This window comes from Crinia signifera, chromosome 2 (genome assembly GCF_055691185.1).
Source record: "Crinia signifera chromosome 2, ASM5569118v1, whole genome shotgun sequence".
Taxonomy (NCBI): domain Eukaryota; kingdom Metazoa; phylum Chordata; class Amphibia; order Anura; family Myobatrachidae; genus Crinia; species Crinia signifera.
This window is the reverse complement of record NC_139218.1, coordinates 65,287,010-65,359,098: the sequence shown is the minus strand read 5'-3', so window position 1 is coordinate 65,359,098 and position 72,089 is coordinate 65,287,010. Positions and strand designations below refer to the sequence as shown.

Below are 72,089 nucleotides of genomic sequence, written 5' to 3'. Positions count from 1 at the left end.
TATGAGTATTGGGGATTTGGGAACAGATGGCTGCCAGAAGTTATACTGTGCTGTGGTGGAATGGATGAGTATAGGGGATGATGGCTGCAGGTAGTTACACTGCAGTGGTGGAATGTTATGAGTATTTGGGATTTGGGAACAAATGCCTGCAGGAAGTTATACTGTGTGGTGTTGGAATGTTATGAGTATTGGAATATTGGAAAAGATAGCTGCCAGACATTATACTGTGCGGGGGTGAATGGTAGGAGTATTGGGGATTTTGGAACAGATGGTTGCAGGAAGTTATAATGTACTGGTAGAAAGGTATGATTATTGGGGATTTGGGAACAGATGACTCCAGGAAGCTATACTGTGTGGTGGTGGTGGAATGTTATGAGTATTACAAATTTGGGAACAGATAATGCAGGAAGTTATACTGTGCGGTGGTGGCATATTGTGCGTATTGGGGATTTGGGAACAAATGGCTGAAGGAATTTATACTGTGCGGTGGCGGAAGGATATGATTATTGGGGATTTGGGAACAGATGGCTGCAGGAAGTTACACTGTGCAGTGATGGAATGGTGTGAGTTTTGGGGATTTGGGGAACCTATGGCTGCAGGAAATTACACTGTGTGATGGTGTAATGGTACGAGTATTGGTGATTTGGGAACAGATGGTTGCAGGAAGTTATACTGTGTGGTGGTGGATTGTTATGAGCATTGGTGATATGGGAACAGATGGCTCCATGAAGTTATAATGTGCGGTGGAGGAATGGTATGAGTATTGGGAACTTGGGAACAGATGGCTGCAGGAAGTTATACAGTACTGTGCGGTGGGTGAATGGTATGAGTATTGGGGATTTGGGAACAGATTACTGCAGGAAACTACACGGTGTGATGGTGTTATGGTATGAGTATTGGGGATTTGGGGAACCTATGGCTGCAGGAAATTACACTGTGCAATGTTACGAGTATTAATGATTTGGGAACAGATGGCTGCAGGAAGTTATACTGTATGGTGGGTGAATGGTATGCGTATTGGGGATTTGGGAACAGATGGCTGCCAGAAGTTATACTCTGCGGTGGTTGAATGGTATGAGTATTGGGGATTTGGGAACAGATGACTGAAGGAAGTTGTTCTGTGCGGTGGTGCAATGGTCTGAGTATTGGGGATTTGGGAACATATTACTGCAGGAAGTTATACTGTGCAGTGGTGGAATAGTATGAGTATTGGGGATTTGGGAACAGATGACTGCAGGATGTTGTACTGTGCGGTGGTAGAATGGTATTAGTATTGGGGATTTTCGAACAGATGGCTGCCAGAAGTTATACTGTGCTGTGGTGGAATGGTATGAGTATTGGGGATTTGGGAGCAGATGACTGCAGGAAGTTATACTGTGCGGTGGTGGAATGGATGAGTATAGGGGATGATGGCTGCAGGTAGTTACACTGCAGTGGTGGAATGTTATGAGTATTTGGGATTTGGGAACAGATGACTGCAGGAAGTTATACTGTGCGGTGGTGGAATGGATGAGTATAGGGGATGATGGGTGCAGGTAGTTACACTGCAGTGGTGGAATGTTATGAGTATTTGGGATTTGGGAACAAATGCCTGCAGGAAGTTATACTGTGTGGTGTTGGAATGTTATGAGTATTGGAATATTGGAACAGATAGCTGCCAGACATTATACTGTGCGGGGGTGAATGGTAGGAGTATTGGGGATTTTGGAACAGATGGTTGCAGGAAGTTATAATGTGCGGCGGTAGAAAGGTATGAGTATTTGGGATTTGGGAACAGATGACTCCAGGAAATTATACTGTATGGTGTGGTGGAATGTTATGAGTATTACGGATTTGGGAACAAATAATGCAGAAAGTTGTACTGTGCGGTGGTGGTATATTGTGCGTATTGGGGATTTGGGAACAAATGGCTGAAGGAATTTATACTGTGCGGTGGCGGAATGATATGATTATTGGGGATTTGGGAACAGATGGTTGCAGGAAGTTACACTGTGCAGTGGTTAAATGGTGTGAGTTTTGGGGATTTGGGGAACCTATGACTGCAGGAAATTACACTGTGTGATGGTGTAATGGTACGAGTATTGGTGATTTGGGAACAGATGGTTGCACAAAGCAGGGCCGTTTCTACAGGCGGACAAGCCGTGCAGCCGCCCGGGGCACCGTGCTTGCCACCACGTGACTGCACGGCTTGTCCGCCACTGCTAGCTGCCGGGCGCCGCACCAGCTCCCCCCATGACCCGCCGTATCACTTTGCTGGAGAGCCGGGTCAGCACGGGGGGAGCGCTGCGCTACTGAAGGGACACCTGACAGCCGGAAGGATCTCACCCTGCCTTCCGGCTGTCAGTATGAGCAGGGGCGGAGCCACGGGTAGATGGGGGCGGAGCTTGGCACTAGCGTGGCGTGCATCGTAAGCGCTGCCGCAGCGCCCAGCAGACAGAGGGAGCCTCCAGGGAGACTTTACAGCAGCAGCTGCGGAGTCTTCACCTCACCCCCACATTGTGGAAGCTGCAGAAAACTAAAAGGAAAGAAGACAGTGACAGCTCCATGCTGGCTGGTACTGTGTGTGTGCAAGCAGCTCTGTGATGTAGGGTGTGTGTTTATGTACTGTAGCTTGCCACTGACACCAATATGTGTGTAGGTGACCCCCTGGGTGTATCAATAAGAGCTGGCAGTGACCCCTGTGTGTGTGTGTGTGTGTGTGTGTGTGTGTGTGTGTGTGTGTGGGGGGGGGGGGGGGGGGCTGGCAGTGACCCCTGTGTGTGTGCTGGTAGTGACCCCTGTGTGTGTGTGTGTGTGTGTGTGTGTGTAGGCTGGCAGTGACCCCTGTGTGTGCTGGTAGTGACCCCTGTGTGTGTGTGTGTGTGTGTGTGTGTGTGTGTGTGTGTGTGTGTGTGTGTGTGTGTGTGTGTGTGTGTAGGCTGGTAGTGGCCAGTGTAGATCTCCCTGAAACCAGTTTCCGAAAGTAGGCAAGTATGCCTTAGAAGACAGACGGTGGGCGTGGCCTCAGCATCCATGCGCTGCACTAGTCCACCACCGCTGAGATGGAAGACCCCAGATGCTGTGTCCCTATGGTGAAGACCCGACAGGCTGGCTGCTGCTATAGGGAAACTGCTGCCGCTGTGCCTCTGAGATGGAAGACCCAGCCGCCGCTGACATGCTGTGTGCAGGTAGTGGGGGTCACTGTGTCACTGTGTATAAAAGCAGTGGGGGGGGGGCTGTGTAAGAGGGGAAGGGTGGGGGTTAAGCTTAATGTAATACTGCTTTCACATCGTAAAATGAAGGTTCACACCGGGATTTTGAAACTGGACAGTCCCAGCGGGAACCTGCATTTTGGGATGTTCTTGTGCAGCCTGTGCCAGGCCTGCGCAGGCATCAGGAAGAACAGCAGCTAACCTCATCCCACCTGACCAGGAAAGATAAAGGAGGTGATGTGGGATATGTCAGGGAGGTGTGTGGTGGCCTCCTTCATCCCTCCTCATCCGGCGGCCCGGCCCCAGAGACACACTGGGGCCCACACAGCATCCTAGGAGCCCCAGCAGTGCCTCGGGGGCCCCGCATTGTAACCGGGTCCGCGGGTAGTGATGCCCTCCCACCATCACTAGGACCGTCTAATTGTCTTGGGACATGATGCCTGTCGTGTGGCCGAACCTCCTGAACTTCAGCCGGGATGCGTGTAAGGATCCTTTGGAAACTGGGTAATTACCAGCTCTTTAACCCCCGTTATTCTGGTGCGGCTGCACTGCGCATGCGTGAGGGGTGCTTTTGTGCCTAGCCGGTGCTACTATGCATGTGCAACAAGCAGGAAATCCCCCATGGCAACTAGCATGTAATCACCCCATGGCAACTAGCAGGAAATCCCCTGTGGCAATGAAGATGTAATCACTCCATGGCAACAAGCAGGAAATAACCAGTGGCAACGAGCATGTAACTCCTGGCAACTATCATGTATAATGGCCATTATGATGTGGAGCATATTGTGTAATGGGCATTATGCTGTGGGGCATAATGTGTAATGGGCATCACGGTGTGTGGTGTAATGGGCATCATGGTGTGGGGCTTAAGGGGCATTATGGTGTGGCGTGTAATGGGCATTATGGAGTGTGGCATAATGTATAATGGGCATCACAGTGTGGGACATAATGGGCATCATAGTGTGGGGTGTATTGTGTTAAGGGGTGTAATTTGTAATTTGCATCACGGTGTGCGGCATAATGTGTAATTGGAATTACAGTGTATAATGATTTATGTAGCCTGTCATTGTTTGGGCTTGATCTCTGAGGCGTACTAGGTCACTGTGTGGGCATTTAGGTTTTTATGTCACTGTGTGGCCTTCAGCCCGCCAACTTGAGTGTGGAGGACAATGACCATTCCTGCGGTAACCAATGTTTGGTCATGCAGGTTGCAAGAGTGAGGTGTAAGGTAATTGTTCTCCTGCTAGACCACGCCCTTATATTAAGCCACACCCCTTTAATTAAGCCACACCCCTTTTTCGGAGTGCGCGCCTTCGGCGCGCACAATATAGTCTCTTTCACATTATGAATGGAGGGGGGGGGGGGCGCATTTTCATTTCTTTGCCCTGGGAGCTAAATTCTCTAGAAACGGCCCTGGCACAAAGTTATACTGTGCGGTGGTGGATTGTTATGAGCATTGGTGATATGGGAACAGATGGCTCCATGAAGTTATAATGTGCGGTGGTGGATTGTTATGAGCATTGGTGATATGGGAACAGATGGCTGCAGGAAGTTATACTGTGCGGTGGAGGAATGGTAGGAGTATTGGGAACTTGGGAACAGATGGCTGCAGGAAGTTAAACTGTGCGGTGGGTGAATGGTATGAGTATTGTGGATTTGGGAACAGATTACTGCAGGAAGTTATACTGTGCGGTGGAGAAATGGTATGAGTATTGGGGATTTGGGAATAGATGACTGCAGGAAACTACACTGTGTGATGGTGTTATGTTACGAGTATTGGTGATTTGGGAATAGATGGCTGCAGGAAGTTATACTGTATGGTGGGTGAATGGTATGCTTATTGGGGATTTGGGAACAGATGGCTGCCAGAAGTTATACTGTGCGGTGGTTGAATGGTATGAGTATTAGGGGATTTGGGAACAGATGACTGCAGGAAGTTGTTCTGTGCGGTGGTGCAATGGTCCGAGTATTGGGGATTTGGGAACATATAACTGCAGGAAGTTATACTGTGCAGTGGTGGAATAGTATGAGTATTGGGGATTTGGGAACAGATGACTGCAGGATGTTGTACTGTGCAGTGCTAGAATGGTATTAGTATTGGGGATTTGGGAACAGATGACTGCAGAAGTTATACTGCGTGGTGGTTGAATGGTATGAGTCAGTGGTTCCCAAACTGTGTGCCTAGGCACCCTGGGGTGCCTCAGGACACTTGCAGGGGTGCCTTGGGTTGATGGACCAAGATCAATTCATATTATTTATGGTCAATGTACCAGGCAAAACCAGTGCTTGTGGCTGCCAATCATAATATATGTGGACAAGCAGAAGCAAATCCTGTCCCTCACCAGATAACTGTGACATATAAACACAATGCACTTAATTTAATATTTTTTTTCTGAATTTCTCGATAAGAGGCACTTGACCTTGGGGTGCCTTGAATATATTTTGATGCTCTAGGGCGCCGTGATTCAAAAAAGTTTGGGAACCACTGGTATGAGTACTGGGGATTTGGGAACAGATGGCTGAAGGAAGTTACAATGTGCGGTGCGGTGGTGGAATGGTATGAGTATAGGGGTTGATGGTGGTAGGTAGTTACACTGTGGAGGTGGAATGGTATGAGTATTGGGGATTTGGTAACAGATGGTTGTAGGAAGTTATACTGTGCGGTGGTAGAATGGTATGAGTATTGGGGATTTGAGAACAGATGGCTGCAGGAAGTTACACTGTGCAGTGGTGGAATGGTGTGAGTATTGGGGATTTGGGGAACCCATGGCTGCAGGAAATTACACTGTGTGATGGTGTAATGGTACGAGGATTGGTCATTTGGGAACAGATGGCTGCAGGAAGTTATACTGTGTGGTGGTGGATTGTTATGAGCATTGGTGATATGGGAACAGATGGATGCAGGAAGTTATACTGTGCAGTGGTGGAATAGTATGAGTATTTGGGATTTTGGAACAAATGCCTGCAGGAAATTATACTGTGCAATGGTGGAATGTTTTGAGTATTGGGATATTGCAACAGATGGCTGCCGGAAGTTATACTGTGCATTGGGTGAATGGTAGGAGTATTGGGGATTTGGGAACAGATGGTTGCAGGAAGTTATAATGTGCAGTGGTAGAAAGTTATAAGTATTGGGGATTTGGGAACAGATGACTGCAGGAAGTTATACTGTGCGGTGGTGGAATGTTATGAGTATTACGGATTTGGGACCAGATTACTGCAGGAAGTTATACTGTGTGATGGTTGATCTTTATGAGCATTGGGGATATGGGAACAGATGGCTGCATGAAGTTATACTGTGCAGTAGTGGAATGGTATGAGTATTGGGGATTTGGGAACAGATGACTGCAGGAAGTTATACTGTGCGGTGGTGGAATGTTATGAGTATTACGGATTTGGGACCAGATTACTGCAGGAAGTTATACTGTGTGATGGTGGATCTTTATGAGTATTGGGGATTTGGGAACAGATGGCTGCAGGAAGTTATACTGGGCGGTGGTAGAATGTTATGTGTATTGGGGATTTGGGAACAGATGACTTCAGGGAGTTGTTCTGTGCGGTGGTGCAATAGTCCAAGTATTGGGGATTTGGGAACAGATGGCTGCATGAAGTTATACTGTGCGGTAGTGGAATGGTATGAGTATTGGGGATTTGGGAACATATTACTATAGGAAGTTATACTGTGCAGTAATGGAATGGTGTGAGTATTGGGGATTTGGGAACAGATGACTTCAGAAAGTTGTTCTGTGCGGTGGTGGTATATTATGAGTATTGAGGAGTTTATTTATTTATTAATTATTAACAGTTTAACGCATACATATTCCGCAGTGCTTTACAGAGAATATTTGAGCATTCACATCAGTCCCTGCCCTAGTGGAGCTTATTATCTATATTCCCTACCACATGTACACCCACACACAGACATTCTAGGGTTAATTTGTTCGGAGCCAATTAGCATACCAGTATATTTTTGGGTTGTGGGAGGAAACCGGAGTACATGGAGGAGAATATACAAACTCTGCACAGTTAGAGCCATGGTGGGAATTCCCACCTGATCCCTGTGTGTCACCCCCCTACAGTCCCCTGCACCCTGAGTGTCACCTCCCTACAGTAGCAACACCCCCTACAGACCCTGAGTGTTACCACCTATACAATTGCCTGCACCCTGTGTGTCACCACCTATGCAACCCCCTGCACCCTGTTACAAAAAGTAGGCAGGTATGCTTAACCCTGTGTGTCACCCCCTACAGTCTCCTACATCATGTGTCACACCCACTACAGTCTACTGCACTGTGTGTAGCCCCCTGCATGAGACTGCTTCCCACTCTCTCCTCATGCCCAACTGCCGTTGCAAAACAAGTTGAAATGCCTATCTTTATAATGGGGCATGTTTCATTAAATAAATAAAAAACTGTAAGTATCTGGAAAACCTTAACCCTAAAAGGCACTACACTGGGACAAGCTATGTCTAATAAAACAAACCCCAAGTCTTAATTCTTCCTCTACCCTGAGTTATGCCTTCCCAAATATCCCCTCATAGACTTCCATTATAAACGGTGTCAAAAAGCCACTTCTGAAGTGGCAGAAAAAAACTGACAGTTGGAAGTTTAGATTGCTCCCAATTGCTCATTTTTTTATATTTTGCCCTATTTGGCTGGCAGCACCGGTTGACGATTCTACGCGTCCATGCTAAATTTCAGCTCAGTACGTCCAGTCACTTTTGCGGTGTAGCACCTCAAACATCATGCCCCCATCTGAAAAGTTCCCTATGGAAAATATATATATATATATATATATATATATATATATATATATATATATATATATATACACATACAGTGGGAATCAGGCGGCACTCCTGGGTTTGTGAATAAAGAAAAAACGGTACTCTTTACCTAGAAGGGCGCCCACGATTTTGATCATGGGCATCGCAGGTAAAAAAATCACGTCGGTCGCATCGCATGCGACCAAAAAATCGCATGCGATGCGATCGACGCGATTACCGCGATTTTACATAGGGAACAATGTTAAATGGGTCAATTGACCCGATTTAACATTGAGAACAATGTTAAATGACCCACAGACCCCAAATAGCCACCCTGGGCCCCCCAATTGTTAACGTCACCCCACGATCAACGTGAACCCGAAGCGTGGCTAGCGCCAGTGGCGGATCCAGGATAAAATGACAGGGGGGGCACCATGATAAATGAGGGTTTAGGTGGGGGAGGGGCGGTGTTAGTGGTGCCAGTGTACATGCTAAGAGAGCAGCAGAGAGAGGGTGGGAATGGGATTAGAAATAGGCCCTGGCATTTAAAGTACGCAGGCCCACCATGGCAACAAAAGTGAAGGATGTAGTTGTGCGCCCCATTATACTTGCCCCTTACACATGATGCCAAATGGAATGAGCCAAAATTCACATAATGCCACATGGATTGTGTCAAAAATCACATCAAGCCACACGGATTGAGCCAAAATTCACATAATGCTACACGGATTGTGACAAAATTCACATAATGCCACACGGATTGAGCCAAAATTCACATAATGCCACACTGATTAAGCCAAAATTCACAATACGTTTCATAAACAGGAACATTGTCCACCAAAGGCGCGCATTAAACATTTACACTCATTGTCCATTACACGTTAAGTTACACGCCATTATGTCCATTATGTATTATGTCAAACACCATAATGCCTATTAAAAATTATGCTACATAAGTGCTGGTTATCTACATGCTCATTGCCAAGGGTTCCATGCTCAGTGCCAGAGGTTCCATGCTCATTGCCATGTGGGATTACATGCTCATTGCCAAGAGGAATACATGCTCGCGGTAAATGGGGGACAGCCACCAGGCAGAAGTGATAGCCACTGACAGTGGCAGAGCCTGGCTGTATTCAGAGCACTGCAGGTCCCGGCTTTTTGAAATAATACCCCTTTCACACCATAAAATGCATTCCCAGGTTGGCCCCTTTTACACCAGCCTAGTCCCTGCATTTTCTGGTGTGAGGGGGAGAGAAAACCACCCCTCCCCCTCTTTAACCAGTTATCTTATTTAACCGGCTATATCTTCGGAACCAACTGATCCATATACATGAGACAAGTATCATATTGAAGAACTTTTGAGTGGGCTTTGAATGATTTTGGTCCAGTGAAACTGGAACGTTTGGTTCCAGAGTAATCTGCCCTCAAAGAACATGAACAGCCATGAAATTACATTTCAAAAATAAAAAAATTAGTTTACACGTAATATCTCTGGAACCGATTCACCGATATGGACTAGCCTGGTATCATATTGAAGGCCCAGCGATTTGTAATTGAATGAGATCAACCACAAGCTTCTGTGATGCCAGGGAGGGAACTGGCAGCCGTCGGAACCGGGTGGGGGTCGGAATTGACGGGTCCCATATTATCCTATGGGAAAAAAACGTTACAGCTTTGCCAGGCGATATCTCTGGTTCCCGGGGGGCTAGAGACACAGGGCTGGGCTCATTGGAAAGCCCTGGTCCTCAGCTACAAAAGGCAATGACAGGGGGGGGGCACGTGCCCGGGTGCCCCCCCCTGAATCCGCCACTGGCTAGCGCAGCGAGCCCACGAGGGGCGGCGGTACGCGTCCTCCGACCTTTTCATACCCCCACTATCCACGTCGGCGTGGAGTTGAGAATAGATAGTGTGGTGAGTGCAGCGAGCCACCGAGCCCGAAGCGTGGCGAGCACAGCGAGCACCGCGAGGGGACGCGGATACCTGTGAAGCCCGCAAAGGGACACGTTTACCTGTGAAGGTATCCGCGTCCCCACGCAGGGCTCGCTACGCTTCGGGCTCGGTGGCTCACTGCACTCGCCACACTATCTATTCTCAACTCCACGCCGACGTGGATAGTGGGGGTATGAGAAGGTCGGAGGACGCGTACCGCCGCCCCTCGCGGGCTCGCTGCGCTCGTCACGCTTCGGGTTCACGTTGATCGTCGGGTGGCGTTAACAATTGGGGGGGCCCAGGGTGGCTATTTGGGGTCTGTGGGCCATTTAACATTGTTCCCAATGTTAAATCTGGTCAATTGACCCATATAACATTGTTCCCTATGTAAAATCGCGGTAATCGCGTCGGTCGCATCGCATGCGATTTTTTGACCGCATGCGATGCGACCGACGCGATTTACATTTTAACATGGTTTTCAATGTAAAATCGCGGGCATCGCATTGGTCGCATCACAAATGGCATGCGATGTACATGCGGGTAAAGAGTACCGAAAAAACGATTTATTATCAAATCATCAATCCGACACGTTTCAGGTCAGTTACCTGTTTACTCCACTTAGGAGTGCCGGACAGTGCTCTTGTTTTTATATATATATATATATATATATATATATATATATATATATATATATATATATATATAGAGAGAGAGAGAGAGAGAAAGAATAGTGGCCCCTATAATGCGCTTAGGAGAGCAGCACCTCTATAGTACCCTACTGTCAGTGAAGGTACGGGGGGGAAAGAAATAGAAAAAGAAATAGGGGTGCGCTTGATGTACCACTTAGTGGCTATACATACAATAAGTTTATTTTTCATAAAAGCAGAACAGAATTTATTATAGGTTCATCCAACAGTAAAAGAATCTTTCATTTGTTCAGAATTTTTCAGAAGTGTGCCACATACACTGTGAATCCGCGGCCCAACGCGTTTCGTCCCTTAGGACTTCATCAGGGGCAGTGAGTCAATCTATGTAAGTGGTAAAACATGCCGTTACATATAGATAAAAAACATAATAAAGTTCATACAGATGATAATCCATAAACAGAAATAAAAAATAAAAAAACATACATATATATAAAATATATATAAAATATGTCTAGAGAGAGGCGCAGTTCTTTCAAGGAGGTGTAGGGGAGGAAATGAAGATTGTTCAAGAAGGGTGAGGAGGAGGAGATGGACAAAGTGGTGGGCTGAGCATTTATAGTAATAAATGTCACATACCTAATTAAGATAGATCACCAACTTTATTTGTAGGTGAGATTTAAATTTCTTTTTATAAAAGGCTTAGATTGAAATTACCTATAGGGGTAAACAAAAATATATTTAATATTTGATATTATACTAAATGGTTAATACCACATCAGTAGTGGAAACAATTAACATACCAATTAGAGTGAATAAGGGTCTTCCAGCTGGGACAGCTCTGTTCCAATAAGGGAGGTTTAGTACCGCTTCTATAATAAAAGGGCCTTATGTTGAAGAACTCCTCTTAGCTACCGATGTAATTTAGTATAAGAATACATAGAAGAGTGTCAGGAGTATAAATAACATACCGGAATGGATGTGGTCTTCTTTGACCAAAGAGACAGGGGGGGGGGGCACGTGCCCGGGTGCCCCCCCCTGAATCCGCCACTGGCTAGCGCAGCGAGCCCACGAGGGGCGGCGGTACGCGTCCTCCGACCTTTTCATACCCCCACTATCCACGTCGGCGTGGAGTTGAGAATAGATAGTGTGGTGAGTGCAGCGAGCCACCGAGCCCGAAGCGTGGCGAGCGCAGCGAGCACCGCGAGGGGACGCGGATACCTGTGAAGCCCGCAAAGGGACACGTTTACCTGTGAAGGTATCCGCGTCCCCACGCGAGGCTCGCTACGCTTCGGGCTCGGTGGCTCACTGCACTCGCCACACTATCTATCTAAAGAGCAGGGTTTGCATAGATCAATACATAAATGACAGTATGGGTTTCTTCAGATTTCTAGCGGGTGTGTCTATAACCTTTGAAGTGAGATTAGATAGACATCTTACTAGTGCTCCTCACATGAGGACAAATATAAGCCCACAGTGTGTATATAAAATCAAATTGACATACCCTTTAGGGTGGATGGATGAATTTCAACACCAGCAATGGGATCACATATACAAAAAAATTAGGATATCCCTCCGTTCACAATAGGATGCAATTTCTATGATGTAACCAAATTCAAACGTTACAATGACATATTGGGATAGGTATAAGCTAACAAAATGTGTAAATCACAAAATTAACATACCCTTTAGGGTGGGCAGAAGGACTTCGACACCAATACAAAAGAAAATCGGGTATCCCTCTGTTCACAAATAAATGCAATTTCTATGGTGTAACCAAAATCACACGTTACAATGACATATCAAGTTACCTATATATATATGGAGTCTCAGGGAGCACAACCTTACCTAAAAGCGTGTAGACCAAGTATCACAGGGTCTCCAGGAGTTAATGAGCAAATAACTGGATAGGGCACCTTAATAAACCAAATGTGAATTTAATGAGACCAAAAAGCAATGACCAATACAGTCCCCTATATAAGGAGTCTCAGGGAGTGTAACCTTACCTAGAAAACGTGTCAACCGAGTATCACGGAGTCTCCAGGAGCCTGTGTACTCATGGCTGGATAGGGCACCTTAATATACCTCTCTAACCGTGACCTCACTTCCTGTCAGGAAAAAAGGGGGCCAGAATCATATAGAGTCTAAAAATTTGCTAAAAAAGCTGGATAAACGAGTGTATAATTGCTATATAACAGAGGTGGATCTGGACATCATATTATTAAATGAGAGACCATGTGAGCGCTGTTTTAAACCTAAGTGGTGCTTCTGGAATGCTAGTGCGTTTCACTTTGCGTTTCAGTGACAACTTCCGGTTCGTGACAACTTCCGGCTAGCCTGTTGTCAGTGTGTATGCATGTAGCCATATCAGCGCTAACCTCTTTACGTTAGAATGACCTCTTACGGCCAGTGTCGGCTACTTTGTATAGGGGTTTGTGAATAGAGCCAGAACGGTGCTCAAATGAAACCTAAGTGGCGCTTCCGGAACGCTGATATATATATATTCTGGGCCAGATTTAAGGGTCTGGCCAGCCCTGGACACAAGAGAGAGAGAGAGATGTCTTCTCCATTCTTCACCTGGTGGGTGGCGACCTTTAAGTTCTCTTGCATGGGTGCCACCCATCCTATTCGTCTTTGATATTTTCCCAATATGCAGGGACCTTTTTTGCATCCCTGCACCCCCCTTGCATCAGCTATTATAGGCCATCACAAGATGAAAAGGCAGTCCATCAGCGAAAGAGACTCAATGAACAGCACCTGAAGACATGATACAAGGAAGTCCCAGACGGGCTGCAGGTATGCAAACGAGTTTAAAGGTTGCTACCCCCTGTGTTGAGAACAAAGATGCTTCCCTCCCCCGCCCCCCCTCACTGGAGCACCACTGCAAGCTAATCATGGTTGTGTTTCCTGCTAGTTTACACCCGCTTCCAGGAAGGGTGCTTGTGTCGTGGAATGCATGTTGGGTAGCAGGACTTCGGGGTCTGGCTTCTGTATGTACGCTAGGAGGTTGCCGAAACTTCTGCTTCTGGTCCTGGTGCCTGGAATGCAGGTTAATCCTGTGTTCCAAGAATAATTCTTGTACATGATAAGATGTGTGGCAGTTTAGACACTAGTGCACTGGTTTTTGGGATAGTGTTAGCCAAGTTTCTCATGTGGTAGGGGATAAAGATTGTAAGATCCACTGGGGCAGAGACTGATGTGAATGTTCAATTATTATCTGTAAAGCTCAGCTGAATATGTGTGCGCTATATAAATAACTGGTAATAAATACTAAAATAAATAACATGAATTTCCATACGTATTCCATTGAGCGGAAGTGTGTCATAAGCACTTTTTGATTTTTAGCTGACCTGGCATGGAAGTGATGAACATGTTATGTCCCGATTAGTAGACCAGACTTTTTGTATCTCCCGGGAGTAATTATACTTTTGACCTTGCTCCAAATTGCTTGTTGAGTGGCCAACTCTTATGCCCTTGGATTACTTGATATATTTATTGCTAGTGGAGTACCCTGATGATTTTGTTTTCACACACACACACACACATATATATTTACACACACAGTACCTATTATTATTATCGTTTATTTATATGACACCACAAGGTGGCCTGACAATACATAGATGAGCAAACAACAAGAAAATAACGAATTATATTACAATGAAAATTAGGACAAGTACATGGTAAATAAAGACAGTTCCATAGGGTGGCAGAGATATATTGTAAGAGAAACACATGAGGGGAGAGAGGGCCCTGCTCGTGAAAGCTTACATTTTAAAGGGATGTAAACTACACGCCAGTAGGCTAAGATTACTGCAGTTTTTTTTTGGTACTGAAACAAGGAAATAACCCATACAGTCACGGCCACTGGGGAGCGGTAGTTGGGAGCAGGGCAGGAGGGAGAGCTGGAGGTCTGGCTTAGTGGGCAGGAGGGAGGGCTCGCTGCGCTGTAGTTCAGTCCTGGTGCATGTTAACTGACATCTTCCTCCACCCGCACCGCGTACAGACGCTCAGCCGGGAAGCGTCTGAGGGTGAGCCAAGTGCTCAGCGCTGCCCGGCTGAGCGGCTGTACACGGTGCGGGTGGAGGAAGATGTCAGTCACACTGCGCTGGGACTGAACTGCGAGGCCTCCCTCCTGCCCGCTAAGCCAGACCTCCAGCTCTCCCTCCCGCCCGATGAGCTAGACCCGGGTGAGTAATTATATATGCACTGGAGGGAACAGCACGGTGGCGTATCCCTCCGCCCCCCAGATCAGCGCATCGGCCGTATTCCTCCCCACCCGTGGAGCGGGTGAGTGCTGGGGCGCCCCGTCGCCTTGCACCGGCACTGCATACAGTGGGTATGGTTCGCTTAGAGAATCCACAATCCATTTATTCCCATTGGGAATAAATATCCATACACATAGTAGACGCAGAGCAATCACAGTTTAATTGATGGTAAGCCAGCATTTAGGGGTGGAAACATGGCATGTTATGGATGGGTTTGTGAAAACTCAGGCATGCCAAAGTGTTTTTGGGTGGGTCTCTGGCATCAGCAATGACCACTTCCAGCCTGTAGAAGATTAGTGGAAGCCCTACTTTTACTCAGATGCATAAAACTGTTCAATGTTTAGATTTTTGCAAACGGATCTGCAAAAACTTTACTATTTGTGATGCATTCACAATTTTTACCATGTCAGTATTTTGACCATCGGCCAATGGTGGTCGCGATTTTGACTGTCGAGATTTTGACTGTAGGTAATCCATACTGAACCCGTTTTAGCTGAAGCCAGTCCATTTTTACATTTGCTTTCATTAAGATCAATAGTCTTAACAAATTCAATTATACTTTTAATTGTATTAACATTAAATTTTTAGCATTCAGATATTTTAAGATTTATACAGCATTAAACATTATTTGATATTAACTCTTCGCGAGCACTGGCTGAAGTTCAGTTGGAGCCTCCTTTCCTTATTTTCCTTGGTTGTCAGGGAAAACTGTATTCCAAGATGCAGGATGTTCAGCACCATTACCGGTATCACATTCTAGCTGACCTTAAACCATATAATTCCAACCATACTGTCCATTACCTAATATTGGACATACTGCACAGAATACAACCAAAAATTTACACGTGATAAGAGTGTTACCTGAAGAGCAAAATAGTTGAACACAACAGCAATACAGTATGTCTACAGATTAAGGATAGAAACATATTTCTGAGTCTACACATTCCATTTACATTATCAGAAGGCGATGTAGCCGATAAATGGCACGCTAGGCTAAAACTCCCATGACAGGTACAGTAATAGTCAACTGAAATTTTAAACATAACTGACTTTATTTGCATACTGCTTACCCAAAGGGAAGTAATAAAAAAGATTGTGCTTGCAATAGAACATGAAACATAATATAGACTTATCATAAGTAATAATGAGAAACTAATCTACTCTATTTATCTTTCTATGTACACAATCGTATTACTGAGACAGTATGTGTCCTTAAAGGCTCCCATACATTAGTCCTAAGGACAAGTCGGAGACATTTCTCCTCGAGCTCCCCTCTCAGCCAGTCAGTGGCCGGCCAGTCTTTTGAAGGTATTTTGGTACTTGTTTAGTTTCACGGCAGCCGATATATCGGATGCGATATTGGCCGATATATCGGCCGATCCGATGTGATTTTTTACCTGTTCATAACCTGTCCACTATCCGCTATGCATGGAGTTGATATTATATATAGTGTGGCGAGCGTACGCAGATTACTGCACTCGCCACACTAAAAAAAAAATATCCATGCGTAGTGGATAGTGGGGTTATGAACAGGTGAAATATCGCATCAGCCAAATATTGCATGCGAAATATATCGGCCGCCATGAAACTAAACAAGTACAGGTATTTTTTTTTTAAGTTCTGCTGCCACTTCCCACCCCACCGCCAAGCTGCCGCCTGCCCGCCACTGCCTGACTCTCCTGCCCCCTGCTGCTGCCTGGCACCCATTGGCCACCCCACCACTGACCAGCACCCATTCAAGAAACTGCCCACAAACTGTAATATGAGTGATACTATGGGGGACATTTATTAAGCTGGAATGGCTACGAATGGACATATTGGTCGCCATTCGTATTACGGATATGGATGTAAATTTAGAATTTACTAAGGCCAGTATATGTGTGTTTGTATTCTTTTATGAACGGTATATTCATTCCTATTTTGATTACAAATGAATATACCATCGAAAGAATCTGAAAGGATTTCGCCATTCACGTGAATGGGGAATCATAAATGTACTTTTTATGCTAAAAACAGACAGCAAATGTGCCGAAAATACACCTGGAAATACTCATTTTCCAGGCTTATTATAGGCTTCTCTGTGTCAAATAAATAAATAAATAATTAAAATAAACCGACCTGCCTGACAAATACCAGCCCCGTGCCCATTGAGTCTGGTCCAGGTTACAGGGGAAAATAAGTAGGGGTCCCCCTGTATTTCTATAACCAGCTAAGGTAGGGAAACTGGGGGAGTTGGAACCTCCCCCTCCCTCTATGGCACACCCAGCCTGGGCTGAAGCCTGGGGATGCCCTAGTGCCACAGGGCGGTGGGCACCAGGCTAATAACAATGTGTAAAAAGAAGAATAAATAAATATTTGGTTATGCTGTGGTACCACAAGTCCCAGCAAGCCTCCCCCTGCATGAACCACATATTCCCAGCATTAAAGGGCCCACTGGGTCTTGTGATTCTACAACATAACCAATAGCTAAATAAATCAGACACCCTGAAAAAGAAAACTTTAATACACACTACAATCGTCCATACATACTTACCTCTAGGGTCCATCATAGGTGACTCCATTTCTTTTGTAGAATCCATAGGGCACCAGAACCCGTCTGACAAATGGCAGGCCGCCCACCCCCCATTAGCACGCTGTGCACGTTCGCACGGCCTGCAAATGGATGCGAATGGCCGGCCTCTATGCTTCCATACACATGTTTAGCAGCATTTCCATAGGAGTTACATGTGTCTTAGCCTGGGGCACCTTGAACTTTTATTCAGGCTCAGGATTGAAACTGAGAACTGCAGTTCTTGCAGCATTAGCAGATTGTCAAAATATTGCTGCTGGAGACTCCATGTTCCCAAGGCTGCAGTTTGTCCAGCTTTTTCTGACTGACAGGTGTGCCCCGGCGCCCACGCGCTCCAAGGAGGGGGGCCGTCGATGAGTCCACGGGGGGGGGGGGGGGGGGTCCAGCAATGACTCCACGGGGCGGGGGGGTGATGCACTCGTGCGGTGGATCTGGCTGCCCGGCCTGCTGACATTGGGGGGGATCCGGGCGTGCTGCTGGTGAGTCACTCCACAGGGGGCGGGGGGGAATGGGCTACGCGGCGGTGGCGGGGGGATTTTACGCTCACCTCCATGCCATCCGGAGGGACACCAGCTCCAACCCCTGCCCTCCAGCCCTCCAGTGGCCGGCAAATGCCTAGAGCTGGTGGTGGCGCCGGCCCTGGGACACACACATATACTAGGGCATGGTGGGAGAATAAAATAGTGTGCCGAGCATAGCAAGGCACTGTGCCTGAAGCAAGCCATGCGAGGGGAAGAGGTGGTACATTTCAGTGTCCATGTCGACACGATTTCATTTCATGCCCTACCATCCGCTAGGGCATGGTGGGAGAATAAACTAGTGTGCCGATCGTAGCGAGGCACCGTACCCAAAGCATAGCAAGCATAGCGAGCCATGTGAGGGGACGCGGTGCTACGTTTTAGCGTTTATGTTGACATTCGGGTGGAAAAAAAACATATTGAATTTTTCACTGTTGACCTTACCCATGTTGACCTAATGACCCTGTCGACCTTACCCATGTCGACCTTTAGTCATGTCGACCTTTCTGCATGTCGACCTTAAGCCATGTCGACCTAATGCTTGTCTACATACTTGCTGCTGACCTAATGATCCACACCCGGGCTCACTGTGGGGCTTTTTTACAATTTTTTTTTTTTTTTTTTTGTCAATTTGGACTCCTCTCATTTCCTATTGTAAGTTTGAGGATTACAATTTGGTTATTTAAAATATGCTTCACACTTAAGCATAAATGGTTGGCCCAGATACAAGCATACTTGTCTACTTTTGACAATCTCAGGGAGATTATAGTTGGTAGTAGAATTTTACACAGCATGTCATGCTCCACCCAAAGGGCGTGTCTAGTTCCATATATGGAGAGATTGTGAAAATAAATTGTGATGTGGCACCTAGAAGCGTGGGTGTGCACTGCTACCTCTGAGAGGAATCTTTTATTAACTTATATACAAATGTGGATGAGCCCCAAAGCAGTTAGTAAGACCTCCAACTCGGACCCCCTTCTGGGGTCCAGGGGCACAGGGGTCGCATGCGATACATCAAATGTGAAAGGATCGCATACAATGTATCGCAGTCCTGCCACCCGGGAAGGTCTCAGGTGGCTCACGTGGGATCGGATGGCCATACACTGCTGCAAAAATGGCAGTTTTTTATTACCAGCTTAAGCATTGTATTGGTAGTATTTAGTTTGAGTATACTGAGACCATCTCCAAATGATTTAGTTACTGATAGGAAAAGTAAACTTAAACATCAGATATCAGCTACAATCAAATCCTCATTCTTTCATCTGAGTAATTTAGCCAAAATCAAACACTTAATTCCCTCTGAAGATCTGGCAAAAGTCATACATGCATTTGTATCATCTTCATTGTATTACTGCAACAGAGGCGTAGCTAGGGTGGAGCCGGTGGAGCACCTGCTCCGGGCGCAGAGATGTCACCTGGCGCCGGAGCAGTGCACTCTGCCACCGGCTCCCCAGCCCTGCTCGCCGGCTCCCCCGCCCCGACACTTTATTTCTTGCTGCTCCAAGTTCCCGGCGCAGGAACACAGGGCGACCCCCGCCACCACTTCCGACCCCGGGGCACAGGACACACTCCTTGTGCGCCGGATCCCGGGATCCCCACACACACTCTATTGTCACTTCCGGCCCGGGCACAGGACACTTGCTGGCGCGTCACACAGGAGACTTTCCTGTACAGAAGCGCAGCAGTGGCCAGGGCAGGGACGCTTTTACACAGCTGCCGCTCGTAGGTACTCAGCGCAGGGAGGACATCAACACAGCTGTGCCTGCACTGCCTGTGTTAAAGCCGGCACCGTGAAGCTACAGTCCCGTCCCTCCCTCCTTCCCAGCAGTTCATTCCTGCTCACACCGACAGCCTGAAACTCCGGAGGAGTCCGTCCACACAGGCTGTCAAAAGTGTGTTTCTCCCTCTTCATGCTGCTGCTGCTGCACGGAGAAAGGAATGTGTCGGGAGCAGACACTTAACTGTTTGCATCCCTTCTATTAACAGTAAGTGCCACTAAATTGTCATGTTGTCATGTTAAAATAGTGTGCCTTTGTTTACAGAGCTAATTATTGTGTTTCCAACGCCAGTATTGAGTGCTAGTGTGTTTTTTTATTATGATATATATATATATATATATATATATATATATATATATATATATACACACACACACACACACACACCATATTAAAAAAACACACCAGTACTCAATACTGGCGTTGGAAACACATGCTTCACCCCCCCCCCCCCATATTTGTACGTGCACCTGCATATAATATATATATATATATATATATTATATTAATATACGCAGGTACATGTATAAATAAATATGGGGGGGGGGGCGTGAAACATGCCCATGCTCCGGGCACCGTGGCACGTAGCTACACCGCTGTACTGCAATGCCCTCTACCTTGGTCTCCTAGCAAAAGAACTTCACCAATTACAGCTGGTACAAAACACAGCTGCCAGGCTACTTCTCTACTCCTTTCAGTGGCTGCCAATAAAATAGCAAATCATTTTCAAGATTAACTTAGTGAGTTTCAAAGCCCTACATGACCAAGGCCCAAGGTACCTGAAGCAGCTTCTGATTCCATACTGTCCCATCCGATTACTGCGATCTGTAGATGAAGGACTTTTCGCAGTACCTAGGATGCCCCGTAATTCATCTGAGGGTCGAGCTTTTAGTCATGCGGCTCTGACTCTATGTAACTCACTTCACCACACAGTTCGAGAAGCCCCCACTCTAGAATCTTTCAAAAACAGACTCAAGACTTTCCTGTTTACTCAAGCATTTCCTTAATTCCTTAAGTATTTTTAAGTATTGTTTATGAAAAGATTTTCTGTACTAGAGTGTTCATGTACAAGCATTCCATGTTCATGTTCTATTCATTTTACAACCAAAATTCATTTTTTTATTTTCATCATTTTACCTTAAAGGGCAGAATGTTATAGCCTGTGAGCTGATCTATACAGAGGAGTGGCCAAATCTCTCAGATTCCGCAGGCTTCCTGGTGACGCAGGATGAGGAGATATTTCCAGGAACTTCAGGGGCGAAATGTAATAGGGTGTGATTTTTGGACGAGTTCCAAACTCGCCAGAAATCGCACCTTTAAAAATCGCGTTTTTTGCCGCGAATTCGCATATGTAATGAGATGCGAATTAGCGGCAAAAAATGCGATTTGCCGCGATTTCGGGCGATTTTTAGTCATGAAAATGTGCGCATTTTCAGTCATGAAAATGTGCGCATTTTCATAAATGCGATTTTGTGCAAAAAAAAAAAAGTTAAAAAAAAAACGGCGTGGGGTCCCCCCTCCTAAGCATAACCAGCCCCGGGCTCATTGAGCCGGACCTGGTTCCAAAAATACGGGGGGACAAAAAGCATAGGGGTCCCCCGTATTTCTGAAACCAGCCCCGGACTCTTGGACCGGTCCTGGTTCCAAAAATACGGGGGACAAAAAATCTGGGGGTCCCCCGTATTTTGAAACCAGCACCGGGCTCCAACAGCCCACGGTGTCATGCCACAGCCGGGGGACACTTTTTATACAAGGTCCCCCGGCCAAAACATGAGCACCGTGGCTGGTCAGCCTTGGACGGGGTACCTGGAGGAGTGGGGACCCCCCCAATAAAGGGGTCCCCCCCCAGGCTTCACCCGTCCAGGGCTGAAGCCCGGGGCTGTCACCGGCGTCCGTGGCCAGTGGACGCCGGCCTGATAGGGTTAAATCGATCATACATATCATTACATTGCTTTATACCGGAGAACTACAAGTGCCAGCAGACCTCCCCCGCATGCTGGGACTTGGAGAACCACAAGTCCCAGCATGCGGGGCATTAATGGGCCCGCTGGGACTTGTAGTCCACCTGTAAAAAGAATGTTTATAAAAAACACACACAGAGAGAAGTAAAAGTTTATTACACACACACACCTCACTTTTACACCAGCGTTACTTACCATTCCTGGATCCAGCGCTGGTCTGGCTGCTTCACAGCCGGCTCCCCCCGCACTGACAGGCAGCGGGGAGAACCGGCTTTCTCCGTTGCCTCTAACAGCTTCTGTAGCGCTGTCCGAGTGCTACAGAGGCTGAGAGCGGGATTGGCTGAGCTATGCGTCTCCATGGAGACGCATAGCTCAGCCAATCAGGACTGAGCTATGCGTCTCCATGCAGACGTATCGGCCAATCGCGCTCTCAGCCTCTGTAGCGCTGGAACAGCGCTACAGAAGCTGTTAGAGGCAACGGAGAAAGCCGGTTCTCCCCGCTGCCTGTCAGTGCGGGGGGAGCCGGCTGTAAAGCAGCCAGACCAGCGCTGGATCCAGGAATGGTAAGTAACGCTGGTGTAAAAGTGAGGTGTGTGTGTGTAATAAACTTTTACTTCTCTCTGTGTGTGTTTTTTATAAACATTCTTTTTACAGGTGGACTACAAGTCCCAGCGGGCCCATTAATGCCCCGCATGCTGGGACTTGTGGTTCTCCAAGTCCCAGCATGCGGGGGAGGTCTGCTGGCACTTGTAGTTCTCCGGTATAAAGCAATGTAATGATATGTATGATCGATTTAACCCTATCAGGCCGGCGTTCACTGGCCACGGACGCCGGTGACAGCCCCGGGCTTCAGCCTTGGACGGGTGAAGCCTGGGGGGGGGACCCCTTTATTGGGGGGGTCCCCACTCCTCCAGGTACCCCGTCCAAGGCTGACCAGCCACGGTGCTCATGTTTTGGCCGGGGGACCTTGTATAAAAAGTGTCCCCCGGCTGTGGCATGACACCGTGGGCTGTTGGAGCCCGGTGCTGGTTTCAAAATACGGGGGACCCCCAGATTTTTTGTCCCCCGTATTTTTGGAACCAGGACCGGTCCAAGAGTCTGGGGCTGGTTTCAGAAATACGGGGGACCCCTATGCTTTTTGTCCCCCCCCCCCCCCCCGTATTTTTGGAACCAGGTCCGGCTCAATGAGCCCGGGGCTGGTTATGCTTAGGAGGGGGGACCCCACGCCGTTTTTTTTTTTACACTTTTACACATTTTTATTAACAGGACCATGCACAGATCTCAATGATCTGTGCATGGTTCTGTCAAATTCGCCTGTCAGAACCTGGTCTATTTTTTTTGCGATTTTTGGTAACATTTACCAAAAATCACACCCTATTACATTTGCGAGTTGTATACTTTATAATGGGAAAACATCTGGATGCAAATTGAAATGTGACTAAAAATCGCACTTCTAAAAGTGCGATTTCGCGGTAAAAAGTGTGATTTTTTACCGCGATTTTCAACCTATTAAATGTGCGATTTTCGGAAAATGTGCGATTTCGGCCGTTTTTGACCAAAAATCGCACATGTCTAAAAAATCGCACCCTATTACATTTCGCCCCAGGTCTGCAATGTGGGGAGCCCCCCGGTGGTGCAAGCAGGTTCTGCTCCCAGTAAGAAGACCCAAAAGGTAGGCAGCTCTGGCTTCAGTATTATTAGTGAAGAAGCTGTTTTGAAAGCATCAGTCATCTCTACCAACCGTCTTCAGTAAATGTTTGAAATCAAGCTGCACATGTAACCTTATATAAAAACTATGTCACATTAATGACAAGTTTATCTGTTGTTGTGTACTTACAGTATATACTTACAGCACAGCGTAACTCAGGCATCCGGGTGGGCAGAGAAAGAGAGCAGGCAGGGGTTTGAGCGCTGGCAGGCGGTGCAACAGTGGGTGCCAGCTTATGAGAGTAGCTTCCCGCAGCAGTGCGTGACCAAAGGTAATCAGCCCTCCTTCGCCCCCTGACAGCAGCTGTGCCTAGGCATAGGCACACACCAGCGGCAGCAGGAGACCATGGCATGCCAGCGGATCAACGAACCAGCAGAAGCAGCCCAAACAAGGGGTTCCATGAGCTAGCAACAGCAGGACCAGTGGTAAGATGCCCTTATCAGTTGGTGCCCCCAGTAGTGGCTGCCTACAGTCACTGGGGGAAGGTGCGCTTAGTGTGCCGGGCGAGGACGAAATGCATATACAGTATGGATGGAATCAGTGTATGTATATATAAATAAGAGTGTCTATGTATGTATGTATGAGTACACCTGTGTGTGTGTACATATGAGTGTGTCAGTGCATGTATGCATGAGAGCATTAATGTATGTAAGTTTGTGTGAATGAGTGTCAGTATATATTTGTATAAATAAGACTGTCAGTGCATGTATGTATCTATGTATGTATAAGAGTGTCATTGTATGTTAGAGAGTGTCGGTGCATGTATGTACAGTATGTATGTAATATGTATGTATGTATGAGATTGTCAGTGTGCATATACAGTATGTATGTATGTATGTATGAGAGTGTATGCATGAGTGTCAGTGCATGTATGTATGTACAGTATGTATGTATGTATGTATGTATGAGAGTGTCAGTGTATGTATGAGTGTCAGTGTGCATATACAGTATGTATGTATGAGAGTGTATGCATGAGAGTGTCAGTGCATGTACAGTATGTATGAGTGTATCAGTGCCAGTGGCTGCAGGCTTACCTGTCTGCACGTACCGGCACCCCTCCTGGCTTCAATTAATAATTCTATGCAGACGGATCACGATAAAATGGCCGCCCCCATACCGCAGACAGTTTCAGAGAACTGTTCAGAGAACTGTCTGCTTTATGGGGCGGCCATTTTATTGTGGTCCGTCTCCATAGAATTGATTGAAACCAGGAGGGGAGCCGGGACGCGCAGACAGGTAAGCCTGCGGGGGATGGGGGGCAGGGGCATTACTATAGCACCGCAGCCCCCCGGCGCCCCCACAGGGCAGCCAGTCAGCTCACTGAAGTAGGGGGCGGGGTCATCACCGGGAGGGGAAAGGGCGGTTCGGTGGTGGAGCCACGTGCGGGCTGCTCTATCAGGGGTGTGGCTATGGCAAACACGTCATTTTAGCCCCGCCCCCGCAGTGCAATGTCGGTATTTCAGTCATTGCACTGTGGGGGGCGGGGCTAAAATGACGCTATCGCGTCATTTGACCCGCGGACACCCACCCCCCCCGGGTGGGGGTTCGCGGGTGATGGGGGGATATGCGGGAGGGTTGCCCCCCTTTCCGGGGGGCCGGGAGGGGGACCCGATTTCCGGGACCCTCCCGGCCAGTCCGGGAGGGTTGGCAGCCCTGATGTATGTATGTATGAGTGCATGTACAGATGTAGCCGCTTTCTCCCCACATTGCCCCACCTGTACCCTGCCGCCCCAGGGAAGCTACCTGCCGCATGGAAAAAATATTGCACCGCAATGCCCAGCTCCAAAAACCGTGCTCAGTGGGACCGTGAAATACTGGGAAACCAAGATGGCGCCCACCATCACTAAGAGAGTGTACCCTCCACTTTCTCCTTCCAACAGTGTCTCCTCCGACAAGGACTCCTCACAGGGACACATAGACTGTCTCTGAATCTCCAGCCCAAGCAACAAAGGCCCCCTCAGACCCTGTGACATATGGGTGCAGGCTATCAGGGCTGGTATCAGTCCCCTCTTAAAGGAGCAAACTGCAGGGGTGCCGGACAGGTTCCCGACAGTCGCGATCCCGACAATCATTTACCCGATGTCGGGATCCCCACTGTTAAAACGCCGACAGCCGGGTGCCCGACGGCCACCCGCTATTTTCCCTCGTGGGGGTCCACGACCCCCATAGAGGGAGAATAGAATAGGTGGCTCGCGTAGCGAGCCACCGTGCCCGCAGCGTGGCGAGCGCAGCGACCCCGCAAGGGGCTTTTTTGCACTTGCCATGCTGTCTGACTCTGGCCAGTCGGGATCCTGACGTCGGGATAATGACTGTCAGGATCCCGACTGACTGGGTCCCATACCACACCCAACTGCAGATATCACAAAGGAGATAGCACAACTGCACCAGAGGCTGCCTCTCACAGAACACAGAGTCGGAGAAAACTTCACTGATGTAGCTGATCTGAAACTTAACTCACAGAGGCACACTAAATAACTATACCAGATACACAGCAAATTACAGGACCTTCAGAACAGGTCTATACGTAATAATCAAGAGCTTTATGATTTTATAAGGATCTACCTACACTTCTGCAAGTGCAACATGGATGTGAAGATCTCGTCACTGAAAGGTTATGCCCTCAACACCCACAAGAGGGAGCCAGACCCCGGGTTGCAGTATTCAAAACCATGAATTATCTCCGCAGACACAGAAATATTTCCTGGGAAGGACATAAAATCCTTCTCTTTCAAGATTGCCCCCCCCCCCCCCCCCCCCCAGATTGTTATTGTTTTACTTGTAAATGATAAAACCTGTACTGTAAATCACTGAATGCAATGGCAATAGTAGTAATATAAACAGATTAAAAAAATTAACATTATACCTTTAAATTACACTATAATATGCACAGATTAAGGGCCCGATTCAGACCTGATCACTGGCCTGCAAGGTTTCTGAGCCCAGAGATCAGGTAAACGCCGCCCGCCCGCGTTCCCCCCATCCATGTGCATGAACATGAGGGGAAAACCATTCAAATCCACTCAACATCGAATGGTTTTCCCCTCAGCCCCCCTCCCTTCCAATGGCTGGGGAACGTCTGCGTTTTCTTGGACACTCACAGAAAATGCTGTGTTACCGCCCCCAAACAGCCGCAGGGTGTCAATCACTCTGCGAGCAGCCAGCGATGGCTGCCCATACACAGATGGTTCGCACATGCACACAGCATACCGTGTGCATACGCGGTTGTTCGATAATTGTAAAATCACAGCCGTGTGTCTGAGTCTGAATCAGGCCCTAAGGAGTGCATCTTATTACCCCTGCTAAAACATCAGGAGTGAAATAATGCCCCCATTAGTGCTGCTTACACACATAATTACCCCACTCATGCCGCTTACACACATAATACCCCCTGTAGTGCAGCTTACATAATGTTCCCTGTAGTGCTGCTTAAACACATAATGCCCCATGTAGTGCCGCTAATACGCATAATGCCCCCTGTAGTGCCATGTATACACATAATGCCCCTCTAGTACCACTTACATGCATAATGCCCAATGTGGTGCAGCTTTGTTATAGAGGGGAATCGGGGATGTACAGTATGCGCTGGGAAGTGTGTGGAAGATATTCTTCTAAGCTCTATGTATATAAGAGAGGTGTGAGTTAGAATATATGGATTTTTTCTCTTACCTTTATCTTACACTAATCTGTGTAAACTGGATGTAATCGTATTGTGTGTATACTGGATAGGGCAGCTGTCCTCTGCCTCTGGATACAGATCCTTATGGCTCCACATCTTCATTATCTGCAGAAGGCAGAGTCAAGGACAAGAGTAGGCTGGGATAGGAGGAGGGATGCGGAGGGGACACAGGAGGAATAGGCTGGGATAGGAGGAGGGATGCGGAGGGGACACAGGAGGAATAGGCTGGGATAGGAGGAGGGATGCGGAGGGGACACAGGAGGAGTAGGCTGGGATAGGAAGAGGGATGCGGAGGGGACACAGGAGGAATAGGCTGGGATAGGAGGAGGGATGCGGAGGGGACACAGGAGGAGTAGGCTGGGATAGGAGGAGGGATGCAGAGGGGACATAGGAGTAGTAGGTTGGGATCGGAGGAGGGATGCGGAGGGGACACAGGAGGAGTAGGCTGGGATAGGAGGAGGGATGCAGAGGGGACATAGGAGTAGTATGCTGGGATCGGAGGAGGGATGCTGAGGGGACACAGGAGGAGTAGGCTGGGATAGGAGGAGGGATGCGGAGGGGACACAAGAGGAATAGGCTGGGATAGGAGGAGGGATGCGGAGGGGACACAGGAGGAGTAGGCTGGGATAGGAGGAGCCTCCTCCTATCCCAGCCTACTCCTCCTGTGTCCCCTCCGCATCCCTCCTCCTATCCCAGCCTACTCCTCTGAGGTGGGATGCAGAGAGGACATAGAAGGAGTAGGCTGGGATAGAAGTAGGGATGCAGAGGGGACATAGGAGGAGTAGGCTGAGATAGGAGGAGGGATGCTGGGGGGGATATAGGAGGAGTAGGCTGGGATAGAAGGAGGGATGCAGAGCAGACATAGGAGGAGTAGATTGGGATTGGAGGAGGGATGCGGAGGGGACACAGGTACAGTAGGCTAAGATAGGAGGAGGAGGAGAGGCTGGGTAACATATCAGGGATGGTAGAAAGTTGGGAACAAGAGTAGGCATGGTGGAGCTGGGGAAAGGAGGAATAGGCTTGTATTGGATTAGGAGGAGGAGAGCAGTGTATTAGTGGAATGCCAGAACCTAATCGGCACTGGACAGAGCTGGGGTCAGGAGGAAGTAGGCTGGCACAGCATATAAGAAAGCTGCATACTGCCCCACACATTAGAGAGTGAGGGGACTCCTGGGGTCAGGGCAGGTGTGACACATCCCCCATTGAAAGCAGGGAATGCAGTCAGGGGAAGAGAGCAGCATAGACAGGGTAGGGAGTGGAGCCACGTTTGTGCATTGTTCCTCCATGCTGGAGTGTCTGCCAGAGATGCGGCCCCCATTCAGTAGCATCACATGCTGGCAACGGCCTGTCACCCTGCACTGCACATCTCTCAGTACTCAGTAGGACTAACACATTCCGCCGCCGCCACTGGCCCCTCTTTACCCATTTCATATGGCGCTGGTTTGTGGGCTTGACAGCCAATCCCTGCTGCTGCCGGTACGCAAGCTCTGATTGGCTAGCAGTCGGCAGACGCATGGCAGATGCACTGAAGAGGGGTGAGAGAAGCCTGGCCTGCTCTGTCTGTACCTTCTCTTCTCAGTGAGATCCTGCGCTGGCATGACCACTGAAGGGTGACACCTAGGTGCGGTCCGCACCCCCCTAGTGACGCCACTGGACGTGAGATTAATGTCATTCCACAATGACACCCTGATGACTTCTATACACCACCTGCTGCTACATATTGCTCACACCTTGGTCGGCAAACCTCCCCCCCTCCCAACCCCTCCTATATACACAGGACCTCTACAATGTTTACTATGTTTGCCTTACTGAGTACCAGAGCCCTGATGTAACTAGAAAGCGATGTTCATTTCTCACCCCACACAATAGGGCACAAGAGCCTTAGGAGCTAGACTCCGCTACGCACTGTTGCACTATGTGTGCTCCCTTTTGTACTTATGATACGGAAGTTATGTTGTTATGTTTTGTTATTCTTGTTTGTTTCCCCCTTTTCTCTCTTTTTCTCTTTCCCTCTTTGCCACTCCTACCTCCCTCCTATACCCACCAGAGCACTCATGGGAAATACTGTACAGCTCTTTTTAATGCTTTAGAAATTCTAAGTATGTGTTTTCCTTTCCTCACCTTACAGCCCCAGAGTCGCTGAAACTTTCTGCCTTATGGTGGAAAGTTGTGGCATCTGCCCTGTACACCTCCAGGGAGAGAGGCCTAGTGATTTTGATCAAATCAACTGTATCTGTATGCAGGGCCGGCGCCACCACTAGGCAAATCTAGGCATTTGCCTAGGGCGCCGGCCACTGGATTGCGGCATTTTGTGCCGCCCGGGTACCTGTCCTACGGCGCTGTGTATTTAAATCTGGCGGCGGAGGCAGCGGGGGTCCCTGCAGTCCATTAGAAATCACGAGCGCTATCCGCCGGGCTATGCGGAAGCGCTTCTAGTGTGAAAACTCTGGCAGCACGGCGCACGCTGATCTCAGCCAATCAGCGTGCTGCCTCCGCCACCAGATTTAAATACACAGCGCCGCAGCAGGACAGGTACACCCCCCCCACACACACACCCCCCCCCCCCGCACCGGGGCGCCCCCACCCGACTCGCCTGGGGCACTCCAGTGCCTTGCGCCGGCCCTGTCTGTATGACTGTTTCCAACATAGTCCCTGATCCAGAGGGACGCTACCTGTTATGTCATATTTCCTATGATAAGACTCCCTAGGTATGTATTAATATTTATTCACCGAATGTTTATTCTAAGCCATTTTTCTGCAAAATTGTGTCCTTGTTGTCACCTTTTTCACACTTGCCTATATTGGTGGTGATTTTAATCTCCTTGCCTACCCAATACTTGACAAATAAATCCAAAATACCTATAAACAAAAGCAACCCAAATTTGGTATAATGGCACTGGCCTTGAGACTGCATCTTTTAGACATATGGAGAGCTCTGCACCCCACTGACAGAGAATTCACCTGTTTGTCGGCCACCACCGGTAATTGTTCATGATAGACTATGTCCTGATATCCAGCACAGTATTACCAAAGGTGGAAGATACTGGTATTGGACTGATCTCCATCTCGGATCACGCTGTCACGTGGATCAAATTTATTCTAGCAGCAGAACAGACATCATTTATTTCTTGGCGTTGATACATGTATCTTGAAACATCTATTGGACCTGCTGCTCCAAATTAAGTCATTTGGAGAGCAAAGTTATATTTTCGTATATCTGAGCAAAACAATTTTTTATTTATTGTGTGTTCCAGCAATCAGAGAATTACATGGCTGTGCTGGGACTAGTGGTGCCCACACACACTGAGAGATGTGTGCTTGGTGCGATTTGAGCCTATAAAATGTGTGCTATGCAATTTTGACTAAAGGCCCATATAAGCTGAGGGATTTTGCCAGAGTGTTTGGACAGCGATGATCACGGATGAGTGGATTTCCCCCTGCCCAGGTCAGGTCTGGGTAGAAGTCCTGTGTAAAGGGACATGGCATGACCCCAGTGGCGTAGCTATCGTAAGGCAGCCCCCGCTGCCGCTTGGGGGAGCGGGCAGCAGCGGGGGCGCCGGCACCCACATACCCCGTGGGCTCTGCAGGGTGCGCGCTGCCAGGCAAAAAACCTACGGTGCAGGGACTCGGAGGTGCTGTCCCAAGCTGTCAGCGGCGCTGGCAGAAGGAACTCCACGACCCCTGCACTCCGCCTCTCACATCCGCTCTGTGTCTCTGTGAGGTCTGTAGCCTGTGAGTACTTGTTGTGTCCCCCTCCTCTGCCCGGGACCTTCCTCCCCTTCCTCCTAGAAGAAGTCAGTCACAGGTGGCTCCATACCCTCGAGCCGTATTAAGGGCCCCCCTGCTGCCGTTCGTCTCCCCCTGCACTCACGCAGCTCCGGCTCAGGCTCAGCTGTCACTAGCACAGCAGGGAGCGGGATGTGCAATGCTGCAGATCGGATCCATAAGAGAGATCTGATCTGCAGCACTGCTCTGCGCTCCTGGCTCCCTGCTGTGCTAGTGACAGGGTGAGCCGAGCGGCAGCAGGGCAGTATAGTATGGAGCCACATATAGTTTAGTGTGCATTATGAAGGGGGAGGGGGGGCGCCAGAAAGTTTTTCTGCAGGGGGGAGCGAAATCTATAGTTACGCCACTGCATGACCCATTTATACCGCCGCTGTCCCGCCGTTGACCCAGGTTTTTGCGGCGGTGTAAAATAAGTATTAGTATAAAGAATAGGTATTTTCCCTAGACATTAAAATACTGACAGTACAGTATGTAGCAATTTATTGTTACACTGTAATGAAAGAATACCCTGAAGGGAAAAATATCTGGCACAGATACAAAGTAATTCTTTCAGAGTGCTGTGGAAACCTCTCCATAAATGAAGCATTTGGAATCCCTGTAAGTATTACTATTATTATAAAATCCCTGATATACTGTACTTGGGAACATAAATGATGTAAAGATTGTATAACAGGCTTCTGCCTCTTATTTCATTGCTGAATGCCGCTGTCTGACTTGTGCAAAACTGGAAAGCCTGCGCTGACCATAAACACCATCACTCACAGGCCACCAGCTAAAGTTATGCCCAGTTTGGATGAGTGACAATACCTTTGGTGTGTGTGTGTGTGTGTGTGTGTCTGTCTGTCTGTCTCTCTCTGTCTCTCTCTCTCTCTCTTTCTCTCTCATCACACATACACATATTGAAATTTAATGTCCTCTAAAATATTTATCTTATTTATTATATATTATTCCAATGAAGAAATTGTCCACATATTGAGAAGTATTTACTGACCACATCACTATTTTATTACACAAAAGATACATATTAGACACACATAATATAAAAATAACAAAACAAAAACATTTGTTTTTGTTTTATTACTATGAGTATGTAAACTGCTGTTACTTTCATAGTATTGGAGATCAAATATGGCTGCTTGTCTTTAGCATGTAATACAAGCTTAAACAGTTTATATATAACATAGTACTCAAACTCATGTGACTACAATAAATGCCTAGAAATACATTATAGAAGTTCCACGTAAATCCAAGCTTTTTCTACTAGTAATCTTCTGACTTTCCTGGTCTTCAGACTCAATCAAGTAAACCAGTTATATACAGTAAAAGGATCAGGGAAGTTCAAGAGCTCAGAATTTCCCGATTGATTATGTTCCCTCAGGTGCCATTGGAAGGAGCTTTGATCTGCTGTGACAGATGCTTGTAGGTGTGGCCACACCATATTGCTGTCCATGGTTACGTCTCCCCACGAGTCCCTGAACAGGATTGACAACTAGAGATGGAATCATATAGTATAGCTGGTTTCATGCAAACAGCACACAAAATGAAGGCATAATGTGACTTTATTGATTTAAAAAAAAAAAAGTTTCATGTGTATTTGTTAGTCTGTAGCATTGATTAAAACTTTATATTTAATGTGGCAATGGACACCATATAATGTGGCAGTGGACACCATATAATGTGGCAGTGGACACCATATAATGTGGCAGTGGACACCATATAATGTGGCAGTGGACACCATATAATGTGGCAGTGGACACCATATAATGTGGCAATAGACACCATATAATGTGGCAATGGACACCATATAATGTGGCAGTGGACACCATATAATGTGGCAGTGGACACCATATAATGTGGCAGTGGACACCATATAATGTGGCAATAGACATCATATAATGTGGCAATGGACACCATATAATGTGGCAGTGGACACCATATAATGTGGCAGTGGACACCATATAATGTGGCAGTGGACACCATATAATGTGGCAATGGACACCATATAATGTGGCAATGGACACTATATAAGTGTAGGGCGTACCCTCGCATGGCTTGCTACGCTCACCATGCTTCGGCCACACTATTATAAACTTAATCTATGTCCACTCGTATGAAAAAGTATGAAAAATCAAATTTTTGTAAAAAAAAGTGAAAAAAACTCATGTAAACCTTTTGACCATGAGGATCTAAGGTATGTCTACCTTTTCCATGTGTCAACCTATGGCCTGACGACCAATAGTGTTTGACCTATTGACTGTCGACCTCATTATCGTTGACCTGCTGAACGTATCCCATTGTTGCAGAGTGTGGTGCACTTCATCAGGGGACAGAACATAGCAGAGTATACTGCACTGCATTGGTGGATTGCTGATTGTGATGTACTGCATTCTTGGACAGGACATTGCAGAGTGTGGTGCACTACATTGGGGACAGGACATTGCAGAGTGTGGTGTACTGCATTGTTGGACAGGACATTGCAGAGTGTGGTGTACTGCATTGGGGGAACAGGTCATTGCAGAATGTAATTCACTGCATTGGGGACAGGACCTTGCAGAGTGTGGTGTACTGCATTGGGGAACAGGACATTGCAGAGTGTGGTGCACTGCATTGGGGACAGGACATTGCAGAGTGTGGTGCACTGCATTGGGGACAGGACATTGCAGAGTGTGGTGTACTGCATTGGGGACAGGACATTGCAGTGTGGTGCACTGCATTGGGGACAGGACATTGCAGAGTGTGGTGTACTGCTTTGGGGGACAGGTCATTGCAGAATGTAGTGCACTGCATTGGGGGACAGGACATTGCAGAGTGTGGTGCACTGCATTGGCAGACAGGACATTGCAGAGTGTGGTGTACTGCATTGGGGGACAGGTCATTGCAGAATGTAGTGCACTGCATTGGGGGACAGGACATTGCAGAGTGTGGTGCACTGCATTGGCAGACAGGACATTGCAGAGTGTGGTGTACTGCATTGGGAGACAGGTCATTGCAGAATGTAGAGCACTGCATTGGGGGTCAGGATATTGCAGAGTGTGGTGCACTGCAATGGGGGACAGGACATTGCAGCATGTGTTGCACTACATTGGGGGACAGAACATGGCAGCTATAGAGCTACTTACCATATCAACATTAATTTTGTCTCCATGGACTTAGATCCAATGCTGGAATGTTGGAACATTGTACAAAATCTCGAGGATACTGATTACCCATAAAGACATTTCGAGGGACTTCAGTGATCCTGGTGTTTTCACAGATGACACGAGCCAGAGTCACTCTTTGTATTGCGTTCTTCTGAGCCGAGGTGAACACATTTCGATTCTCATAAAAAAACCTACAAATAAAGTAAAAACATAACTAATGGTTCTTAGAAGATCCTTTCTGTCAGCAGATCCAGTTTCAAGGAAATACCTCTCAGAACATGGTCAGCTGCATAACGCAGTCATCACATAAATCCCTCATTTAAATGCTACACTGGGATATTACTTTTAAAATCAATAAACTTTTGTCAAAGTGTCTCTAGCAAGCAAAACTGAGATGTCCTCAAAGCCAGACAATTATTACTTGGTAAAACTAAACAAGTATGCTTATACTCTCCACTTGGATATCTGGCTTAAGGTGCATACACACAGAGCGATTTTGGCCCATCCAAGTGATTTTTTGCAGGGGTGGAAGGCTTTCCATGGCAGGACACTATGGAAAGCCATCCACTCGGCTGGTAATATGAGCAGATGACTAGTGGTGGCCGGCGATTATGCGGGAACGCGCGTCATCGCTCATTGCCGGGCCATACAGGTGTTTTTTTAGCTGACATCACCAAAAGTGAGCTGGTTTTAGCTCAAAATCGCCCAGTGTCTACTATTTTGTACTACAGTACAGTCATAATTTTTTATATTTCATAAGTAGGGTTCCGTGTGCAAAGTGCCTGTGCTACTCTACTCTCAAGTGATAATAAGTGTAACAATAGAATAAATCCATTTTTTAAAGCCTTATAGTAAAGGCCCATACACACTGGGCGATTTTGAGCTGAAGGCCGCTCAAACCCGGCAATGAGTGGTGAGCAGCGATGCGTGCTCCAGCGGGAAAGCCGCTCATCTACTGGTATTACCAGCAGATCAGCGGCTTTAAGGACGGCTTTCCATAGCAATGCGCTATGCAAAACCATCCCCCCCCCCGCTGACAGTGGCGGGCAGGGATGAAAGCGGCTCAGTGTGTATGCACTGAGCGGCTTTCCCCCTCAGCGATGACACTGATCATCACTGTCCATAGACGCTGTGCAAAATTGCCCAGTGTGTTTGGACCTTTAGTTTCAACCATATCTCCCAACTATCCCCATTACAGGGGGTCAGTCCCGCTAATCAGAGACTGTTGCAGTGTCCTGCTGGGGGGGGGCGCTCAGGGAGAGCTTGACATGACCCCAATATGATGAAAATGGAGTATCTGCTGCACTAGGTGACGCCCCCTCTGCCCAACATCATACCCCACTAGAGGCCCTACGCTCTTTTCGGAACCTGGCATGGCAGGACCCACTTTAAGGTATAGAAAAGTTGGGTGGTATGCTCATATAAGGATAGTTGTATACTGAAGAAATTCAGTTTTATTAAAAAACTAGTTACCAGATGGAACAACATGGCCGTAATGTCAGCGCCAGAAGTTGCGCGAAGACCTCATAGAACATTGGCAATGCCACCACAGTGGCAAAAACAGGGTGCGGCCCTGTTAGAGTGACACAATTTGTAGGCCATACCCCCTGGTCGCTAGGGCACACCCCAAGATTTTCGTTGTGTGCCTAAGCCACATGCAGCGGTCCCACCTGGCACATTCCAAATGTTGGCAGGTATGTGTACGTAGACCTGTGTTATACTTCTCATTTGTAGGTTCTTTTTTATTTAAGGTTGCTCTAGTCACATTACACAGTTCCTAGGCTATCTAGGGGATATGTCTTCCATTCTATATGTAGCAACACATTAGTAAGCTTAGCTATTTGTTGCTTGTCTCTGCTTATGTCATCCATAAATGGTGTCAGCAATATTGTCCCATTGTTGTAGTAGGGACCCAGCAACAGCCCTGTCAGCTTCTGTAAAGTCTTCCAGATCAGCAGGGCTGTTGCTGGGTTACCAATGCAACAGGTGGAGCCTGTCAGAACCCAGTGCAGCCATCCAGAATCGGTAAGATGGCAGCTGTAAGATGGCCACAAATCAGCAGCACTGCAGTCGCAGACATACACACTACAATCAATAGCTATATCGCTCATTATCATTACATTGTAAAGATTAATGTATTCTTCCTGACTTAATATGTACAGATTGTGGGGAATTTACTAAAATGGGAATTCTAATTCACATGGGATGTTGCTTTGGCAACCACTCAGAACCAACTGTACTGTACGTCTTATTTTTTAGCACCTTCTCGAAGATAATAGATAGTATCTGATTGGTTGCCCATAGCAACATCTCATGTGAAATTGAACTCCCATCTAGTAAAATTTCCTCATTGTCTATATATTGACATTTGTTATAACTATTGTCTATTAAATAAAGTGTTTTGTTTTTTTGTTTTTTTTTCTAAAGAGAAAATATAAATCTTTCCATAAGTTGAATGTCTGACCAACAACCACTGCCAAATAGAAACATCTTGAGGTACTTGTGAGTTATCCGGACGCCCGATTTCTAAATCGGGTCGGATCGGGCACATCGCATCGCATCGCATGCGACCATCGGATGCGATGCGATGCGATGCGATGACCCGATTTTACCATAGGAATCAATGTTAAAATGGACTGAGTCCATTTTAACATGGAATTCAATGGGAAAAAGGGGTCCTTTTCATACCCCTACTATCCAAGTGGGCATGGAGTTGGATATAAACCTGTGGCGAGCGTAGCGAGCCACCGAGCCCGAAGCGTGGCGAGCGTAGCGAGCCCCGCGAGGGGACACGGAATACCGTCCCCTCGCGGGGCTCGCTTCGCTCGCCACAGTTTTATATCCAACTCCATGCCCACTTGGATAGTAGGGGTATGAAAAGGACCCCTTTTTCCATAGGAATCATTTTAACATTGATTCCTATGGAAAAATCGGGTCATCGCATCCGATGGTCGCATGCGATGCGATGCGATGCGATGCGATATCGCATCGCATCGCATCTGATTGTATGCCTTAACTTAAGGCATACAATCAAAAAATCGGGCGTCCAGATAACTCACAAGTACCCATCTTGACATAGTTGCCTACCCTCCTGCATTCCACAGGAGACTCTCTGAAATAGCAGCAATCTCCCTCTCTCCCTCATTAGTCTAGCAATCTCCCTAATGTCACCTAGCTCACATTACACTGTTACATTTTTGGGGAAAAAGGAATGAGAGACAGATACATTTACATTGAATCATTACATGAAGCCATTTCCCAGCACTTTAGTAAGTATAGTCGTTCTTACTAACTGCTTTGGGGCTTATCCACATTTGGATAGAAATCGGTTTAAAAGATTCCTCTCAGATGTAGCAGTACACACCCATGCTTCTAGGTGCCACATTCACAATCTCTTTTCACAATCTCTCCATATATGGAACTAGACACGCCCTTTGGATGGAGCTGGACATGCCCCCTCAATGGGGCACCTTGCAAAATTCTATTACCAACTATAATCTAGGCAGTACGGATGGTGTAATGGTTAGCATTACTGGTTAGCATTACTGCCTCACAGTACAGAGTTCATGGGTTCAATTCTCACCATGGCCCTAACTATGCAGGGTTTGTATATTCTCCCCGTACTTGCGTGGGTTTCCTCCGGGTACTCCGGTTTCCTCCCACAATCCAAAAATATACTGGTAGGCTAATTGGCTCCCAACAAAATTAACTCTAGAATGTCTGTGTGTGCGTGTACATGTGGTAGGGAATATAGGGGGTTATTCTGGTTGGTGCGGCCAAACGTGCGTACGTTCCATATTAACGTACGCTCTCCGTACGCGGCCGTTGAGGTTAAGTCCACCCACAAATCAGCCGCATACGTACGGCCAGAAACAACGTCGAAGGGGAGTGCCGTACAATTGAGCGTACGCCAACGTACACGGACGGATCAGCCCTTAGACTCCGACAACTGGCGTACAACAGAGCGTACGCCACCGTTTACGGACGTCTCTCGTCCGTCTTCCCACCGACTTCTTGCGGCTATCTGAGCGTACGCCACCGTGCACGGATGGGTCTCTATTGTTTTCAATGGAAAACTCAGCGTATGTCACCGCTCATGAGAGTGAGCGTACGTCCGTGCACGCTGGCATACCCTTCACATATATGGACCTGCAAATCTAGCCTTTCAACTATGATTAAGGCAATTAAATGAATTATTCTAATTGTTATTCAATTATTGTTTTCTATTACCTCAATTGTCTACCTTAATGAACACCCTAATAAAAATACATTGTAACCCTCCTTACATGTATATTTATTATGTTCTAATGTTGCATTTTAATCACTATCTATGTGTCCCCACATTGCTGTTACTTTTAGATCAACTTATGTTGATGTTACAGTGAAAACGTTGACACATGTCGACTTGTGTAGATTGAGTGTGCTACTGTGTAAAGTCTATGAAAGCACGTAGTGAATGTGTATAACTGTTTAACAAATACCTACCTTAGCATATATAAGCAGGTCTTAAAAAGATTCTTACCTTAAATTAAACAAACATTTAAATGGCGAGAAGTATAGAAAGATAAGCTTCCAAGGTGTTTCAGTGCTGTGTGTGGCTTGCAGGTAGTGAAATAATGGTTTGGACTTAATAGACTGCAGCATTGCTTATTACATTCAGGTGTATGTGTTTGAGTAGTAATCAGCGTAAATTAGCAAACCCAGGCGTCCGCTGTCATGCGGTATCTGTAGGGGTGGTCTGAGGTGGCGGTTGGCGGCCGCCTGTTTTGTGTCCGAAACGAACGGTGCTTTAGCCGATCGAGCGGTAGTAGCACCGTTCATTTTTGGTGCACACCCCCGTGTACGCCCATGTTTACGCCCATTTTCCCTCATTATTTCGGCCGCTCCCCTCAACACGCCCCTATGCCGCCCCCAATGACCGTACTCTCGCGTACAGGTTTTTTCGCACGGAGAGACCCGTCCGTAAGCATTGTGGAGTGTTCGCGCCTGCGCATTGGAGATGGTACGCATGCGCAGATCATTAAAAACCCCAGAACGTACGCGTACGGCCCAGCCGCACCAACCAGAATAAGGCCCATAGATTGTAAGCTCCACTGGGGCAGGGACTGATGTGAATGTTCAAACATTCTCTGTAAAGCGCTGCGGAATATGTGTGCGCTATATAAGAAACTGTTAATACATAAATAAATAATCTCCCTGAAACTAGTTTTCAAAAGCAAGCAAGTATGCATCTTGGTAGTACTGTATGCTTTTATGATTTTCTTACATATGGACTTGTCACCTAATAAATGTACATTCTCCGATAGTGAACTATTCTACCCTTGTGTAAATAATTTTTGTCTTTTCCATGTCTACTTACCGGTCTCCATCTCGTGCCCTACGGAACTGGTTCCCAATCAGACAGCTGAGCACCATTCCGATCCTGCCATTGCGGACTAGAGGCTCAGCAACACCTCCAACCCAGATGTCAATATTTTCGGGTGTGCCATATAAGTTTATGAATGTTTGGGCTAATTCTCTATTATTCAGCACATTAGCTAATTCATTCAGGTTGCGGGGAGCGGGGAGGCCGCAGAACCGTCTCCATGCACCGTACCCTGAGTGTGAGAAACATTATAATGATAAAGCTTTCACAAGCCAATTAATAAGAAATTCAGAATGCTAAAGTAAAGTTAATTATTCTTACACATACTTATATTCAATAAAAAGTGATTATTCTGTGATCCATTAGGCTATTACTTATCTCTTCAGACAATCGGCCACATGCACCAACCGAGTGATAAACAGCCAGCCAATCAGCTGCTAACTGACTTGTTACAGGCTGTGTCTGAAAAATTACACTTCTGGAAACCCGCACTTTAGAAAATATACTCCTAAAAATCTACCTGGCAATCCATGCTCACGGCCTCTTTGCATATTGAGTGCTGGTAAGTCAAGGCCAGTCCTTTTAAAGAGCTTGAAGAGACGCTCCCTTAACTCATCCACGACCAGTTGGTTCTGACGGTTAAGTTTAGCTCTATTTGCCATGAGTCCACGGAGAAGAGGGTCTATTCCTCCTGCATAAAAAAGTGCAAACACTGTGATTTAAGTAAAATAAATTGACATTAAAGATGTCACATAAATTTGGCAAAATGAAATGCAATCATTTTTAAAGAACAATATAAATGACCACAACATATGTCACTACATGATTTGCTGTTGACTTCTAAGACTGTAGAAGAAATGAACAATGCTGGAATGTTAGCGGACTGTCCCGCTGGTGGGCATACGATTGGCTGTTTTAGGTTTTATAAAAACTGAATGTATAACAAGAACTTAATTTGTAATTTAATTAATTTATGTTTTGTATTCTGTATATCGTAATAAGCAACTGAAAGGACCTTCACCTGTTTGTCATAAATCTCAAAAGTAGAGTGAAATTAGAGTGGCCAATCCTGGGATCGGGATCGGAGGGATCCTGCATGTGGCCCCAAAATATCCATGATTTAAATTCTGGGATTAGACCGCAAGCGCAATCAAATTCCAGGCAGCATTTGAACAACCACTCAGCCGCTGCCCGGCTGTTCCCATCCCCAACATGCAGCCTGCGCAGCGTGACTAGGTCATAGGTCACGCTGCGCAGGCCGCACTGCTGCACCTCATCGCTGGTACTGTCTGGCCGCCCGCTCCCTGCTCCACTACAGCAGCTCCGCCACTCGGCACCACACCCGGTGACGGCCTCCACCTGCCTCACCGCTGCTGCATGCCCAGCTTCCCCAAGTAAGTTCATGTGTGGATTAGGTTTCTTTTAGATATGCTGATCCCAGGAGTCCTAGGATTGAAAAAATGCCCCAGGATTGGCACCCTAAGTAAAATGTGTCGGCGTGTGCTTGAAATGCTGTAGAACAGTGGTTTTCAAACTTAAGTTAAATGGAAGAAGCGGTGGTGTGGGGGAGAAGTGATATCTGTGTGGATACTGATGTATATAGGAAGAAAAGTGGGCTTTGCATCATTATCGGCATTATCAGAGCTGCTGACACCAAGGGACAATGTAGCAGCTCTAACCGTTATGACATTTGCAGCCTTTGATATCGACAGTTGCAGGTGTCATTGCCCACACACAACAGCAGGGACAATGCTACCCCTGGCTGCGGTTTACACCACTACCGGCTGCACAGGAGATCTTGCATGACACACAACATCTCATGCATGCCAATTGAGCTGGCTGGGCAGTGAGACAAAGCTAATAAGCACTAGGCTGATGTGCATTGTGCTTTGACAGGGGGTAAACGGAGGGGAGTTTTCATTCATTCTTTTGGTCCAAATGAACTTCTATTCTAAACATTTTTAAAGTGTAGGCTTATAGAGACCAAATGAGTTTCTTAGATTATGCAACAAGGAGGTTATTCTGCTAAATGCCGTTGTGGTGTATAACACCAAGGGGTCTATGCCGTTATCATTGTTTCACTACTTGGTCTTATTTACAGAAGGCCCATACGCACTGGGCGACTTTGAGCTGAAAGCCGCTCAAAACAGCCTGTTTGAGCGGCTTTCAGCTCAAAGCCGCCCAGTGTGTATGCCTCAGCGATGAGCGGTAAGCACTGCTGCGCGCTCCCGCATCATCGCCAGGAAAGCCAGCAGATGAGCGGCGTTGAGGACGGCTTTGCATAGCTCTGCACTATGCAACGCCGTCCTCCCCCCTCTGTCGGCGCCGGGTAGCGGGAAAGCCAGTGTGTATGTACTGAACGGCTTTCCCCGCAGCAATGATTGACATCATCGCTGTCCATACACACTGGGCATAGTCGCCCAGTGTGTATGGTGGAGAAAGGTCAGATTTCCCCATCTGGCCCATGATCAGTGTAGATATCACTTCCCTCTACAGTAGTATGGGGAGAACGAGTCACAGAAGCTTTTCTGAAAATGCTTCCATTTCAGGATAATATAAGGAGAGAAGAAAAACACCACGTATACATCCCAAACCAGAATTAAGAATGGACAGCACTGAAATGTAAAATTATTTGCATGTTACACATACTGTATTGATTTTAAATGCTTATTACCTTCTCTCACCACACGCCAGCTATTGAAGAAGGTCATGTGTAGAGGGACTTGTGGTTCTGGTGTTAAGGGACGATAACCACTTGCAAGGCGGTAGATGACTGGCTGTATCATAGTATGGCCCATGCGGAACACAACGGTGAAGACATTGGCCACTCTTGGGTCCACAGACTCATTATAGCCATTGTATCTTGGGAGTACCCGAGGCAACTCTGATCCTAGCAGCAAAGGCAGCCAATCGCTGTATGTTATTTTCTGCCAAAGGGAAGAAAGCCATGTTAAATTGATTGGTGGAGAATAAACAGTAAATATCACACGAGCAATCAGAGAATAATATAGCACCTGCAAGATTCCTCCTACAATCTTCCTAGCTTCTTGATACAATGTCTCTCCAGACCATCTGGGGTTTATCCTTCGCAGCTCAGTTGCTATACGGTTGTGCTCTCGAACAAAAAGTGTGTGGAAAGCAGTAAGACCAGGTTGCTCACTGACACGAGGGTCTCCTGCAATCAATGAAAACCAGGTTTACCAATTTATATGATACATTCATTGAGAGTTCTAAGGCATAATACGAGTGGTTTGCAGAAGTTTGGTCTGGGAAACAGTCCCTGAGGAGGTCTGCAGCCGATCTGTGTCCTTCATCCCCAAGGACAGCCTTGTGGCCATGCGGGCCATAGATAAGCTGGACATCAAGTTGACTGTGGCTCAGTTAGGAAGGAGATAGGCAAGGTTTGGGAGATCATCAGTGGCACTGAATCTTGGATCTATAGTTTTGACCCCAAGACCAAATAACAGTCAGCCCAGTGGACCCCAGATGGAGGTGCGCCACTACAGACGTTACAATTTGAGTGCAGTGTGGCCCAGCAGAGGGTGTCTTGGCAACTCATCTCACAAGTACGTGAAAAAATATATAACATTTGTTTGTAAATGTAATACTTTAGTTTTTGTGCATCCAGAAACTTACTGCACAACCCTATATATGACAGGCTCTCTGAGCTGCTAGAAGAGACAAGTTATTCTCATCCCTATGTGTTCTCTAGTAAATTAGATGAAATGAGAATTTCTCAATCTTTTCGTATTGTGTTCCTTGTACGATGGGTAATGGTTGCTAAGGGCTCTATAATATCTATTTATCCACAGCACCCCCGAAAGTGTATAAATGGGATGTAGATCTGGACAAAATGCCGGCAGTCAGAAGACCGGCTCTGGAGTCCCAACACCTGTCGGAATGACGCCAGCTGGAATCCTCAGCATAAGTGTTCCGGGGAGTTTTACAGACGGCTGCGGGATGAGGTTTAGGGTGCCCATATACGGTGCGATGATTGTATACAATTTGGACTGGATCTCATCTCATCGCATAGATTTTGCAATGCAATGAGATCTAGTACAAAAAGTATGTACAGCACTATACTGTTGAGCTGTGCAATGAGATGTGTGACGGGAGCGTGCATCTCATCCGGGATCGGTGCGTGTGTGGGCACCTTTAGACTGTCTGGTTAGTGTAGGAGTAAAGGTGCCCATACACAGCACCAATGCTGGGTGAGATGAGATGCCCGCTCTTGCACACATCCCATCGCACAGCACAAAAAGTATGAGCTGCACATACTTTTTGTACTAGATTGCATCTCATTGTATCTCATTGCATTGGAAAATGTATGCGATGCGATCTAGTCCAAATTGTATACAATCATTGTACCCTGTATTGGCACCTTTAGGCTGCGGGAAGGGATATTTAGGGGAATGGTTAGGACGGGGTAGTTAGTTTAGTTGCTCCTTTCTGTAGGGATTGTGGCAGTGTGCATGCCGGAATTGGTATACTGACCACCTGCTTCCTAAGTATTGGTTTCCCATACACAACCCAGTATAAATTATGGCTACAGATCTTAACACGCATAAAGGTTTCTAACAAGTTACCATTTATGTTTTATATATACATTATGTTTACAAAACATCTATTATTATTTGTTCTTAATATTTTAACTACTTTTATATGAAAGAATTTGCGTTTTATAAATTCAGCAAAAGGACTACCACATAAATCCATCTTGCACCTATAGTGATCTATGTAGGTTATAAACCTTGCTATAATTTTAGTTTTATTTGTCCATGGACCATGTATATGAACACAATTTTATATATCGTAAGTTATATGCATGATATTCTCAAAAATGTCACAACAAATGATTGACTTTGAGGCTGAGAACCCACTAAAGAGACCTATGAATCAGGCCAACCTACCTCCCAAGAAACAGGGGATCCCAGATGACCTATTGGTGAGCTCACAAAAGTCCTCTTCTGCTTCTTCAAAGGGCAGGAATGGAAGTCCATTGTCTGTGAAGTTTTGATTAATAGCCATTAGGCCCAGCTGGTTTGTGTTATTACGTAACTTAGTACCCAGTGCAAAATCACTGCCGTACACTTGGCTTCCATCAATAAATGAGGTAAGTATATTTATCTGCTCTCTGATTGGTGATCCTGGGGTACATACAGGAGAGGAGCGGAACATTGGGATACAGTCGCTGCGATTTGTAAACCGAGGATCATTGGCTGGAATCTACAAATTTAAAAAAAAGTCAGAAAAGGTCATAATTTAAGAATATATTTGTAATATTAAAAAGGTGAAAGATAAAGCTGCAGAAGTTCAACAAATCTTTCATTATATAGCTAATACCCCAAAACATTACAGCTCTCAAATTGTATTCCTTCCTACTGAAAAACAAGCCAAAACAATAGACTTTTTTTTTACCTGTTAGTTAAATTTGGGCTTATATCTCAGTCATAAGGAGGTGAGGTAGGGAACTAGTTAATTGACAGCTTGAAATGTGCTCAAAATAATGGTCTTTCTCCCAGCTTCATATGACTTTTCAGAGCTGAGATATTGCATTTATCCCAAACGTCCGCAATAGTGAAAAATGATGCAAAAAATGGCTGTCATCTTCATATAAAGGTAAATACATATAAAGTAATGGTGGATCCTGACTACTATTTTACAGGGGTCAACACTCACAAAAAATATAAATCAGCTAAGAAAATGAGTAATTACTTAGGAGGACATGAATCTGTTGTGGACTAGTGGGGGAGAGACAAAGGGGTGCCGGACGGGATCACGACAGTCGGGATCCCAACAGTCATTAACCCGACGTCGGGATCCCGACTGTTAAAACACCGACGGCCGGGTTCCCGACGGCCGTCGGCTATTTTCCCTCGTGGGGGTCCACGACCCCCATAGAGGGAGAATAGAATAGGTGGCGAGCATAGCTCGCCACCATGCCCGCAGCATGGTGAGCGCAGCGAGCCCGCAAGGGGCTTTGTTGCGCTGGCCACGCTGTCTGAGACCAGGCAGTCGGGATCCCGACGTCAGGATAATGACTTCGGGATCCCGACTGTCGGTAAATCATACCACACCCGAGACAAAGCATTGCTCAGTTTACTAAATACAGTATGATGATTACTTTTACCTCTAATGGGCAAAGACTTCCCATAGCTAACACAAACCCATATTATAAATCAGTGGTTCTCGATCCTCTACCAACTAGGAACCCCCATGCAGACCATTTACATCATTCATACCCCCAACATTTGCAAAGCAAAACATCTTTAATGCATATACTTGCCAATAGATAAACTGTTTCTGTGTCAATATAAATAATAGCAATATATATATAAATATATATAAATAAGTTTTAAAAATAAAAATGACTCAAGAATAGGACATAGTAACAGCAATAATGTTATATATGCTGTTCATTTCTGTCTTCTGGGAGTACATTTTATATAAATAATGATATTTTGAGATGTTCTGGACATACATCTGAAGCTTTCCTTTGACACATGTTATATTGTTATTGACAAAGTACCATGTTTTAATTGTAAAGGTCCTCATACACAGGTCCGACTTGTTCGAGGGACAAGTTGGACCTTATTTTCCGTCAACTCTACCGGCAGCTCCATGGGAGGGTTACATGCAATTTGGCACTTGATGTGGCATTTTTAATGTAAAGGAGTTCCTGGAAGCTCCTGAGGTCTCGGAGGCGCAGAGTGGGGAGGGCGCTCTCCTGCTCTGTAAGCTGTAGGCCGCTGGGACACACCTGTGGATCGGATGTGACACATCGCGGGTGCTAAAAAACACCTGCGATGTGTTACTGATGCATTTGATCCATGCTGCACATATGATCTGTAGGCTCCGATTCGATGCACATGGGAAAATGCATCAGATCGGATGTCAAACACATCCGATTTGGCCTATTTTCATCCGATGTATCAGCCTGACCCGATTAAATCGGATAAAAACAGGTAAAATCTGAGTATGGAGGCTTAAGTGTGCTGTACTACATGATGAGCTTTTTCCCTATGTTTTCTTCAATAACATTGACATTCAGGGGGATATTCTATCCTGGGTCACGACTGTCGGGATGGCCCGACAGTCGTGACACTCTCCCGTTCTCAGCTCGCTCGATGGTGATTCCGCAGACGGTATTCAATATACCGCCTGCCGAGCAACGAAAACGGGTCATGGCTGTGACAAATTGCTGGAAATCGTCGAGCTGCGGCCGGAAACTCAACAGTTACCGGCCGTTCTCAGCAAAACGGGGCCGACTGCTTGTAAAGTCAGGCCTAATCTGCCGAGATCCCTGTTCAATGCTGTCAGAAAAGACAGCACTGAATAGGGCCCCACCGCTTTTTCCCCCATCAGGAATATCGGCAGGAGATTGTATACCCACTTAAAGCGATAGTCCACATATTAAAAAAAGAATTCTACTGAAAAAATATACTGAAAACACTTGTTTACCCTGAGAGGAAAGCATGGCGGCTCCCGGGCACAGCTCTCATCACAGTTCACACCCTCAAGGAACGTAGAATGGGCGGGAGTTTCAGGGGAGAGGTCGAGGTCATGGTCTGTCCATTGTCCCCACTGCATGAAGATAAGTGCTCGGCCATTGTCCAGAGTAATATTTTCAGTGGGAAATCGCACAATCCTATTGGATACGTCACGTGCCTAACAACAAGAGATGGTACAGACATTTAAAAAAATGAGAAACACAATATTTGTTAAGTTCAACACTGTTAACTCTAATGGGGATCTGTATCAAGCCATCTACAGTATACCGTAGATTACAGTCAATCAGTTTGTACTGTAGCTATTATTTATCAAGCACATTCTAAAAATGTTAGCTAGAAGCTTATTGGTTGCTATGGGCAACTACTCCATCTTTCCTCTGTAGATGTTCTTCATATACAATTTCTTCTTCTGGTTCCAAGAGTAGTCCCAATACTTGCTGACGTTCCCATGTCTTAATATTATTAGATTAAGGTAACACAGTGTAATTTGTTGACATTTCAGCAATTGATAGACACGTGATAATATTTTCCCTTACACCTGGTGATGTGACCTTGTATTTAGGTTAAAATGCTTTATTTTGAAATAATTGATGCAAGAGCATTGGAATAATTAACATGTGTTCCTTCTTACCAAGGGCAGAGGGAACCCATTGATGCGACGGTTTTCAGTCCAGCCACGAGGAAGGGAAATACCATCCTCATACTGAGCTTGTAACAAACGTGTGAACCCAGTATTAGAAGCGCCAAGACTTGGATTTCTCCTGTAAATATATAATCATACAATTGAAAAATATTCAATGACAACATCAAGCTTCCTTACAGCTTATAGATCAATAGGTGACCGCTGACCACACAATGGGCCTGATTCATATTTGTATGCTAAACCAATAGTTAGTGGAGCAGATGCAGCACTTGGCAAGATTCTTCAAAATGAGGCCATGTCGCAATGGTGATAGTACTTGTACGCAGCACTTGTATCTCCGCTAATGGGAACAGGAGGCAACTATCTTCTACAGAACACTATCTCCTACAGACAACTACTTTCAGCACATGACTCCTGCAGATTTCAATTTTAGCTGTTTCTTTACTTTATGAATTAGCCCCAATGTTCTGCATTAGGTGCAAGGAGGTGCGACCATGTAGGATTTCCGGACCCTATTGCAACAGCACCCTCTGTACCCATGGGAAGCACATTTTGCACTTTCTAAAATGAGTGTCAACATCAATGGCCACAGAAAAGGACTCTAAATAAAAAATAAGTGAGTACTGTAGCAGTGGCATTCCTACTGCTGGTGGCGCCTGAGGTGGCTTCACATGATGCTCAGCGAAACGGATCGTGGCGTCAAGAATAAGGGGTGTGAGCTCACAAGTAGGGGGCATGGCCTCACACCCCGGACCCCATTTTCTTTGTCACTTGGGGATTCCAGGAAATACTGTCTGTCCCTGGGAACCAGTCTTTGTACAGTGCCGGCTCCTACACTGTGACACAAGCCTGATGCTGCATGTAATGTTGCAGTGCAGCACCCAGGAGTCTGCACTTTGGTGTCATCCCTCAGCGGGTGATACCAGGTGTGGCTCGCACCGCCCCTTGAGACGAAACTGTACTGTAGTGACACATCATTGTGTACTATTCTTGCAAATATCATATCCGTGTCATTACTACTACTGATCTAGTATAATGGGCGGAATGTATTGCAGTGCAGGATGACAGCCGTACTCAGACGTTTTTATAAAGGGGCAATCACTTACAAGGGAAAACCAAGTGATTGCTCCTTTAAAAAACTTCAGAGTTCGGCCGTCATCTCACACTACCTCCAAATCCAAACCGCCCTATGGAGGTCATTCTGATTTACAAACGCACCCATAAGTTCCAACGGGGGTTCGATGTTGAAGCTCTGCGCATGCACATATTCGCTTGTGCAGGGCTTCAGGGCGCCTTCGGAGACTTGTATAGTCTCTGTGGTGCTCGCAGGGCCATGGGGTGTGGAGGAGGCGTGCGGGCCCTGCGTTTCCTGGGCGTACCCATGAAAACGCTGGGTGTACCCAGGAAAAGCTGGGCGTCCCCATGCGAGCGTGGGAAGGCACCTGGCTTCCGGGGGCGGGTGGCTGACATAACCGGACGTCAGCTGCTCGCCCAGTTCTCGGAGCAGCACGCCAACCAGAATGACCTCCTATATGTAATAAACCAGAACATTGGGGACTCTCCAACAACTGCATTCCTGGTGGGCCCTTCATACACCATTCCAACAATGCTGTAATCTCTCACCTGTTATTGCACTCTCCAGTTATGGTGCGGTATGGGCTGTCCTGACAAACCTTAGGCAGGTGCTGGGATGTACAGCCTGCAATATTGTAAATAGTGTCCAACTGGTTCTTTGTTAACAGATCTAAAAAATAAAGTTTTGCCAATAAGAACAATCTTAGAAAGCTATTAATTGATATAAAATCTACGTGTTACAGACCTCAATAATTACCCCTCCCTTTCACGCACCTGAGTGATATCACTAAACAAATTGAGCATCTTCTATTATATATAGACCTCAATAATATGCCTAAAATTTCTGTAGGCAGGGATGGACTGGCCCACAGAGATACAGGGGATGGGAAACCCCCAGTGGGCCCCACTGCCCGAAGGCCCATCCCCTCCTCTAGGGCTCAGGACTGTTATACATTATAAATATGTTACATTATACTGGAGAGGACTAGAACATGATTAGTCAGGTATCAATTCATTTAATGAAGAAAGAAATTCAGATAACTGTACTAAATTTAAGCTTGGCCCGTATCAACTTTCATATTATTTGTAAATTATCCCCAGTTGGTGTTGTAAAATTATTCTGTACATTGAGCCTAATTCAGCTTTTTTAGAAAAAACTACACCTGGTGTTTCGGACATGTTGGAGGGCCACCGAGCATGGGGAGAGCCACCCGCGTGCCGTGCCACTCCACTCGTTGTGAACTGGTTTGAAGAATAGCAAACACTCACACAATTATAACCCTCTGCTTGCGCAGCATAACTGCGAAGGCAGGCACTGGGCCACCATATTATGACTTGCAATGGCTGCAAGACTTCACCGATAGTGCCCACCCAACGCCTGTGGGCCAATCACAGACTGGGGGTTGGGCTTCGTAGGTTGAAGGGGCAGAGCGATGCTCAGTGTCCCAGCATCTTGATGTGGCACCATCCTCACCTCATGTCTCTCTCTGCTTTTCCATGGAGCTTCAGGCCATGAAAGAATATGTTTATAAGTTAGAAATATGCTTTTTGTATTATTATCCCTGACCTCCTCATCGCTTTTCATACATTTGTTTCATCATAACCTCCATCATTATCAGTGCCTATATGCACCAACCCTATCCTAAAGCTGGCCATACAATACTGGTATGTATCACAGCCAGGGCCGGTGCAAGACACCGGAGTGACCCAGGTGAGTCGGAGTGGGGCGCCCCGGTGCCGGGGGCAAAGGGTACCTGTTGTGCCATCTGGGGAGTGGGCAGGGGGGTCCATGCTGGCATCTGACAGGAGCCTGCAGTGGTGTCCTTGCCGTGCGAGTACCTGCGGCGCTGTGTATAAAGCTGGCGGTGGAGGGGGGTCCCTGTAGTAAATAAGAAATAACTAGCACTATGCGGCGGCGCGGGAAGCCCTTCTGTTTTGAAAACACTGGCTGCACGGTGATTGGCTGAATCTCAGTCAATTAGCGTGCGGCCAGTGTTTTCAAACCCGGCAGCACTTCCCACGCCGCCGCATAGCCCGGTGGATAGCGCTAGTTATTTCTTATTCACTGCAGGGAACCCCTACCGCCGCCAGCTTTATACACAGCGCCACAGGAACCCGCGCGGCAAGGACACCACTGCAGGCTCCTGTCAGACGCCAGCATGGACCCCCCTGCCTGCTCCCCAGACGGCGCAGCAGGTACCCCCTTTGCACGGGGGGCGAGGGGCGAACTGCCGCCCTCCAGTGGCCGGCCTAGAGGTGACACCGGCCCTGATCACAGCAGTGTATGACAGTCCTTCCATATGCGATGTATCGCATGTAACCCCGGGAGGGGTGGTCCGAATTGGAGGTCGGAAACGGCTTTGACAGGACTGAGCATCGGATTAGATGTCAAACATCCAAATTTGGCCGATTTCTCTCCGAAATCCATTGGGATCGGGTTATATCAGACGAGTGCATGCAGGGCCAGCTCTACCATTAGGCATCTTTAGGCAGCTGCCTAGTGCGCCGGGATCTGGGGGTGCGCCACCAAGTCTGCAAATCAAAAAATCAAGGGTGTCTATGAGGATCATTGTTGTACTTAATGCAGGTGGCTGCTGTGGAACTTCTAAGACCTCACCTCCATACATTCCCTTGAGACATACTTCCCTACTTTGTTGCCACCTTCTCCTTGTACTCTGTTGTGGGTGGCAAAGGGGAGGGCCTCCAGGGAAAGCAGGGGACTTGCCCTCCTTCCCGGGGGGGGGGGGGGGCTAGGAGGACCTTTTGCTTTTGGGATAAGGGCGGGGGGGAAATTAAGTTGAAGTTTTGCCTATGGTGCTGAGAAGCCTTACACCCTGAGTGCATGGGAGCCTTTAGAGGAAGACATCTACATGAAAGCAAGCGGATGTTCACAAACATATAACTGTGCCTAGCCTGCAAACCCATGCAAACCATTGTGAATGATCTGTAGGTGCGTGCGCTGGTCTCTAGTGTAAAAGCAAGCAACTCAAAACTGACTTTATATCTACCTTTGCATCAGCCCCAAAGAAATATATGTTTTTAAATATTGGCACTGAATACTGAAAAGCAGTGCATGATGTTGATATTAAAACAACTAAGAGTTTAAACTAATTTAAAAGCTTTTCTATTCAGAAATATTAGTTTATAGAATGTACCCATATCTTCAAGTAATCCTGCAGAAAGTGATCAAGTAATGATTCAACATTGTATAGAAAACAAACGAAACATTTGACAACTGTACCTGTAATATTGAAGGGTCCTTCAGAAAAGTATTTGACTTTCTCTGACATGAGTTGGAGAGTGGTACCCATGTAATCCGCTGCTCGGATGGCGTTCCTGCTCCCGGCAACGGGCTGCTTGAAGTAAGCCATGAGATCACGGGGACCCGCTGTCTTCATCCTCAAGCGTTCCTTCAAACTGGGCAATGGTAACACAACACATTACTGACACAGCAGTGATTCTATGGCCAACGATACACTAGGTTACATTACTGTTACCATTGACAAATATTAGAAATAAATAACCTTTAGATTTGAAGCTATAAGGAACACAAGTCCTCTGTTTTGCTCTTTACATACTATATAACTAATTAATGATTGGGCATTGTAACCAGTGGAGCAATAATAAATACAAAATGTTAATAGACATGCATATCAGGCTTCTGGAACTGAGTATCTCCTTAAGACCCCATGGGCTCAAAGATATATATCAGGCCCTTCAGCTCTCACTGGGTCCTGGGCATGATTTGGCTCTGGTCAATATACATGTACAGACAAAAGTATAGGATAGGGCTAATTTAGTTGCCAGATGACTCTGAAGATCAGATATCATCCCAAATAATTTTCCATGAACCACTGTCAACATCTGAATGATCCTTGTTAGAGGTCATTAAGGGTTAATGAACTTCGTGAGTATATTTACTGTACACAGCAGTTTTTAGTCATTTGGGTCTAATGGGCCCCATACATCAGCAATTAATTGTGACAATCCTGAGATCTGGAGATCATTGCCACAATTAATTTTAGATGTGTGGGCTCCCCCTTTTGGCAATCCCAATCAAAAATTAGTAGGGATCGCCAATCGATTGCTTAATCAGATTTTTAAACATGCTTAATAATCTGGTATTATCTGCGGATCTTTTTTATATGTGTGTTTATCTTTTTTACAGCTGAAATGGCAATCGATTGGGCAATTTCCAGATATGAAGATGCAATCTTAAAATGGAAAAATCTGCCGATCACTGAAATAGATCTGTAATGTGTGGGTAATGGGCCCCATACATCAGCAATCACAATTTATGGATTTCCAGGTACAGGGATTTTTTGGCCAGATAAATGGATTTTACAATCTATCTGACTTTGCCCACACATTACAGATTTATTTCAGTGATCAGCAGATTTTTCCATCTAAAGATTGCATCTTCATATCTGGAAATTGCCCAATCGATTGTCATTTCAGCTGTTTATAATGTAAATAGATGAAGAAGACGAATTGGGAATGCCCACACATATAAAAAAGATCTGCAGATAATACCAGATTATTAAACATGTTTAAAAACCTGATTAAGCAATCGATTGGCGATTTTGATTGGGATTGCCAAAAGGGGGAGCCCACACATCTAAAATTAATTGTGGAAATCATCTCCATATCTGAAAATTGTCACAATTAATTGCTGATGTATGGGGCCCTTAATACAACCTAAGTGCAAACAGTGTTTATGACACAACACAACTGGGCAGGCATTTAAATTTGCCCATCCAGCTTTGATGTAACTGCGGACATAATGGGCGAGATGATTAGCCTTGATAAAATGGAGAGTGATAAACCACCAGCCAATTAGATCTTAACTGTCATTTTTCAAAAACAGCCTGTAACATGATAGTTAGGAAATAATTAGCTGGTAGTTTGTCACTCTCCATTTTATCACTTTACAAGCTTTCACACCAGATAAAATTCCCAGGTTGGTCCCTGGAACATCTATGGACTAGTGCTGGTGTGAAAGGGTCTAGGGTCTAGGGACTGAAGCCCCGGGATTTCAACCCTGCTAGCTACCAGGATTGGTCCAGTGACCTTCCAGGGTTACTGGCTGGTATGAAAGGTGCAGGAACATGTCCCTCCTTCTAGTATTGCCTCTGCTCATCCTGATTGGCTATGCAGGGCAACGTCCTGTTGTTGGGGATTTCCAGAGATGCTTAGAGCATAGTTGCTTACCCTCCTGCATTCTGCAGGAGACTCCCTGAAATAACAGCAATCTCCCTCTCTCCCTCATTAGCCTAGCAAACATTACACTGTTACTTCTTTTTTTTTTGGGGGGGGGGGGGGGGGGGGGGAGATGGGAGATAGATACATTCACATTGAACCATCAGCACCATTTCCCTGCACTTTAGCAAGTATAGTAGCTCTTACTAACTGCTTTGGGGCTCATCTACATTTGGATATAAGTCATTTTAAAAGATTCCTCTCAGATGTGGCAGTACACACCCACGCTTCTAGGTGCCACGTTCACCATCTCTTTTCACAATCTCTCCATATATGGAACTAGACACGCCCTTTGGGTGGAGCATGACACTCTATGGGGAGCAGTGCAAAATTCTATTACCAATTATAATCTCCCTGAAACTAGTTTTCAAAAGTAGGTAAGTATGATTTTGGCTTTGAGGCATCACACTGAGGCCCTTATTCTGATTGATGCGGACTTTACCGCGTTCTTACGGATCGCGTCTTTACGGCGTCTGCGCATGCGTGGAGAACGCTACGCGCATGTGCCACGCCTTGACTCGGTACCAGTTCGGACAAAGCCCGTCCAAAACTGGTCACCGCAATCAGTCGGGAAATAGGGGCGTATTATGGGCGTCATGCGGAATGACACATGGGCGTAGTTTCAAAGTGGGCAAAACGGGGCGGAAACATGGGCGGACACGGGGGAGTACACTTATGTTGAGGGGCGTACATTCGGAAACCACTCCGAATGCACGCGAGCAAAAAGGGCAGAAATGTGCGGTGTCCACAAGTGTACTATTGCTTTGCGGACACCACTCGTTCATGCGGTAGGCGAACGTACGCCTAATGACTACAACCATTAACACCTGAACCCAATAACAATCTACTCCTTTACTCATTACTCACTAATAGGACGCTTGTCAGTGCTTTAATTGAAACCATTGCACTTCAATTGCTGTAAGGGTTAATGTGTGCTATGCATGTGTTAGGCATGCTTGTAAGGATATATTGGAATCTAATTGATTCCAATTCCAAATAAGCAGTTTTTTATGAGGATAGGTAATTGAATAAGTGGGTCATGTGATGTCTTGCAGAAGATACTTCATAGTGGGTTGTTTGGCGTAAATCCTCCGCTTACGTGCGGTAGCACCGCTTGGCTCCCGTTCGGATGCGGTATTCCCGAGCATACTCTGTAATACTCTGTAATACCGTGCATAATCGGAGTGTTTCTCCCGCACACGCATGGTTTGTATGTCGTCCGTAAACACGCCCTGTTCTTAAAGAGTGAGTCCGTCCGAATGCGGAGGACACGTGGGCGTTTCTACGGACGATGGCCGCATGCGGCAAAACACCGTGGCGTGCGGACCGCTCCGTAAGAATGCGGGAATATCCGCACAGATCAGAATAAGGGCCTGAGTGCAGGAAGACACTGTGCAAGCTCTGTAGCACAACAGACCCCAGCATTGTTATTTAACACCTGAAAGCCTGCAAAGGCCTGCCTAATCTTTGTGGGCCTAAAAAAAGTCAATTTCTAATGACATTCTCATTAAAATGCAGGGTCCTCCCAGGTTAGTTATGAAAGATGCCAACCCGGGATGCCCCTGTTTCAAAAGCATGTGTAAATGGGGCCCAATGGGTGTGAAAAGGTTTTTAGTATTTAGCAGGGTTGCCGACTTTTAAATGCTCCTCTCCGGGAGAAGCCCGGAGAGAAGACTTTCCTTACTTGATCAGGGGGCGGGTCTTGACTGTGATGTCATTAAGCCCCACCCCCATTCTGGGAAATATGAGAAATGACTGATTTCCATAGAGGGGGCGGGAGGGGGACCCGATTTTCGGGAGACTCCCGGGAATTCCGGGAAGGTCGGCAACCCTGGTATTTAGGTGTTCTGTTTGCCAGTACAAACAGTATAGTTATATATTCCATGTATATTGGCATCTGCCATGCTGCAAGGATGACGTTATTTGTCTGTGAATGACTCTGATGCACATAAAGATAAATTGTTCATCAGGTGTAGAAACAATATTTTATATAGTGGGCCTGATTCAGATCCTGGTGCAATAGAGGCGCATGCCTCAAAGTACCAATGCTCCATAACTTTCTCAGGCGCCGGACCTATGCTGCAGATGGTCACATCAATTTAGATAGGGGTGGAAATAGCCTATAGGCTACTATAGAATAAAGCCAGTGATAGCCAGGCTTATTACATATGGGAAATGCGTCCAAAACCCGCATTTTCCCTTGAGTACTCCAGCCCTAATGAGAAAAGCTATATTCAGTTTATTTCATTAAAAAACATAAACAATATACCGTTTTATCACCACTGTCAAGTATTTTTATATATTTGATGTCTTACTTACGTGTCACGCGTGTTTTTATAAGCGGTATCCACCAAGCGTTTGGCTTCCTTGACACAGTTTACGATAAAGTCATTATTTAGCTCCTCAACTCCATCTGTGGACAGTTACAGACGGAAACTTATAATACATTGCTGAACAGATTTTACAAGGGAAGAGCTAAAATACATGCTTTGCGAGTGGGTGAATGCCACCCTCCGGGGGACCAAACGCCCGCCCCCCTTTACCCGACCGAATGCCCATGCTGGTATGCAAATGGGTGTGTACGCTGACACATCCATTCGCTGGCGGACGTACAGGTGAAAAATCATTGGATGGGCACCGATGCTGGGCGTTCCTATGGGTGAGTCCCCCAGCCCGCCGCCCCCGTCCGCAAGGTTGGGTTCCTGCACCCAGCAAACAGTTTGTTGCTGTTTGTTTGCCCCCAATGTCTGCACATGTGCAGATGCAAAACATCACCCCCCGTGCGTTTGCTTTTCAGGGTTTAGTAGATTGCAGTCCCCATTGATAATATTGGGGACTACAATCTGTAGTGTTAATTATTATTCTGCAGTAGATTTCTGTGTAATCACCCGCATTAGGCTATTAGTACAAAGCCATAAACTATAACATTATGCATAAACCAGTTTCTTCAAAATTGTATGGAAAGTAGCTTAATGCATAGGCCCATTAAAGAGGGTACTTATTTATCAAAGCTCAGGGCCAGATGTACTAAGCTTAAAAAGTGATAACATGGAGAGTGATAAACGAACAGCCAATCATCTTCTAACTGCCATGTTACAGAATGTTCTTGAAAAATGACAGGGAGGAGCTGATTGATTGGTGGTTTATCACTCTCCATTTTATCACTTTTCAAGCCTTAGTACATCTCGGAGAGATAAATATGTGAGAGATAAACATGTGAGAGATAAAGTACTAGCCAATCAGCTTCAAATTTACATTCTGTATTTGATCAATTACATTTAGGAGCTTGTTGACTGGTACTTTATCGCTCACATTTTTTCTCCAACCTTTGATTAAAAGCCTCCTTTAGTGTGCAGATTATATATAGTTATTTATATATAATATATAAATTATTGCAGAGAATAAATAAAATAACAATAGTTACCATAGTAAGACGATGTACTGGTCTTAACTAATCCGCATAGCAGCACGGTCCAAATAACTGATTTTAGAAAAGCCATTCTGTAACAATAAACAAAAGAGAGAAAATGAAATGACATATTCATCAGAAAAATGAGTGACCGAGAGGACACGAGCACCACTTACCTTGTGGCTCCTCTTCTGGAGGGAGACAATTGGCTCATTATATTTATACTATTGTGGAAGAAGAAGGCTTTACATAATAACCACAGTAATGGATTTGTAACTGTAAGGCCAGTGGGGTTGTGACACAGGAAACGTCTGGTCATTTGCTTAACAAGAAATTATTTGTGAGGCAAAATAAAAGTGATGGTTTTGTAAGGTGTGAGGCCTGATTGAATAATGAAGCTGTGGGCATATTTTACAATCCAGGTATAGGCAGCTGTACATGATATATATATATATATATATATATATATATATATATATATATATCCAGATGGGGTGGCGGCGGCACTCAAAATAATCACACAGCAGGCAGGTATACCAACGTTTCGAGACCACTAGGTCCCTTTATCAAGGTGCATGCACCTTGATAAAGGGACCTAGTGGTCTCGAAACGTTGGCATACCTGCCTGCTGTGTGATTATTTTGAGTGCCGCCGCCACAGCATCTGCATATACTTCTGGCTTTACAGCCAGCACAGAGGGCAACGGCTTTGTATCTACTCCCTAGGAGGGAGAACTCGCCTGCATTACCTTTGGGGGATTGCCGTCCCAGGACTATGTATATATATATATATATATATATATATATATATATATATATATATAATTTATCTATTTATTTTTTAAATGGCTATACCCAATCCTAAACTGCACCCATCTTTCTTTCTCTCAATACACACCTTTCCAGTTCCTCATATGTTCTGTCTTTATTCAATGTGTCACAATTCTGCATTTCAGTGTTTCAATTATTCTCATCCATTTGCACGGCCAATGTTTTTACTTTGCGTATGCGTACTTTATGCTGGGTGCTTACGCCCACGGTGAACAAACTGTTTGCAGGGTGCATGCACCCATCCTTGCAGGCGGAGGGCGAGGCGGGCGGGAACGCCCAGCGTTTCATGGGCTAATGCGGCCGTGACGGACATGCGGGGCGGCAGACAGCTGACACCACCGGCTGTCAGCTGCCCACCCGCTTCCTCCTGAACGTCCACCCATATGTAAGGTTGCTCAGAGCATGGGTGCACCTTCCATATCTTTTGATGGTCGGTGACCAGTAAAAGATGTAGGAGGTTCCCACTTACATGCGAATTTATGCTTATGTGAAACATCCATTCGCATGCCATGCGAACATACGCGCCCTGCAAATGCTGGGCCAGCGTACCACCATTTGCAAGGCGGGGTTGGGTGGACTCGCAAGACTGCGAATTCGCAGCCTTGTGAATCAACCAGAATAACCCCCTTTGTGTATATAAAGTTAAGCTGAGTACACACTGGACTGATGTCGGCACAATATGCCGTATTGTAATGACATTATAGCCTACATCACTCATTGTGTACCATGGATTACGCGCTCCCATGATCACTAGCCATAGGCGCTGGGTTTAGTGTGATGCACATCAAACCAAGCAATATCCCATTGTATGCTAATTAAGGATAGAACATCACTGTCCCATCCTTCATTAACATTATGCCAGTATGTACACCCCCTTCCCAGTGGCAAACGCAGGATTTTTAGAGGGGGGGTTCCCAGTAGCGCACGCAGGGGGGGTTTCTGAGTACCCAGAAACCCCCCCAGGAGTCTAATGGCCCTCAGCTCAAAGCTGAGGGTCCCCACTTTCCATAGGTACAAGAATTGTAGAAATCGGCCCTTGGGAACCGGAGATATCTGACTTCAAAGCAGTGGTCCCCATCCAAGCCTGTTAATTGCTCTTCCCAGTCAGATATTTCAGGTTATTTCTGGCTTAGAGTTTTTCTGAGGGTATATTCCATAAGCTGGGACTCTCCCCCATTGATGGACACTAGTAGCTTGTCTCTACCTTGACCACTACCAGAGATATCAGCCTTCCAGCAGCTGGTTACTGCTCCAGCTCCACACACCTGGTATGTAGTTCTATATACTCGTTGGCAGATTGCTCTGCCTCCTGAAATCTGATCCCCTAGTCCCCAATACCATTTGGTAGGTGGGATTCTCTGGTTTTAATTCCAGTAAAATCTAAGAAATTTAATTCCGGGAACTGGAGATATCTGCAGTCAAGCAAGCTGTCCCCCCACCAAAAAATTATGTATAATGAGCCCACTCCACTATACACCCCTCTGCGTATTAAACATCCTCTACCACCCTGGAAGTTATGTATCAGGGCCCCTTCATTCAGCCCAATGCCCCCTTCTCCCACCCCATCTCCCACCATCTGTGCAGTAAAGGGGTAATTAGTGGAAATTACTGATCCAGGCCCTCCATGCAGAGCGGTTGATATAATACTCCCTACCACCCGCAGGACATCAAAGCTTCCCCCACCTCTACCATTGGAGGATCGGTAGGGGCCCCAATACATTGCTATGCCCAGGGGTCTACACTGCTGTTGACACCCCTGTATGTATGTACAGTATGTATGTATATGTATGTATGTATGTATGTATATATATATATATATATATATATTTTATTATTATTATTATTTATAAACATTTGGTCTATCTATAATACTTTAACTGACCCGGCATATACTGGGTCACCTAAGTGTCCACCTCCGTGCTTTGCTCCATCCCTCTGGAAACCCCCTTCTGAAAATCCTGCGTTTGCCACTGGGGGTTCCAAATGTTATCCAAAATCTCCCACTCTGTACGGGAGGCTGTAGGAGCGGTAACAGCGGAGAAAATTGGTCTTTCTATACACTGGATACTGTATGGAATACAGCATTAACATTTAACAGTACATATGGTTTTAAAGTATAGGCTGTTTCAACCATTTAAATAAGATAAGTGTCCAGGAAAAGGTTAAACATATCATAATAAATAAATAAATAAATAAATAAATACACAAACATAATAGAACCAGTACTGCACTTTCGAAGCTCACAATCTCCCACTACATGGTAAGGTTCCTATCTCTTCTGGTCTATTGCGATGTTTGAGGGCTCAGATCCACATATACAGTAATCTGGTATAAGAAGCTGGAACACTAGGCATGTGCAGCAGCTCTGATCTGTCCCTTACACTGCATGATGTGGTGGCAGCTCTATTGATATTCATATTATATACCAGTGATATTGTTGTCATAATTTAAGGCACTTGCCAAGAGGAGGGGGTTTCCGGGCAACCAGAACACCCCCCCCCCCCCCACCTGTGTTTGCCTATGCCTCCGCCTGCTGACGACCATGAATTCTAATGTCGGAACGAACGCTTGTTGCTTCAGTGTGTACCCAGCTTTATTTAGATAGGAGCCCAAATCAAACTCCACAATAGGTATGTCAAAGTCATGTCAATCTTTTTTTTATTTAAGGGGAGAATTGGGGACATTCATCATTGAATTTGCCAATACCTCAGTTAAAACAGTTGCTTCCCTGCAGTTGGCACCATTTTGATTTACTGAATCAGTTTCAGTAAGCAATTGATGTGATGTGATGTGATGTGGCAGAGGAAAAACATTCTATTTTTCTATGTTAAGATCTTTTTATAATTAATTAATAATTATGGGGGAGATTAACCAATGCTGGAGAGATATAAAGCAAAAAGAGATAAAAACCAACAATCAGCTTCTACCTTTACATGCAGGGATAAGTATTAAACATTGGAGAGAATTAAAGAAGGAAGACATATAGGGCCTTATTCTGGTCGAGGCGTAAATTTCTGAATTCTTTCGGATGGCGTTTTTTAGCCGTCTGCGCATGCGTGGGCAACGCTATGCGCATGTGCCACGCACGGTCTCCGTACTCGTTCTCACTAATACCGTACAGAAATGTGCACCGCATTCACGCGGGAAATATGGGCGTAATATGGGCGTCATTCGGAACTACACAGGGGCGTAATTTCACAGTGTGCTAAACTGGGCGTAAACATGGGCGTACACGAGGGAGTGCACTAATTCTGGTAGGCGTGCATTCGGACAGAACACTGACTGCAAACGAACCAAAAGGCAGGAAATATGCGGTCTTCATAAGCAAGTATTGCTTTGCGGACACCACTCGGTCATGTGCTAGGCATTCGGATCGCCCAATTAGTACGGCCGCACCTGAACCAATGTCAGCTGAACACAATACAATCCACTCCTCTACTCATTACTCATTAATTACACTCTTTTCATTGCTTCAATTGGAACCATTGCAGCTTAAATGGACCATTACAAAACACACAAATATATGCTGAAAGCACGGCTGCATTTTTTACAAACATTTACACTGCAAGCAATGGACAGAACTTGGTATCACTAATATAAATATACATGTCACTTTTACATTCAGCAATAACAGCACACATTTGGGGATCAAATGAAAAATGTATTACAGTTAGGGAAAACATAACAGTAACAGTGTGGCATGTGACAGATTTATGAGTTCAGAGAATAGTCGTGAGTTTTGCGGAAATACACTGCATCGGTGCGTACGGCCAGCTTCTCGTCCGTTCTGACGCTGTAAGACCGTGCAGAATCTGTGTGTGACCACCGCACACGCAAGGTTTGAATATAGTCCGTAAACACGCCCTCTTCTTAAAGAGTGAGTCCTTCCGAATGCGGAGCTAGTTAATCAACAGTGCTAATTGATCGACAGCTTAATGATGGACAGCTATTAGGTCGGCATTGTAATGATTGACTGCTAATTGATCAACGGTTTAATGTTTAGATTAATGTTAGACAGATATTAGGTTGACAGGTGATAGGTCCAGCACTCCCTAGTCCCCCCCAGTATTCCCGCTACCTGTATAAATCCTGGTGCAGCTACCCTGAACCCACGTTAAGTGGACCGCCTGACTCGACTATAAACTTGGCCCTACACTGCCATCACATTTTTTCCCAATCTGGTAGCACTACTCCCCCCAGCAGCTCCTCATGGCACCCCCTGTCTCTACTTTCACCCATTGTCTCTTCAGCAGAACACATGTATCATCCATTCATCATCCCACTAAACAAAGGCGTAACTACCATTGGTGCAAGGGGTGAAGCTGCTATGGGGCCCAGAGCTGCAGGGGCCCCATCTTTGCTGTTTAAGTAATATGTTTTATACATATTTATCACCATCAGTTGCTAAATAGGGGGCCCTTACAAACTTTTGCTATGGGGCCTGTGAATATCTAGGTACGCCTCTGCCACTAAACATTCTATATGTCCTAATCTCACTTCACAAGGCTCCACTGCCCAGCCTTGGTCCATAGAACTCTGGCGCCATGCTATACAAATCTGATTCTAAATCATTGTCTATTAATCCTGTTAACTGTTACCCCAAACAAAGCATGTCCCATACACCTGTCACCACAGTCCTTTGTCTCTCGTGACACGGGGCAGATGTTTTTAAAATCTGCATACTGTATGATACATTAAGCACTCATTAATGTCTCTAAAATTAACCCCCATATGTCCATAGTGATATTGTTTCTCCTAATCAATGGTGAACATGACCCCTCTATTCACGTGGCGGTACCTTAGGATGCTTAGAAGGAGAATGCCCTGGGGGTGATGACAGTCATGGTTAGGGAGCTGCTGGGGTCAGTAGTGCTACCAGAGTGGGGATATGTGCAAGAACAGCATGGTACTTGTAGTGCTACATTTGAAAAATTGGTACTTATGTATTATCTGGGCGCCCGATTTTTTCTTTGCATGCCACTACTTAAGGCATGCGATGCGATGCAATTTTTCATTGTAAAGACCCGATTTTTAATTGTATAGTCACCCATGGGTGATTTCATACCCCCACTTTCCAACTACGCATGGAGCCTCAAGCGTGGCGGGCGCAGCGAGCCCCGCGAGGGGACGCGGATTACTTTACATGTATTCTGCGACCCCTCGCGGGGCTCGCTGCGCTCGCCACACTATATAAAGTCGACTCCATGCGTACTTGGATAGTGGGGGTATGAAATCACCCATGGGTGACTATACAATTAAAAATTTGGTCTTTACAATGAAAAATCGCATCGCATGAATTGTATGCCACTATATTGCATGCAATGCGATGAAAAAATCGGGTGCCCAGATATTACATAAGTACCGAAAAATTAAGTTGGGCAGTCCGCTATTAACAGGGGCTGGGGGGTAGCTGTCCATCTTGACTTAGACAGGGAATAACGGGGTGACTAGGGTGTCGGTGTTGCATAGGTGTAGATCAGGTGTAGACAGCTATCAGGGTGCTTAGGGGTTCAGCATATAATGTGTGGGGAAGGAGGGTGCCCTGTGAGTGATGCCAGCTATGGCTGGGGAGCTTCTGCAGGGAGCAGTGCTACCAGAGTGGGGAAAGGTGTGATGCCAGTGTGGTACATCTAGTATCACATTTAAATAGCCAACCAGGGGTTAAGGGTAACTGTGTGTCTACATTTATACCAGTGATAGGAAAGTAGTGTCAGATACCTAGGTATCTGGCACTTTAAGAAGCGCAATCCTGCTCAGAAAAAATGAATGTCCTTGCAATTTTAGCAATATATAAATCAATTTATTAAAAGCATATTATTCTAATTATTATTATAATTTTATTTATAAGGCGCCACAAGTGTTTCGCAGCGCCGTACAAAGGAACAATACAGGGAGACAAAACTTGGCATAACATTGAATAAATAACAAAAGTATATAAAGTGGAAACAATCCACACAGAAGATATGAAAAATAATCAATTGTGCACAATTTAACATACAGACATGACAAACAACATATAACATACAATAAAAGCTGGACTTGCTGGGATTGCCGTTTGCTAGGTAATTGATAAAGTCACTCAGTTGAGAATGAAATAAGAGGCTTAAGACTTCATTAATAGAGGCAGTGATAAATTCTCATAATTACCAGTCCTGCATGAACTTGAATAGTGGATAACCAAGGTCAGTCTCTCCAACTGGTATATTACCAGAGATGTACTCCGGAAGAAGCTGTGTTGGAACCTTCTCCTGCTGGACCAGCCAGCTAGGTGAGATTTGTAATCCACAAATAAAGTGCGCTTGCAAGGTATGTGCAGGACCGGCAGAGAGTAGGGCTCAAAAACGCGTTTCTCCGCCTGCTCGTGAAGTCGGCGGCTTCCTCAGCCTCAGTCAGTTTATACCAGTGGCTGGAAACCTGTGGTCACTAGGGGGTGCTGGACCTAATACCTGTCAACCTGATATATATCTAACATTAAACTCAACATTAAATTGTTGATCAAATAGCGGTCGATCATTACAACGTCAACCAAATAGCTGTCTAGCATAAACCTGTTGATCAATTAGCGGATGACTATTACACCATCGACCTTATATCTGTTGATCAATAAGCGGTCGATCATTACACGTTGATAGCTGTTGATCAATTAAAGGATGACTATTAAACCGTAGACTTATTGCTATTGTCGGTCAGCCTTTTGTTGATCTTTATGAATATCTATGTAATTGCAGTTTAACTTATACTGTATATTCCATAAATAGCATCTCGAAGTTTTGTTACTGTTAATAAAATATGTGTTTATATCATGTTATGATGTCATCTTTGCCAATGACATAAAACTGTGTAGGGTGATTAGAGCGGTCCAGGATGTCTCCACACTACATAGAGATTTAAATAAACTACATGAGTGGGCAGATAAATGGAAAATGAGGTTCAATGTTGATTGATAAATGTAAGGTTATACCTCTGGGAGACATAACCAGGGTGCAACTAATAAACTAAACAGGATAGATTTGGGCAAATCAGAATTATAAAAGGACCAAGGAGTCCAAATCGACAAAAAAAACTGGGGTGCAGCGCTCAGTGTCATAGTGCAGCCACTAAGGCCAACAGGATAATAGCATGTACAGTATAAAAATGGTATATGTATATGCTCTGTCCCCCCTCCGCCATGCTCTGCACATGCGCAGATGGACTCCAGGGTCTCAGACCCGGAAGTCCAGCACCGGCACCGGATCGCAAAGGACAGCTCTAATAGCAAGATCTGTCCCTTGCATTAATGATCCCATATGTTAGAGCATATGCGATCGTTAAGAATGCGGTGGCCGGCGAAGGGGGGCGAAACAGGGCTGCGGATGTTAGAACATCCCGCCCTCAGACTGTTAATTCAACGTTATGGTCATGTTGACCTTTCAAGAACATAGCATTCTATCTATATATATATTGTTGGCGGCATATATACATATATATATATATATATATATATATATATATATAATTGTAGGGGCTCTGCACTCACTAAATTAACTGATATTAATAAATAGTGTTGATTTGGTTCATGAATTGATCAATGCATTTAAGCTTTAGACCAGATAGCATGCCTGGAATCAAGCATTGATGTGATAGCTATGTGTATTGTAGCCATTTTGAGCAATAGTGTTAGGACCTGCAGAAAAGTGGGGTCCCGTGAAGGGGGCTGCAGGCTTAAATGCAATGATCAATTCATGAACCAAATCTCCACTATTTATTAATATCAGTTAATTTAGTGTGTGCAGAGCCCCTACAATTTCTATTTAAACATGTGGTCACAAGCCATAGGGCACCCCAAAACTAGGAAAAGTGAGTGCCGATGTTTAGTGTATATATATATATATATATATATATATATATATATATATATATAGCTTCTCCAGGGACCGGCACTCCGAAATCTCCCAAGACCAACTGCCGGGGTGCTCACAGGTAAAAAAGCATACAGCCAACCTCGAGTACTGTGTGCACTCCCACGGACTCCCGCAATGAAGACTCAGACACAGGACGCCGGGACTATGCGCCGTACCCAGGAAACCAGCCGGGATGACGTCCAGGTTGCTAAGGACGCTGCCGCGACGACGCCGAGAGACGGGTCTACGCAGTGACGCACTTCCGGGTTACCTGAGCGGGATCTGGGGGCGGCGATAGACGGCGTCTGGAAAACCGGGTGACTCCTCTTACAGCTATATAGGTGAGTGTGTTCACCTTCTTATTTGTCTTGCACCGATTGTTTGCTTTGAAAACGGGAATTAAATCCCGAAACGTCAGCACTTTATGCCCTGTGTCTGAGTCTTCATTGCGGGAGTCCGTGGGAGTGCACACAGTACTCGAGGTTGGCTATATATATATATATGTATATATATATATATATATATATATTCCATTTATGCAGGCACTCCAGTTATATTCAAGACAACTTTGTTGGTGCACTCCAATCAGCAAAACATATCTCTCCAATAACAGAGGCACACAAACTCCAATTTCATTGCAACATCAAGTGTATTGGGCAATACATCATCAAGCGCTTTCGGGGGATAGCACCCCCGCCCTCAGGATGTAGACAAACAGGCAGATGCAACCAATGTCCTCCATCCTCTTTCTCCAAGGCCGTGGATAAAGAGGGTGGAGGACATTGGACCAAACTGGGAGAGGCTGCAGGGACGCCTGGTTGCATTATACCATCTGCCTGTTTGTCTACATTTTTTATGTGGACCACAACACTTGGTGAGAGTCTGATGTTATACACCCTTGTTTTTAATTGTCTGTTGGAATAAAAAGCAGTATTACACCACACCAGCTTCATTTCTTTTTCATGCACTACAAGTGGAATCTGAAACAGTGGTGATTCAAAGGTGACGTTACCGTTCCCTAAATAAGTGAACTACGTCTACCCTAAAAAGTAGACCACCGTAAAGGGTACGGGTCCCATTCATTTCAGATTAGCCACAGAATTAATGCTATTTTACTGTCTGTAAAAATTATAATACACTATTGTGGTTTTCAATCTTTTAACTTTTTGGGTACTTACCAAATGAAAGCAAATGAAAAAGCAATATCAGCGCCAAGGAATTGTCGGTATTTTTTGTACTGCGGTTACGTTTTTGTATGTAAGGTGATTCATACGACCTGACAAAATCCTAGGCAGCGATAAGCGCAAGGTCAAACCCCAAAAAACCTGTCTGTGCAGCGGGGGGACGTCATCGCATTGTGCGGCCCAGACGGGTGCATGGTCCTGTTGGAGGAGGTCACGGGTGAGATATATATGTTTGTTTGCATTTCTTATTTGTGTTACCTGATGACAATACTTCGGTATTGAAACGTTGCTATTAAAGAACATTTAAGCATTGATACATGGAGTGCCGTTATTACTTGGGATTGTATGAAACTGAAACGGACACCTGCAGCAGTATTGTTTCAAAGAGGCTGTGCCGGACATTGCTGAATATTGTATATTGGACTTCAAGGATTGGTTTGCTTGATCTCCTGTCCTGGGCACCCCTGCTACTCGATTTCATCATGCTGGTTATCTCCTGAATGGAGTTTTTGCCGTGACCTTTGTTTAAAAGACACAAATTGTTGGAAGGCTTTTATCTGCTTGAATTCTAATGGAGGCTGATATTGGTGTGGACACATCGACAGCTGCCTACAATCCTACTCTTAATGCTATAAGCGACGTCTTTAGCTACACAGATGCTGAGGCGGAATCGATCCTATGCGGGAGAAACTTAGACTAATTGGCTGAAGCCACCCCCCTGGATGATTTATATCGTGACCTACTTAAATTAAAATGCTGTGAGATAGACTATCAATATCACAGTCTCTCTCTGAGCGAATAATACAGATCCAAGAAAATACGCAGAAGATTCCGATTAAAGAATGCTCCTATAATCGGGAAACATGATCCCATATTCTGTAGAAAATGGGTATAGATTGTCAACAAATGTGCTTTCGATCTTATGCTGTTGATAATTGAACATTCAACAAAAGAAGTCGATTTAGTGAAGCAGAAAATCACTGACTTTGAGAAAGTACATAAGACCACATTGGGCGCATATTCTGGCAATTACAAATCTATAAAAGAGACCTTATAAAATTCAAAAAAGAAGCAAAAATCAAATGTCGACATGGACTATGAGACACACTCGGTGTACCAATAAACCACCCCGCAAGGAAAAAGCTTAAAAAAAAACTTTTTTTTTGCAGACACAGACCGCAAAAGCAGCCCTCTCGTGGTTCTTCCACAGAGTTCTGAAAGTGATGCATCAGCTAACAACGACAATATCACCCCAAGTATCCCTTTAGGGGCAGCTACACGAGCGCGCACAGGAGGACACGTACCTGCACCTGAAGAGGTGGGCAAAAAAAACCACCAGAGGTCATCATACGAATTGTCGAATGGGATCATTCGTCAGACTGCATTTAGGTTTACAAGCAGTAGGTCTACACTATTAGGTCGACTTGCATTTAGGTCGACCTGACTGAAGGTCGACATGGATTAGGCCGACAGGGTCATTAGGTCAACAGGGTCATTAGGTTGACATGTGTTAGGTCGACAGGTGTTAGGTCGACAGGGTCATTAGGTCGACAGGTATAAGGTCGACAGGGTCATTAGGTCGACAGTGAAAAAGTCGACATTTTTTTTTTTCAAGCTTCGACACAGTCAACATAGCACCGTGTCCCCTCGCATAGCTCGCTGCGTCCGCTATGCTCGGCACACTATTTTATTCTCCCACCACGCCCTAGTGGATGGTAGGGCATGAAATACCGCCTGTCGGCACATGTTGACTCATAAAACAGTCAAATGACCCCATGTCGACCTTTTGCCTGTCAACCTTCCCCATGTCGACCTAATGACCCTGTCGACCTTATAAAGTTGACCTAATGACCCTGTCGACCTAATGACCCTGTCGACCTTCAGTCATGTCGACCTAAATGCATGTCTACCTAAATGCAGGTCGACCTTAATGCAGGTCGACCTAGTGGTGTAGACCTAAATGCTGTAGACATTATGACCGTATCCCGAATTGTCTACTGTGGAATTGAAAGTTCCATCTAAGGGCCTTTCTTTTATTCCCTCAACTACATTTTCCAAGGACAAGTGGGAGGTGGAACACTTTAAATTATCACGTCAATTACGACTGAAAGAGTATTTTTCAAAACCTAAAAATTAATCCACTATCAATCACTTCTAGCACTAATAGTCCACAGAAAGCGTAAAATGCTTCCTGGCTTCAAACTCAACCCTCAGTCCTTTAATGCTTCTATAAAGACTTTCACACAGTAAATTAACGACGAGGTGTTAACGGAATCTAACGAAATCTAACGAAATTCAGTTAAAAAAGCTATACCAGCAAAATTAATGTTTGAAGTTGCATACAATATAGCACACTCAGCGGCTCTACTCATATCTGTTGCATGTGTATTGGGGACACTGTCTGAAGTATCAGCAGCGGAGGTTCCTCTGCCAATTTCAGTGACAATATTACCCGTCACGGTGGTGAAACATATGTACAAATTAAGTTGGCACACATCAATCACAGCCCCTTCTTGTATCAGTAATACCCCTGACGGAACATGAGACAATACTGCCTGAATAAATACTCGGACTGAGCTGTACTCAGGCCAATACACCAACTGTTACGCCAGCTGATTCGCCAGGTTTTTATGGCGATTTTGTGCTGTAAGGCGAATTTCTGACTAAAACGGTGAATCACCCTATTCAATGACCAGATGGCGAATACATTTCAAGGTTTTTTTCGCCATGATTCACCGAGTAGCAATCGCTATCTTTTTATGGTGAAGTGGAAGGTGAACTTTTAAAATAAAGTGTTTTGTTTTTTACAATTGGTGTCAAAAAATCTGGAATTTTATTCTGAGGAGGGGCATGCTACTTTTATTCATGTGCTGTAAGCACATGAATATATATTTAATTAAATAATTTTTTTTTAATTTTTTTTTACACAGACCAGCCAGCAGGGGGCCGGAGCCGAGCCGCTCATTAGATATTCATATATTCACTTCACCCGATCATTACATATGCATGATCGGGTGTAGTGAATATACCCGGTCCCCTGCTGGCACCCCCGGGGGGCAGCCTGTGCTGCCTGGCTCCCGGGTGGAGCCCACCTCCCCCCCACAAACGTTCTGGGGCAGGCAGGGAGACTTCCATCTCCCTGCCTGCCACCGTCCTCAGGCTCCCTGCGGCATCCGCCGCAGGAGCTCAAATTTGCCGGTCAGGGGCAGCGAGCCCCTGACTCGTTGAATACCGGAGCCGGCGAGGCTCCGGAACGCAGCGAGCAGTGGCGAATGTGCAGCGAATCCTAAACAGGATTCGCTGCACGTCGCCAGTATTCACATTGAATACTGCCCAACATAGCACACTCAGCGGCTCTACACCACTGACTATTAAAGCATTCACTGGTACAAAACCACTGACACTTATCAAAGAAGTATCAGAGTAAACCTGATTAAAACAACAGTTTACAGATTTTAATCTTCTTATTTCCTTTTCTACTCTATATTCATTACTTTGTTTTTAATATTTCGCCATCAATATCCCTGATACAGGGACCTAATACAGTGTATATCAGGTCATAGACAATTAATACAATTGACCAATAAAAATAACAAATGATGGCCTTTTACCTTTAATTGCATATTAATAAAGATATCATTAAACGTTAATTAACTTTTATGTCCTATGGGACAATGTGGATGAGGAGTGCATTCTAGTCAAACTGATTTCCTTTTTCTTCCCCCTTGTACTACAGGGAGATCATCTGCTAATATTTTTTAAAAAATGGGCTCGGTATTACAACAGGCTGTTGATTCTGGTTTTATTTCTGTTAAAGTAAAGAATGCATTATTACCATTACATCCGCTAGTTCCAATTTTATATTGTACCCCCAAAATTCATAAATCCCTAGTTAATCCCCCGGCAGGCCCATCATAGCGGCCCGAGGGTCTTTAATGCAAAATTCATCTGTGTATCTGGATTGTCCATTACAGCCGTTTATACAGAGACACGAACGGTATTTACTAGACACCACGTCATTGCTGATAAAATTGCAGAATTTGCCTTTGTTTGATGATGATGTTTGTTTATTTTCAATCGCCGTAGTCAGCCTGTACACAGCAATCCTGCATACATTGGGATTATCTGCAGTATGGCATTTCTTATTACAACAACCTGATTACGATGGTCTGGACATTAATCTGTTGTTGAAATTATTGGAGTTAATTCTTACTAGAATTTTTTTTCTATATAGCAATATGTTTTATATCCAGACATCTGGTTGTGTAATGGGGGCGGCGGTAGCGCCCTCATATGCAAAAATTTTATGTTTCAGTTTGAACAGGACATTTTCTTTAGCAATGAGTTGGTGGCCGGGAGAATTTTACATTATTTCAGATACATAGATGATCTCCTAATAATATGGAAGGGTGATACTAATGATTTATGTGATTACATCAATATTCATAATAACCTTAATGGTCCTATTAAATTTACATTTAGCCATAGTGGTTCCACTACTAATTTTCGTTGAAGGGGGTGATTGCGGTTTACAACTCTTGCGGTGCAAAGCACGTTGGATTCAACGTCTTGGCACCGTAGCACCTTATGGCCTTAATTAACATACAGTCCTATCAGCGCTTATTAATTAATTAAATTAAATAAATAATCTAATAGTTTGAAGATTTACCATTAGTACATGCAGTTATTGGTGTATTAGATTTTTGTGCCTTCCTATTTTTAACCTGTTTTTATTGTATGTAATTAATTTGTGTATTACTGTATATGCTTTGTATATACCGTGTATCACTAGTTACTATGGTCCATGCAGCGGGGTGACATCATCACATTGTGTGACCCGGAAGGGTGCATGGTCCCCTTGGACGCCAGCACGGGTGAGCTGTATATGTTTGTTTTCAATTCTTATTTGTCCGCTATTTTTTTTTTTATTATTTACATCTTTCTAGCTGATACCATATTTCCATCTTTCTAGCTGATACTGTTAGTTTTGTTAGTTTTTAT

General features: G+C 45.6%; 1 protein-coding gene and 1 long non-coding RNA gene across 3 annotated transcripts; one reads left to right on the top strand and one right to left on the bottom strand.

Annotated features, from left to right (window-relative positions):
• Positions 1-23,226: 23,226 nt before the first annotated feature.
• On the top strand, positions 23,227-32,866 carry LOC146059764 (uncharacterized). The gene is made up of 3 exons (XR_014470312.1): positions 23,227-23,295; positions 23,463-23,756; positions 32,172-32,866. It is a non-coding gene; the product is annotated as an uncharacterized LOC146059764 (long non-coding RNA).
• On the bottom strand, positions 31,776-57,285 carry LOC146059763 (eosinophil peroxidase-like). Of its 2 annotated transcripts, none has more exons than XM_083172265.1 (13): positions 57,210-57,285; positions 56,105-56,198; positions 51,768-51,943; positions 49,076-49,196; positions 47,441-47,570; positions 46,760-46,966; positions 44,209-44,524; positions 42,313-42,473; positions 41,973-42,225; positions 39,819-39,989; positions 39,293-39,530; positions 33,913-34,124; positions 31,776-32,282 (listed from the first exon to the last, which is right to left on the bottom strand). In XM_083172265.1, exons 1-12 carry the CDS (start codon positions 57,283-57,285, stop codon positions 33,923-33,925), a joined length of 2,145 nt encoding a protein of 714 aa, XP_083028391.1. In that variant the 3' UTR covers positions 31,776-32,282; positions 33,913-33,922. The 2 variants fall into 2 exon arrangements, with proteins under 2 accessions (XP_083028391.1, XP_083028390.1); XM_083172264.1 differs by having other exon boundaries at positions 31,776-32,265.
• Positions 57,286-72,089: the final 14,804 nt, after the last annotated feature.

Bases quoted from the DNA above. Each gene is read 5' to 3' on its own strand.
- LOC146059763 (XM_083172265.1), bottom strand. From the start codon at position 57,285: ATGGCTTTTCTAAAATCAGTTATTTGGACCGTGCTGCTATGCGGATTA. The intron at 56,199-57,209 runs GTAACTATTGTT...AACTGTCCACAG, and splicing joins CAGTACATCGTCTTACTATG to ATGGAGTTGAGGAGCTAAAT. The intron at 49,197-51,767 runs GTACAGTTGTCA...TTTATTTTTTAG, and splicing joins AGGACCCTTCAATATTACAG to ATCTGTTAACAAAGAACCAG.